Source organism: Lolium perenne, chromosome 4 (genome assembly GCF_019359855.2).
Source record: "Lolium perenne isolate Kyuss_39 chromosome 4, Kyuss_2.0, whole genome shotgun sequence".
Classification (NCBI taxonomy): Eukaryota; Viridiplantae; Streptophyta; class Magnoliopsida; order Poales; family Poaceae; genus Lolium; species Lolium perenne.
Window position 1 is genome coordinate 293,925,156 of NC_067247.2, and position 72,089 is coordinate 293,997,244.

General features: G+C 45.5%; 2 protein-coding genes and 1 long non-coding RNA gene across 5 annotated transcripts; 2 read left to right on the forward strand and 1 right to left on the reverse strand.

Moving 5' to 3' along the window:
• Window positions 1-32,010: 32,010 nt before the first annotated feature.
• LOC127295800 (pyruvate decarboxylase 2) lies at window positions 32,011-35,530 on the forward strand. The gene is made up of 6 exons (XM_051325800.2): window positions 32,011-32,644; window positions 32,751-32,914; window positions 33,956-34,606; window positions 34,703-34,820; window positions 34,914-35,102; window positions 35,186-35,530. The coding sequence occupies exons 1-6, from the start codon at window positions 32,117-32,119 to the stop codon at window positions 35,354-35,356; spliced, it is 1,821 nt and encodes a 606-aa protein (XP_051181760.1). The 5' UTR covers window positions 32,011-32,116; the 3' UTR covers window positions 35,357-35,530.
• Window positions 35,531-53,765: 18,235 nt separating this feature from the next.
• On the forward strand, window positions 53,766-58,399 carry LOC127295799 (pyruvate decarboxylase 2). Its single transcript, XM_051325799.2, has 6 exons — window positions 53,766-54,366; window positions 54,522-54,685; window positions 56,726-57,376; window positions 57,472-57,589; window positions 57,677-57,865; window positions 57,958-58,399. The coding sequence occupies exons 1-6, from the start codon at window positions 53,794-53,796 to the stop codon at window positions 58,126-58,128; spliced, it is 1,866 nt and encodes a 621-aa protein (XP_051181759.1). The 5' UTR covers window positions 53,766-53,793; the 3' UTR covers window positions 58,129-58,399.
• A 308-nt stretch (window positions 58,400-58,707) lies between these two features.
• Window positions 58,708-60,220, reverse strand: LOC127295803 (uncharacterized). 3 transcript variants are annotated; one of them, XR_007848102.2, is made up of 4 exons: window positions 59,998-60,220; window positions 59,678-59,740; window positions 59,125-59,223; window positions 58,708-59,015 (listed from the first exon to the last, which is right to left on the reverse strand). It is a non-coding gene; the product is annotated as an uncharacterized lncRNA (long non-coding RNA). The 3 variants fall into 3 exon arrangements; XR_007848101.2 differs by having other exon boundaries at window positions 59,125-59,227; XR_007848100.2 differs by having other exon boundaries at window positions 59,125-59,740.
• Between the last annotated feature and the right edge of the window lie 11,869 nt (window positions 60,221-72,089).

Consider the following 72,089-nt stretch of genomic DNA (forward strand, 5'->3'; position numbering starts at 1 on the left):
TGGTTAGCAACAGCCTTCATATACTGAAACTTGAGCCCCTGTGGCTGCTCAGGTTTGGTCTGCCTTGGTCTTATCTTGTGCTGCCCAGGAATTTGGACAAGCACAAGTGTGCAGTGATAGTTTCACTGTCCAAACTGAATTTCTGTGATTTGTGTTAACTGTCCAAACTGAAATTGCTAACACTTACATTCTGGTCTAACACTTGTTATTTATGTTGCAGGTTTGAAGTGGAAGATAGCCAGAAGATCATCCTCAAGTCATTTAGTATAGATTTTAGTTTAGAGCAGACTTGTAATTTTCCTCTTTTTATTTATGTTCATTATTTCTCAATTCTTGTAGCAAGAATATTGTAAAGACTTTGTAATTTGTGTTTATATCAATAAAGCTCAAGTTTTGTTTATGAGCTTTTATATTATGTAATGTTTATATTCTTGATTAAATATTGTATTTGATATTCATTTTGAAATTCAAAGTGATTTGAATTTATAACTTGTGTTTGAATTATGAATTCATTACTTATATTGTGTGATGTTTATTGTTAAATGTTTTGACACTTATCAAATGCAATCATTCCCCAAAGTAATAAGATACAAAAGAGATCATGTCGAAATTGCCCTAACTCACATTGCCTAACCCTAAGTGCAGAATGAGAGAGAACCTCGATCCCTCTTAGGTTTAGTTGCAATAAGGTGCGAAAATTTCCCCCGTTTTGCGATGAAATGCACATCCCATTTCTAAATCTACCCTTCGTTGTTCCTATGTTCTGGGTTATTACATCGACGATCTTGAACGTGCCATCGAGATCAGATCATTGACGCCTCTAATCCCCACGGTCGGCGCCAATTGACAAGGGATTAACTTATCAATGCCTACGGGTTGTAGACTAGGGTTTTAGCTGGAAGTAGAGGGCAAGTAGATCTCGAAGGTTTCAACCGAAAAGTACTCGACGATGTGGAAACTAGGGTTTGCGAGACAATGAATCGATGCTTTCTTTGTCTCTCGGCTCCCCCTTATATAGGAGGTGGAGCCGAGGGATTCGTGATACACAAGTTACAGAGTCCGGGAGGGTTTCCAACTCACTGATACGTCCAAAACGTATCTACTTTCCCGAACACTTTTGCTATTGTTTTGCCTCTAATTTGTGTATTTTGGATGCAACTAACACAGACTAACGCTGTTTTCAGCAGAACTGTTCTGGTGTCTCGTTTTTGTGCAGAAATCCAACTTTCAGGAAAATCCTCGGAATTTATGCAGAAGGTCCTATTTTCCCAGAATATTGGCGGAGCCAGAAGGGCAAGCCAGGTGGGGGCCCGAGGGCCCCACACACTAGGCCGGCGCGGCCCAGGAGGGGCCCGCGCGGCCCTAGTGTGTGGCGGCCTCGGTCAGCCCCCGACGCCCTCCTTCGGACTACATATTGCCTTCGACCTAAAAACGCACAGAGAGAAGTCAAAGTCGCCAGAAACTCTCCAGAACGCCGCCACATCGCGAAACTCCGTCTCGGGAGCCAGAAGTCTCCGTTCTGGCACTCCGCCGGGATGGGGAATTGGAGGAGATCATCGTCATCATCACCACCGACGCCTCTTCATCAACCAGCCATGTTTCCCCCATCCATGTGTGAGTAATTCCCCCGCTGTAGGCCGAAGGGGATGGTAGGGATTGGATGAGATTGGTGATGTAATAGCATAAGATTGTTAGGGCATAGTGCCTAGTGTCCGTAATTGGTACTTTGATGATATTGTTGCAACTTGTTATGCTTAATGCTTGTCACTAGGGCCCGAGTGCCATGATCTCAGATCTGAACATGTTATTGTTTCATTATGATATTCATTGTTTTATGATCTTACCTGCAAGTTGTATACACATGTCGCTGTCCGGAACCAATGGCCCCGAAGTGACAAGAATCGGGACAACCGGAGGGGATGGTAGTGATGTGAGGATCACATGTGTTCACGGAGTGTTAATGCTTTGCTCCGGTACTCTATTAAAAGGAGTACCTTAATATCCAGTAGATTCCCTCGAGGCCCGGCTGCCATCGGCTGGTAGGACAAAAGATGTTGTGCAAGTTTCTCATTGCGAGCACGTACGACTATATATGGAACACATGCCTATTGATTGCTTTGTACTTGGACACCGTTTTATTATTATCTGCAAATGCCCTGCTATGATTGTTACATGAGTTTCTCTCATCCATGCAACGCCCGTTATCCATCCCCGTGCCTACAGTATTTTAATCCTGCTGTTTACTATAATTACTACAGCAGTCCGTGTTACTCGTCGTTATTTCACTTATTTCACTACTGCTATAAAACTGTTACTACTGATAAACTCTTGCGAGCAAGTCTGTTTCCAGGTGCAGCTGAATTGACAACTCCGCTGTTAAGGCTTTCAAGTATTCTTTTTCTCCCCTTGTGTCGAATCAATAAATTGGGATTTACTTCCTGCGAAGACTGCTGCGATCCCCTATACTTGTGGGTCATCAAGACTGTTTTCTGGCGCCGTTGCGGGGGAGCATAGCTTTATTTGGAAGTTCACTTGGATTGATATTGTTCGCTGCAAATTCTCCATCATGGGTAAAACTCGCGATCCTAAAGTCGCCATATTACCATCCACTACAAGAAAAGGTACAACTCTGAGTACCTCTGCTGCTCTTGATTCACCATCTGTGATAAGTCAACTTGTTTCACCGCCGCAAGCTTCATTTGCTGGTACGTCTGCTGAATCTGAAAACTCTCATAATATTGATAATGTTTCTGCTGTGCTTGATGATAGTGGTTCATTGGGATCCTTTCTAGATGCTACAATTGCTAGGTCTAGACAAATTGAAAATGCTGAAACTCCTAATGAAAATGCTACTACACCTGTTAATTCACCTGAACTTGATTATTCTAGTGATGATCCTGATGAGGATTATGTGGAGCTTAATGATGATTTTATTAATAGATGCAATGCTACTGCTGATGCAAGAAAAATTAAAAAGTTTCTCACACAATATAATGTTAGACATAAGTTATCTCCTGATCCTAAATTTGCCACATCTCCTATATGCATTAAGGATAAAGATTATGATTTTTCTCTTGATCTATCTCATATAGCTATTGTAGAGAAAACACCCTTTTGTGGTACTGAAAAAGAAAGTGCTGTAGAACACATGATTGAACTTTCTTCTATGAGTAGCTTGTTTTCTGATGATGTCAAGATGCGTACTTACTTTGTTGCTAAATTTTTTTCCTTTCTCATTAAAGGATGATGCTAAAACTTGGTATAATAATTTGCCTCCTGGTTCTATTAAAAGTCCAACTGAACTGCGTGATGTTTTCTTTCGAAAGTACTTTCCCGCTAGTGCTCAACATATTGCTTTACAGAAAATTTATAGGTTTGACCAGGGAGATGAAGAGAAATTGCCTGAGGCATGGGCAAGATTTTGTTCTCTTATCAGAGCTCGACCTGGACATGATTTAGAAAAGAATGATCTACTTGATATATTTTATAGTGGACTAACCATTGAGTCTAGAGCATATTTGGATAGTTGTGCTGGTTGTGTTTTCAGGAAAAGAACTCCAGACGAAGCTGAAGAATTATTGGCTAGAATAAGCCGGAATCATGATGATTGGAATACACCTGAACCAACTCCAACGCCAATATTGAAGAAGAGGGGTTTAATTGAATTGAATGATGAAGATATGAGGGAAGCTAAGAAGTCTCTCAAGGAGAAAGGTATTAAATCCGAAGATGTGAAGAATCTACCTCCTATAGAAGATATATGTGAGATAATTCCCCCTTCATCCATGATCGAGGTAAACTCCCTTCAACGCTTTACTAGGGAAGATATTCCGTATTCGAAACCTCCTGCGCAATGCTTAGATGAGTTTGATAATTATATTGTTAAGCAAGAAAATTTTAATATGAGAGTAGAGAATCATCTAATGGAAAATTCTCAAGCTATTAGCAATTTGCATGATATTGTGGAGAGAACCTCCAATGATTTTAAGATGCTTGTTAAACATTTTCAAATGGTTCAAACTCAAATTGATCAACTCACTAAAGTTCAAAATGACTTGTTAAAAAATAATTCTAAAGAGAAACATGCTTATGAAGTAACAACTAGAGGCGGTGTCTCTACCCAGGATCCTCTATATCCTGAAGGGCATCCCAAAAGAATTGAACAAGATTCTCAACGAATTGAACCTAGTGCTCCTTCTAAGAAGAAAAAGAAGAAACACAAAAATGTTGTAGAATCCTCTGAACCTGTTAATGATCCTAATAGTATTTCTATTTCCGATGCTGAAACTGAAAGTGGTAATGAACATGATAATGGTAATGATAATGATAAGAATGATGCTTCTGATAAAGAAGAGGTTGAAGATGAACCTGAAAAGCATGCTAAAAATAAAAAGTATACTAAAGAAGATTTTATTGCTAAGAAACATGGTAATGAAAGAGAACCTTGGGTGCAAAAGCAAATGCCTTTTCCTGCTAAGAAACTAAAATCAAAGGAAGAAGAACACTATAATAAATTTTGTGATTGGATGAAACCTTTATTCTTGCAAATCCCTTTGACTGATGCTATTAAATTGCCTCCTTATTCAAAGTATATGAAAGATATTGTTACTAACAAAAGGAAAATCCACAATGAGGAGATTTCCACTATGCTTGCTAATTACTCTTTCAATGGCAAAGTTCCAAAGAAGTTGGGCGACCCAGGTATACCTACTATTCCTTGTTCTATTAAGAATAATTATGTTAAAACTGCTCTATGTGACTTGGGAGCCGGTGTTAGTGTTATGACTTTTTCTCTTTATAAGAGACTTTATTTAGATAAGTTGATACCTACTGATATATCTTTGCAAATGGCTGATAAATCTACTGCTATTCCTGTTGGTATATGTGAGGATGTTCCTGTTCAAGTTACTAATAACTGCTTGATACTAACTGATTTTGTTGTGTTGGAAATGCCTGAAGATGATAATATGTCTATTATTCTTGGGAGACCTTTTCTTAACACCACAGGGGCTGTTATTGATTGCAATAAAGGAAAGGTTACTTTCAATGTTGATGATAAGGAGCATACCGTCTATTTCCCCAAGAGGATTGATAAAGTATGTGGAGTCAATACTATTTCTAATGTGAGAACTATCAAAATTGGAACTATCGATTGTCCTATATATGAGCCTAAAGAAGGCTATCAAAATCTTATGATTGGATCCATATCAATACAATTCAAGGTAACATGATTGATTTGAGGTTTATTTCTTCATATGCTATGTAAAATTTATTTGGTGGCAAGACTTGATCAACCTTGTTAACAAATACCTTTTATATGCATAGAGGAGGTAAACAACATCTCTTTCTTCCTCCACTTGTTCTACTTGCTGTAGCACTTTTGATTTGCAAAGTTCCTTAGCTAGTTAGAGATTTCAAAAATTTTCCTGGCCAGTAATAATAAATTTAATACCCAGAAATGTGCATTTTTCAAAGTTTTCAAAAATTCACAAAATTTATACCGTTGGTCCTATTTTTCGAAAATGCACCCGGGAGCACCTGGGGATGATCAGTGGGGCACCCCAGGGTGGCACCCAACAGGCCGGCGCGGCCAGCAAGGGGGGCGCGCCACCCTGGCGTGTGGGTCCCCCTTTGCCCCACTTTAGCATCTCTTCCTCCCAGACTCTTCTCTCTCCCAAAAAAATCAACACCAGCTTTCTCTCACTCACGTTTTTGCTCAAGAGCTCAGGATTTTTCGATCTCTTTGCTCAGCCCAGATTTCTGTCTGAAATTTGGCACATTTGCTCTCCGGTATGTGACTCCTCCGATTATCCAAGTAGAATTTTGTTTGGTTGAGTATATCTTGAATATTTTGCTGCTGTAGGTAACATGTTTAGTGAGCTTGCATGCTTGTTCTAAGTTGTATAAACTAGTTTTTATGCATGATTAGTACTCTAGCAAGTTCCTATAGTAGTTCCCCTTGATTATATGTCACCAAATCAAATTTTATATGGTTTGTTGAAAAATTTCAGAAAAGGAAGATGGATAATTTCAACTTTGGAGAAGTGTTTAAGAGAGAGACAACCAACACCGGAAGGCCCTCTAGGACCGCCACCCGATTCAGGCGATCCTACAATGAGGATGTCATCGCACCAAGCTTCGCGCCTGAAGAAGACAATGGGGCTCCTAATGCTTCATCTTTCCCATGTTATGATTTTCTGAGTAATGCAGGGTTGTTGGATGATTTCTTCACCCTCGTCAACAGGGCGGGCTTAGCTGCCTACGTGGGAGATGAAAGGGAGCAATACTACATGCTCACCAAAATCTTTGTTGAGAGCTTCAAGTTCCACAACAAGCAATATGGGCCGACAGTTGCATTCAAGATTTATGATAATCCTATTACTATGGAATTGGAAGAATTTTGTGTTGCATTGGATATTGCCCCTGTAGGTACATCAAGGAGGATTGAGGACAACCCCAGGGTCTTGCTGGAGCTTTATCGAGGGATCGCTAATGATGATTGTCGCACCATTCAGCGTGGCAAGATAAGAAACATCCAACTCCCCGCCATTAAGTATTTCGCCTATTACATTGCTACTAGCATTCTTGGTAGGGAGAACACTAGCAATATTTCTAGCTACCATCTTGCTTTCTTGATTGCTGCACTTACTGGACAGACACCTTATCATCTTGGTTCTCTTATTGCTCGCTGCCTGTCTAACAGGGGGCCTATTTTTGGAGGAACCATTGCATCGCGCATTTTAGCACATTTAAGACTTCCTCTTGATTCTAATGATGTGCCATTAACTCCTAGGAGGCTTGATATTGCTGCTATGAAGAACCATCATTTTATTACCGCTGATTCCACTCCAAATAATTTGGTCTATAGAATGTTGTTTGCTGACGGGGATGAGAAGGAAATTCCTTTGCCCCAGCCAGAATTGTTCAGTATTGACAGGGAACCATGGTCGCGCACTAAGGAGGAGGTGGAGGAAAAGATGAAGATACAAGACTTCCACCAGCAGCATGACTCCGAGGACGCCGAGCCCTCCTACGACTACACCGTCACGTATCCGGGTGCTTCTTCTAGCACATACCCGGAATATGATCCATCTTCGTCGTACTACGGAGATGCAACTTCATGGCCACGATGGGATTGAACTCCACTTAGGCCAAAAGCCTAAGCTTGGGGGGAGGTATACCGGCATCACTCATTCTTTGCATATTATGATTGCTGGATACTTGTATATACTTGTTTAGTTTGCTTGAGTGGTTTTCTAATGAGAGGGAGATGATATTTGGGGAAGTGCTGCCTGAAAACAGATTCTGGACTGTTACCGAACAAATTCTCAAAAATATCCAGAACAGTATTTTGCGAAGCCAATTTTTGTGCATGTTCCCCAGGTTGTTATCTAACTTTCATTAGTTGAACACTTTTCGATTTGAGCAGTGGAAGAATTTCTTAAAAATCGAGTACTGTACTGCTGTCAAGTTTGACAAATTTCTGCTGCTTTGTGTTTATGTGAGTTTTCTAGTTTCCATTTTTCTTGTTTCGCTTTGTTTCTTTCCTAAAACACAAAAAGACCAAAAATATTTCTGTTGTTTCTCTTCATCATTTGTTTGTTTTGGTTTCTTGCATTTATCTTGCTTTATTTGCTATCATTGGCTTGCTATAAGAAAATCCAAAAAGATTTTGCTTTGTTTGCTTGTTTCCTTTTGTTCTTGTTCTCAAATTCGAAAATACCAAAAATATTTGCTGTTCTTCTTTGGTTTGTAAAGTTCATCTTGAGTTCAATGGTCTTCGGTGGCTGGAGCTTGGTTTTCATTTCATATTATCCAAGCTACACAAGTGAAAGGCAATAATGACGATCTACGACAATTGGATTGTGGTGAGAGGCTGGTACGAACTCTATTTGTTTTCATTTTTGTACATATACTCATCCATGTGAGCATGCTTAGTTGGTTCATGTGAGGTATATGTCATTTGAGAAAGTCTAGTAGTTCATGATCTCTCATGTTTAGTGATGTCTACGGGAGCCTTTATTCTTGTAGACAGTGTTGGGCCTCCAAGAGCAGAGGTTTGTAGAACAGCAGCAAGTTTCCCTTAAGTGGATCACCCAAGGTTTATCGATCTCAGGGAGGAAGAGGTCAAAGATATCCCTCTCAAGCAACCCTGCAACCACAAAGCAAGAAGTCTCTTGTGTCCCCAACACACCTAATACAATAGGTGCACTAGTTCGGCGAAGAGATAGTGAGATACAAGTAATATGGATGAGTGTGAGTGATAATAGCAATCTGAGTAAAATACGGCAGCGAGTAAACATTCAACAAAACAGTAAACAAACGGAGATTCGATGCTTGGAAGCAAGGCCTAGGGATCCTGCTTTCACTAGTGGACACTCTCAACAATGATCACATAATAGGACTACTCTACACCCTCTTGTTGGATGATGAACACCATTGTGTAGGATTACACGAACCCTCAATGCCGGAGTTAACAAGCTCCACAATATTCAATGTTCATATTTAAATAACCTTAGAGTGCAAGATAGATCAACACAACCAAACCAAGTACTAACATAGCATGCACACCGTAACCTTCACACTATGAAAGGAGGAATAGATCGCATCAATACCATCATAGTAATAGTTAACTTCATAATCTACAAGAGATCACAATCATAGCATAAACCAAGTACTTCATGATGCACACACTGCCAACATTACATCATGGAGGAGGAATAGACTACTTTAATAACATCACTAGAGTAGCACATAGATGATATTCAACTAGATCACAAAGAGAGAGAGATGAACCACATAGCTACAGCGGAGCCCTCAGCCTCGGGGGTGAATTACTCCCTCCTCATCATGGAGGCAGCGATGGCGGTGAAGATGGTGGTGGAGACGGCGGTGGAGATGGCTCCGGGGGCAATTCCCCGTCCCGGCAGGGTGCCGGAACAGAGAGTTCTGTCCCCTGAATTGGACTTTCGCGATGGCGGCGGCTCTGGATGGTTTTCTCTGTTTCCGTCGAACTGGTCAATGTTTTTAGGTCAGGGACGAATATATAGGCGGAGAGTCGGAGTCGGAGGGTCAACGGGGCGACCACACTATAGGGGGGCGCGGGCCCCCCCTTGGCCGCGCCGGCCTAGGGTTTGGTGGGCATGTGCCCCCTCTCTGGCGGTTCTCGTGTGTTCTGGATGCTTCCGGGCAAAATAGGAACCTGGGCGTTGATTTCGTCCAATTTCGAGAATATTTCGTTACTAGGATTTCTGAAACCAAAAACAGCGAAACAGAACCGGCACTTCGGCATCTTGTTAATAGGTTAGTTCCAGAAAATGCACGAATATGACATAAAGTGTGCATAAAACATGTAGATATCATCAATAATGTGGCATGGAACATAAGAAATTATCGATACGTCGGAGACGTATCAGCATCCCCAAGCTTAGTTTCTGCTCGTCCCGAGCAGGTAAACGATAACAAAGATAATTTCTGGAGTGACATGCCATCATAACCTTGATCATACTATTGTAAACACATGTAATGAATGCAGGGATCAAAACAATGTAAATGACATGAGTAAACAACTGAATCATAAAGCAAAGACTTTTCATGAATAGTACTTCAAGACAAGCATCAATAAATCTTGCATAAGAGTTAACTCATAAAGCAATAATTCAAAGTAAAGGCATTGAAGCAACACAATGGAAGATTAAGTTTCAGCGGTTGCTTTCAACTTGTAACATGTATATCTCATGGATAGTCGTCAATGTAAAGTAATATAACAAGTGCAATATGCAAGTATGTAGGAATCAATGCACAGTTCACACAAGTGTTTGCTTCTTGAGGTGGAGAGAAATAGGTGAACTGACTCAACAATAAAAGTAAAAGAATGGTCCTTCAAAGAGGAAAGCATCGATTGCTATATTTGTGCTAGAGCTTTGATTTTGAAAACAAGAAACAATTTTGTCAACGGTAGTAATAAAGCATATGTATCATGTAAATTATATCTTACAAGTTGCAAGCCTCATGCATAGTATACTAATAGTGCCCGCACCTTGTCCTAATTAGCTTGGACTACCGAGATCATCGCAATGCACATGTTTTAACCAAGTGTCACAAAGGGGTACCTCTATGCCGCCTGTACAAAGGTCTAAGGAGAAAGCTCACATCGGATTTCTCGCTATTGATTATTCTCAACTTAGACATCCATACCGGGACAACATAGACAACAGATAATGGACTCCTCTTTTATGCATAAGCATGTAGCAACAATTAATTTTCTCATATGAGATTGAGGATATTGTCCAAAACTGAAACTTCCACCATGGATCATGGCTTTAGTTAGCGGCCCAATGTTCTTCTCTAACAATATGCATGCTCTAACCATAAGGTGGTAGATCGCTCTTACTTCAGACAAGACGAACATGCATAGCAACTCACATGAAATTCAACAAAGAGTAGTTGATGGCGTCCCCAGTGAACATGGTTATCGCACAACGAGCAACTTAATAAGAGATAAAGTGCATAAGTACATATTCAATACCACAATAGTTTTTAAGCTATTTGTCCCATGAGCTATATATTGTAAAGGTGAAGAATGGAAATTTAAAGGTAGCACTCAAGCAATTTACTTTGGAATGGCGGAGAAAATACCATGTAGTAGGTAGGTATGGTGGACACAAATGGCATAGTGGTTGGCTCAAGGGTTTTGGATGCATGAGAAGTATTCCCTCTCGATACAAGGTTTAGGCTAGCAAGGTTATTTGAAACAAATACAAGTATGAACTAGTACAGCAAAACTTACATAAAAGACATATTACAAGCATTATAAGACTATACATCGTCTTCCTTGTTGTTCAAACACCTTACTAGAAATTATCTAGACCTTAGAGAGACCAATTATGCAAACCAAATTTTAGCAAGCTCTATGTATTCTTCACTAATAGGTGCAAAGTATATGATGCAAGAGCTTAAACATGAGCACAACAATTGCCAAGTATCAAATTATCCAAGACATTCTACCAATTACTACATGTAGCATTTTCCGTTTCCAACCATATAATAATTAACGAAGCAGTTTCAACCTTCGCCATGAAAATTAAAAGCTAAAAACACATGTGTTCATACGAACCAGAGGAGCGTGTCTCTCTCCCACACAAGCATTTATTCAAACAAAAACAAAAACAAAAACAAATAGACGCTCCAAGTAAAGCACATATGATGTGACCGAATAAAAATATAGTTTCAAGAGAGGGAACCTGATAATTTGTCGATGAAGAAGGGGATGCCTTGGGCATCCCCAAGCTTAGACGCTTGAGTCTTCTTGAAATATGCAGGGGTGAACCACCGGGGCATCCCCAAGCTTAGACTTTTCACTCTTCTTGATCGTAGTATATCATCCTCCTCTCTTGACCCTTGAAAACTTCCTTCACACCAAACTCGAAACAAACTCATTAGAGGGTTAGTGCATAATCAAAAACTCACATGTTCAGAGGTGACACAATCATTCTTAACACTTCTGAACATTTCCTAAAGCTACTGGAAGTCAATGGAACAAAGAAATCCATCCAACATAGCAAAAGAGGCAATGCGAAATAAAAGGCAGAATCTGTCAAAACAGAACAGTCCGTAAAGACGAATTTTATCGAGGCATCAGACTTGCTCAAATGAAAATGCTCAAATTGAATGAAAGTTGCGTACATATCTGAGGATCACTCACGTAAATTGGCATAATTTTCTGAGTTACCTACAGAGAATTTTGCCCAGATTCGTGACAGCAAAGAAATCTGTTTCTGCGCAGTAATCCAAATCTAGTATGAACTTTACTATCAACGACTTTACTTGGCACAATAAAACACTAAACTAAGATAAGGAGAGGTTGCTACAGTAGTAAACAACTTCCAAGACACAAAATAAAAACAAAGTACTGTAGCAAAATAACACATGGGTTATCTCCCAAGAAGTTCTTTCTTTATAGCCATTAAGATGGGCTCAGCAGTTTTAATGATGCACTCGCAAGAAATAGTATTTGAAGCAAAAGAGAGCATCAAGAGGCAAATTTAAAACACATTTAAGTCTAACAAGCTTCCTATGCATAGGAATCTTGTAAATAAACAAGTTCATGAAGAGCAAAGTGACAAGCATAGGAAGATAAAACAAGTGTAGCTTCAAAAATTTCAGCACATAGAGAGGTGTTTTAGTAACATGAAAATTTCTACAACCATATTTTCCTCTCTCATAATAACTTTCAGTAGCATCATGAGCAAACTCAATAATATAACTATCACATAGAGCATTCTTATCATGAGTCTCATGCATAAAATTATTATTACTCTCCACATAAGCATAATCAATTTTATTAGTTGTAGTGGGAGAAAATTAAACAAAGTAGCTATCATTATATATAGGAGGCATATTGTAATCATAATCAAATTTATCCTCCATAACAGGTGGAACCAAAAGACTACTATCATTATAATCATCATAAATAAGAGGCAAAGTATCATCAAAGTAAATTTTCTCCTCAATGCTTGGCGGACTAAAAAGATCATGCTCATCAAAACCAGCTTCCCCAAGCTTAGAATTTTCCATAGCTTTAGCAACAATAGTGTTCAAAGCATTCATATTAATAACATTCCCATTAGCATGCATATAAAGTTCCATGGGTTTTTTAATTCTCTCTTCAAACACATCATGTCCTAATTCAAGATAAAGTTCATAAAGATCTCTCATATTTTTATTGTTTTCCATTATGCCTAACTAGTGTAAACAAGAAACAAAAAGATGCAATTGCAGGATCTAAAGGAAATAGCTTCGAGCACAAACACAATGGCGCCAGAAAAGTACTGTTACCTGGAACCGAAGTATGAGTGCCTTTTACCTTTCCTCCCCGGCAACGGCGCCAGAAAAGTGCTTGATGTCTATGGGAGCCTTTATTCTTGTAGACAGTGTTGGGCCTCCAAGAGCAGAGGTTTGTAGAACAGCAGCAAGTTTCCCTTAAGTGGATCACCCAAGGTTTATCGATCTCAGGGAGGAAGAGGTCAAAGATATCCCTCTCAAGCAACCCTGCAACCACAAAGCAAGAAGTCTCTTGTGTCCCCAACACACCTAATACAATAGGTGCACTAGTTCGGCGAAGAGATAGTGAGATACAAGTAATATGGATGAGTGTGAGTGATAATAGCAATCTGAGTAAAATACGGCAGCGAGTAAACATTCAACAAAACAGTAAACAAACGGAGATTCGATGCTTGGAAGCAAGGCCCAGGGATCCTGCTTTCACTAGTGGACACTCTCAACAATGATCACATAATAGGACTACTCTACACCCTCTTGTTGGATGATGAACACCATTGTGTAGGATTACACGAACCCTCAATGCCGGAGTTAACAAGCTCCACAATATTCAATGTTCATATTTAAATAACCTTAGAGTGCAAGATAGATCAACACAACCAAACCAAGTACTAACATAGCATGCACACCGTAACCTTCACACTATGAAAGGAGGAATAGATCGCATCAATACCATCATAGTAATAGTTAACTTCATAATCTACAAGAGATCACAATCATAGCATAAACCAAGTACTTCATGATGCACACACTGCCAACATTACATCATGGAGGAGGAATAGACTACTTTAATAACATCACTAGAGTAGCACATAGATGATATTCAACTAGATCACAAAGAGAGAGAGATGAACCACATAGCTACAGCGGAGCCCTCAGCCTCGGGGGTGAATTACTCCCTCCTCATCATGGAGGCAGCGATGGCGGTGAAGATGGCGGTGGAGACGGCGGTGGAGATGGCTCCGGGGGCAATTCCCCATCCCGGCAGGGTGCCGGAACAGAGAGTTCTGTCCCCCGAATTGGACTTTCGCGATCGCGGCGGCTCTGGATGGTTTTCTCTGTTTCCGTCGAACTGGTCGATGTTTTTAGGTCAGGGACGAATATATAGGCGGAGAGTCGGAGTCGGAGGGTCAACGGGGCGACCACACTATAGGGGGGCGGGGCCCCCCCCCCTTGGCCGCGCCGGCCTAGGGTTTGGTGGGCCTGTGCCCCCTCTCTGGCGGTTCTCGTGTGTTCTGGATGCTTCCGGGCAAAATAGGAACCTGGGCGTTGATTTCGTCCAATTCCGAGAATATTTCGTTACTAGGATTTCTGAAACCAAAAACAGCAGAAAACAGGAACTGGCACTTCGGTATCTTGTTAATAGGTTAGTTCCAGAAAATGCACGAATATGACATAAAGTGTGCATAAAATATGTAGATATCATCAATAATGTGGCATGGAACATAAGAAATTATCGATACGTCGGAGACGTATCATTTAGCTCCAATTTATTAATATGAGTAGCATGTCATGGATGTTTGCTTGCATTGTTTTATTCATAAGTAGGTATGGTATTGTGGTATCCTCCTCTGAATAATTCATTTATATCGACTTGGCACATGCTCACGCATGCATATGACTGAACAAAAGTCAATTAAGCCTCGATGATTTACATTGCTTCAGAGTTCTTGTATCACTTTTATGCCTCCGTTAATTTATTTTGCCGCAAGCATGATTATGACAATGACTGCTCTCTTGATTTGTCGCTCCCCAGTCTATTGCTAGCCTTCACTTGTACTGAGCGGGAACGCTGCTCGTGCTTCCAAACACCTGAAAACCAAGTTGTTCCAAAATGTCCACCATAAATACCTATGCATGGCATTTCAAACCATTCCAAGTAAATTCTCATGCGCTACCTTTAAAACCTTCAAAATGCTTCTCAATTTGTGTTAATGTTTCATAGTTCATGAGGAAGTATGTGGTGTTTAACTTTCAACCTTGTCATTTACTCTTGACGGACTTTCATTATGGACTAGTGGCACATCCGCTTATCCAATAATTTTGCAAAAAGAGCTGGCAATGGGATTCCCAGTCCCAAATTAATCAACCTAAATAGACACTCCTCCATGGTATGTGATTGTTGGACGGCACCCGAAGGATTCGGTTAGCCATGGCTTGTGTAAGCAAAGGTTGGGGGGAGTGTCATCATAATAAAACTAAAATAAAAAGGCACTCCTTCATGGTATGAGATTGTTGGCAGGCACCCGAGGATTCGGTTAGCCATGGTTTGTGAAAGAAAGGTTGGAAGGAGTGCCACATAAACATAAAAATAATTCATGGGAGCCGCTCTTGGAAGTCCGGTTGGCGAGGTAGTTGGTGTACCCATTACCATTCGTTGACAACAACAAACACCTCTCAAAATAATTTTACTCCTGTTTTAGAAATGAAAAGCTCTAGCGCATGTTAATCCCTGCTTCCCTCTGCGAAGGGTCAATCTTTTACTTTTATGTTGTGTCTCCATTCTTTCTTTGAGCACTATCTTGAGAGCACAACTGTCATTCTTAGTATAATATGCTTGTCTCAAAATATGATTGATTGTGGTATAACTTTGATGCTTTTTATCTTTGACAATCACTACTTCTAGTCTTTCTATGAACTTCAGAGGTGCCTGGGCATTTATGTGTTGCTGATCAAATATGGGCAAGCGAGATACCACTTTATCATACTCTTTTATGAACATTGCAATCCTGCTTATATACATGATTCATGATGCTTATTATTAATTGTTGGTACCTTTCCATGATTGACATAGCTATTAGATGATTGATGGCGTGTAGCACACGTCCGTTGGGAACCCCAAGAGGAAGGTGTGATGCGTACATCGGCAAGTTTTCCCTCAGTATGAAACCAAGGTTTATCGAACCAGTACGAGTCAAGAAGCACGTTGAAGGTTGATGGCGGCGAGATGTAGTGCGGCGCAACACCAGGGATTCCGGCGCCAACGTGGAACCTACACAACACAAACCAAGTACTTTGCCCCAATGTAACAGCGAGGTTGTCAATCTCACCGGCTTGCTGTAACAAAGGATTAGATGTATAGTGTGGAAGATGATTGTTTGCAGAAAACAGTAGAACAAGTATTGCAGTAGATTGTATTTCAGATGTAAAGAATTGGACCGGGGTCCACAGTTCACTAGAGGTGTCTCTCCCATAAGATAAACAGCATGTTGGGTGAACAAATTACAGTTGGGCAATTGACAAATAAAGAGGGCATGACCATGCACATACATATTATGATGAGTATTGTGAGATTTAATTGGGCATTACGACAAAGTACATAGACCGCTATCCAGCATGCATCTATGCCTAAAAAGTCCACCTTCAGGTTATCATCCGAACCCCCTCCAGTATTAAGTTGCTAACAACAGACAATTGCATTAAGTATTGCGCATAATGTAATCAGTAACTACATCCTCGAACATAGCACCAATGTTTTATCCCTAGTGGCAACAGCACATCCATAATCTTAGAGATTTCTGTCACTTCCCCAGATTCACGGAGACATGAACCCACTATCGAGCATAAATACTCCCTCTTGGAGTTACAAGCATCTACTTGGCCAGAGCATCTACTAGTAACGGAGAGCATGCAAGATCATAAACAACACATAGATATAAATTGATAATCAACATAACAAGTATTCTCTATTCATCGGATCCCAACAAACACAACATATAGAATTACAGATAGATGATCTTGATCATGTTCGGCAGCTCACAAGACCCGACAATTAAGCACAACGAGGAGAAGACAACCATCTAGCTACTGCTATGGACCCATAGTCCAGGGGTAGACTACTCACACATCACTCCGGAGGCGACCATGGCGGCGTAGAGTCCTCCGGGAGATGATTCCCCTCTCCGGCAGGGTGCCAGAGGCGATCTCCTGAATCCCCCGAGATGGGATTGGCAGCGGCGGCGTCTCAGGAAGGTTTTCCGTATCGTGGCTCTCGGTACTGGGGGTTTCGCGACGAAGGCTATTTGTAGGCGGAAGGGCAGGTCGAGGGGCATCACGAGGGGCCCACACCATAGGTCGGCGCGGCCAGGGCTTGGGCCGCGCCGCCCTATGGTTTGGCCACCTCGTGGCCCCACTTCGTCTCCTCTTCGGTCTTCTGGAAGCTTCGTGGCAAAATAGGACCCTGGGCGTTGATTTCGTCCAATTCCGAGAATATTTCCTTACTAGGATTTCTGAAACCAAAAACAGCAAAAACAAAGAATCGGCACTTCGGCATCTTGTTAATAGGTTAGTTCGAGAAAATGCACGAATACGACATAAAGTGTGCATAAAACATGTAGATATCATCAATAATGTGGCATGGAACATAAGAAATTATCGATACGTCGGAGACGTATCAGCATCCCCAAGCTTAGTTCCTGCTCGTCCCGAGCAGGTAAACGATAAACAAAGATAATTTCTGGAGTGACATGCCATCATAACCTTGATCATACTATTTGTAAGCATATGTAGTGAATGCAGCGATCAAAACAATGTATATGACATGAGTAAACAAATGAATCATATAGCAAACACTTTTCATGAATAGTACTTCAAGACAAGCATCAATAAGTCTTGCATAAGAGTTAACTCATAAAGCAATGATTCATAGTAGAAACATTGAAGCAACACAAAGGAAGATTAAGTTTCAGCGGTTGCTTTCAACTTATAACATGTATATCTCATGGATATTGTCAACATAGAGTAATATAATAAGTGCAATATGCAAATATGTAGGAATCAATGCACAGCTCACACAAGTGTTTGCTTCTTGAGGTGGAGAGAAATAGGTCAACTGACTCAACAATAAAAGTAAAAGAATGGTCCTTCAAAGAGGAAAGCATCGATTGCTATATTTGTGCTAGAGCTTTGATTTTGAAAACAAGAAACAATTTTGTCAACGGTAGTAATAAAGCATATGTATCATGTAAATTATATCTTACAAGTTGCAAGCCTCATGCATAGTATACTAATAGTGCCCGCACCTTGTCCTAATTAGCTAGGACTACCGGGATTATCGCAATGCACATGTTTTAACCAAGTGTCACAAAGGGGTACCTCTATGCCGCCTGTACAAAGGTCTAAGGAGAAAGCTCGCATTGGATTTCTCGCTATTGATTATTCTCAACTTAGACATCCATACCGGGACAACATAGACAATAGATAATGGACTCCTCTTTTATGCATAAGCATGTAGCAACAATTATTTTTCTCATATGAGATTGAGGATATATGTCCAAAACTGAAACTTCCACCATGGATCATGGCTTTAGTTAGCGGCCCAATGTTCTTCTCTAACAATATGCACGCTCTAACCATAAGGTGGTAGATCGCTCTTACTTCAGACAAGACGAACATGCATAGCAACTCACATGATATTCAACAAAAGGTAGTTGATGGCGTCCCCAGGAACATAGGTATCGCACAACGAGCAACTTAATAAGAGATAAAGTGCATAAGTACATATTCAATACCACAATAGTTTTTAAGCTTTTTGTCCCATGAGCTATATATTGTAAAGGTGAAGAATGGAAATTTAAAGGTAGCACTCAAGCAATTTACTTTGGAATGGCGGAGAAATACCATGTAGTAGGTAGGTATGGTGGACACAAATGGCATAGTGGTTGGCTCAAGTATTTGGGATGCATGAGAAGTATTCCCTCTCGATACAAGGTTTAGGCTAGCAAAGTTATTTGAAACAAACACAAGGATGAAGCGGTGCAGCAAAACTCACATAAAAGACATATTGAAAACATTATAAGACTCTACACCGTCTTCCTTGTTGTTCAAACTCAATACTAGAAATTATCTAGACCTTAGAGAGACCAAATATGCAAACCAAATTTTAGCATGCTCTATGTATTTCTTCATTAATAGGAGCAAAGCATATGATGCAAGAGCTTAAACATGAGCACAACAATTGCCAAGTATCACATTATCTAAGACATTTTAGCTATTACTACATGTATCATTTTCCAATTCCAACCATATAACAAATTAACGAAGAAGAAACTTCGCCATGAATATTATGAGTAAAGCCTAAGGACATACTTGTCCATATGCAACAGCGGAGCGTGTCTCTCTCCCATAAAATGAATGCTAGGATCCATTTTATTCAAACAAAACAAAAAACAAAAACAAACCGACGCTCCAAGCAAAGCACATAAGCTGTGATGGAATAAAAATATAGTTTCAGGGGAGGAACCTGATAATATTGTCGATGAAGAAGGGGATGCCTTGGGCATCCCCAAGCTTAGACGCTTGAGTCTTCTTGATATATGCAGGGGTGAACCACCGGGTCATCCCCAAGCTTAGAGCTTTCACTCTCCTTGATCATGTTGTATCATCTCCCTCTCTTGATCCTTGAAAACTTCCTCCACACCAAACTTAGAACAACTCATTAGAGGGTTAGTGCACAATCAAAATATACATGTTCAGAGGTGACATAATCATTCTTAACACTTCTGGACATTGCACAAAGCTACTGAAAGTCAATGGAATTGAAATATCCATCGAACATAACAAAACAGGCAATGCGAAATAAAAGGCAGAATCTGTCAAAACAGAACAGTTCGTATTGACGAATTTTATTGAGGCACCAGACTTTCTCAAATGAAAATGCTCAAATTGAATGAAAGTTGCGTACATATCTGAGGATCACTCACGTAAATTGGCATAATTTTATGAGTTACCTACAGAGAATTTTGCCCAGATTCGTGACAGCAAAGAAATCTGTTTCTGCGCAGTAATCCAAATCTAGTATGAACTTTACTATCAACGACTTTACTTGGCACAACAAAACACTAAACTAAGATAAGGAGAGTTTGCTACAGTAGTAAACAACTTCCAAGACACAAAATAAAAACAAAGTACTATAGTAAAAACATGGGTTGTCTCCCATAAGCGCTTTTCTTTAACGCATTTCAGCTAGGCGCAGAAAGTGTGTATCAAGTATTATCAAAGGGTGGTGCATCGTTATCGTAAGCTCCCCCATCCGTAGTGGTACTAAGGGCTTTGTCAATTTTAGGCCTATAATAATACTTCTTTGGTTTAGGAACTTTAGAGACATACATAAACTTTTGCTCCTTACCCACATAAGCTTTCTCCTTATATTTAAGAGAAGAAAAAGTTGAACTCAAGGTTCCCATAGCTTTTTCAAGTTCGTCAATCCTATTGGTTTGATTATCATGGACAACACAAGTCCCTAGGACACTAATTCTTTCATCAATTCCTCCTAAGGATTTATCAAGTTCATCAGTTTTATCAAGTAACATTTCCAATTTAGTTTCAATACTTGGAAAAAATTTCTCTATGGTTTCCAATTTTTTCATAACATCTTCAAGAGAGATTTCAGTTTTAACTTCATCAACAGGGGGTATTCCAAATAGACTCTCAATAATGCAGCTAGCTTCTAATGCAGGAGTACTTAGGAAATTACCTTTTGCGAGACAATCAAGAACATAACTGGTCCAGCTAGAGACACCAACATAAAAATTCCTGAGTAAGATAGTGGTGGAGTGTTTCTTAGTGCACCTATTATGGGCATCACTAATCCTATACCAAGCATCTCTTAAACATTCTCCCCCTCGTTGCTTAAATGTACGAACTTCAACTTCAGGATTACTCATTTTAGCAATAGTAAATAAAATAAACTAGATAAAGTAAATGCAAGTAACTAATTTTTTTGTGTTTTTGATATAGCAAACAAGATAGTAAATAAAGTAAAACTAGCAACTAATTTTTTTTTGTATTTTGATTTAGTGCAGCAAACAAAGTAGTAAGCAAGACAAAAACAAAGTAAAGAGATTGGGATGTGGAGACTCCCCTTGCAGCGTGTCTTGATCTCCCCGGCAACGGCGCCAGAAAAATTGCTTGATGGCGTGTAGCACACGTCCGTTGGAAACCCCAAGAGGAAGGTGTGATGCGTACAGCGGCAAGTTTTCCCTCAGTATGAAACCAAGGTTTATCGAACTAGTAGGAGTCAAGAAGCACGTTGAAGGTTGATGGCGGCGAGATGTAGTGCGGCGCAACACCAGGGATTCCGGCGCCAACGTGGAACCTGCACAACACAAACCAAGTACTTTGCCCCAACGTAACAGCGAGGTTGTCAATCTCACCGGCTTGCTGTAACAAAGGATTAGATGTATAGTGTGGAAGATGATTGTTTGCAGAAAACAGTAGAACAAGTATTGCAGTAGATTGTATTTCAGATGTAAAGAATTGGACCGGGGTCCACAATTCACTAGAGGTGTCTCTCCCATAAGATAAACAACATGTTGGGTGAACAAATTACAGTTGGGCAATTGACAAATAAAGAGGGCATGACCATGCACATACATATTATGATGAGTATTGTGAGATTTAATTGGGCATTACGACAAAGTACATAGACCGCTATCCAGCATGCATCTATGCCTAAAAAGTCCACCTCCAGGTTATCATCCGAACCCCCTCCAGTATTAAGTTGCTAACAACAGACAATTGCATTAAGTATTGCGCGTAATGTAATCAGTAACTACATCCTCGAACATAGCACCAATGTTTTATCCCTAGTGGCAACAGCACATCCATAATCTTAGAGATTTCTCACTTCCCTGCATTCACGGAGACATGAACCCACTATCGAGCATAAATACTCCCTCTTGGAGTTACAAGCATCTACTTGGCCAGAGCATCTACTAGTAACGGAGAGCATGCAAGATCATAAACAACACATAGATATAAATTGATAATCAACATAACAAGTATTCTCTATTCATCGGATCCCAACAAACACAACATATAGAATTACAGATAGATGATCTTGATCATGTTCGGCAGCTCACAAGACCCGACAATTAAGCACAATGAGGAGAAGACAACCATCTAGCTACTGCTATGGACCCATAGTCCAGGGGTAGACTACTCACACATCACTCCGGAGGCGACCATGGCGGCGTAGAGTCCTCCGGGAGATGATTCCCCTCTCCGGCAGGGTGCCGGAGGCGATCTCCTAAATCCCACGAGATGGGATTGGCGGCGGCGGCGTCTCTGGAAGGTTTTCCGTATCGTGGCTCTCGGTACTGGGGGTTTCGCGATGAAGGCTATTTGTAGGCGGAAGGGCAGGTCGAGGGGCGTCACGAGGGGCCCACACCATAGGTCGGCGCGGCCAGGGCTTGGGCCGCGCCGCCCTATGGTTTGGCCACCTCGTGGCCCCACTTCGTCTCCTCTTCGGTCTTCTGGAAGCTTCGTGGCAAAATAGGACCCTGGGCGTTGATTTCGTCCAATTCCGAGAATATTTCCTTACTAGGATTTCTGAAACCAAAAACAGCAGAAACAAAGAATCGGCACTTCGGCATCTTGTTAATAGGTTAGTTCCAGAAAATGCACGAATACGAAATAAAGTGTGCATAAAACATGTAGATATCATCAATAATGTGGCATGGAACATAAGAAATTATCGATACGTCGGAGACGTATCAATGATCTTATTTGTATGCATCTCCTTATGAACTGCCTAAGTGTTAGCCATATTATGAGAATATATACATCATATGAACAATGTGTTCGTGAAAGTTCTTTTATCGCTCAGTTGTTAACTGAATTGCTTGAGGACAAGCAATAAGCTAAACTTGGGGGGAGTTGATACGTCCAAAATGTATCTACTTTCCCGAACACTTTTGCTATTGTTTTGCCTCTAATTTGTGTATTTTGGATGCAACTAACACGGACTAACGCTGTTTTCAGCAGAACTGTTCTGGTGTCTCGTTTTTGTGTAGAAATCCAACTTTCAGGAAAATCCTCGGAATTTATGCAGAAGGTCCTATTTTCCCAGGATATTGGCGGAGCCAGAAGGGCAAGCCAGGTGGGGGCCCGAGGGCCCCACACACTAGGCCGGCGCGGCCCAGAAGGGGCCCGCGCGGCCCTAGTGTGTGGCGGCCTCGGTCAGCCCCCGACGCCCTCCTTCGGACTACTTATTGCCTTCGACCTAAAAACGCACAGAGAGAAGTCGAAGTCGCCAGAAACTCTCCAGAACGCCGCCACATCGCGAAACTCCGTCTCGGGAGCCAGAAGTCTCCGTTCTGGCACTCCGCCGGGACGGGGAATTGGAGGAGATCATCGCCATCATCACCACCGACGCCTCTTCATCAACCAACCATGTTTCCCCCATCCATGTGTGAGTAATTCCCCCGCTGTAGGCCGAAGGGGATGGTAGGGATTTGATGAGATTGGTCATGTAATAGCATAAGATTGTTAGGGCATAGTGCCTAGTGTCCGTAATTGGTACTTTGATGATATTGTTGCAACTTGTTATGCTTAATGCTTGTCACTAGGGCCCGAGTGCCATGATCTCAGATCTGAACATGTTATTGTTTCATTATGATATTCATTGTTTTATGATCTTACCTGCAAGTTGTATACACATGTCGCTGTCCGGAACCAATGGCCCCGAAGTGACAAGAATCGGGACAACCGGAGGGGATGGTAGTGATGTGAGGATCACATGTGTTCACGGAGTGTTAATGCTTTGCTCCGGTACTCTATTAAAAGGAGTACCATAATATCCAGTAGATTCCCTCGAGGCCCGGCTGCCACCGGCTGGTAGGACAAAAGATGTTGTGCAAGTTTCTCATTGCGAGCACGTACGACTATATATGGAACACATGCCTATTGATTGCTTTGTACTTGGACACCGTTTTATTATTATCTGCAAATGCCCTGCTATGATTGTTACATGAGTTTCTCTCATCCATGCAACGCCCGTTATCCGTCCCCGTGCCTACAGTATTTTAATCCTGTTGTTTACTATAATTACTACTGCTGTCCGTGTTACTCTGCTGCTGTTATTTCACTATCATCGCTATAAAACTGTTACATTATCGATAAACTCTTGCGAGCAAGTCTGTTTCCAGGTGCAGCTGAATTGACAACTCCGCTGTTAAGGCTTTCAAGTATTCTTTGTCTCCCCTTGTGTCGAATCAATAAATTGGGATTTACTTCCCGCGAAGACTGCTGCGATCCCCTATACTTGTGGGTCATCACTCACCCCGCAATATTACAAGTGTCCTCTCCTAATAAAACTCTAGCTTTCCTTAACTAGCAACTTGGGCTTCCGATTCTTCTTATCCTTCGGGTCGGGGGCCTTCAGTAAACCCCGGGTACCATCTTCGGCAGGCCCATTGGGGATGCCTATGTCAAGTGCACAACATCCCATGTGCCATTCTTCTCAAGGGATTGCATCTCTTCTTGCATCGCACCTACCCACTTCTCTTTATCAACCGAAGCAATGGCTTCAATATATGTAGCTGGTTCAATATCATGCTCCACCTGTTCAGCACAACTCAAAGCATAATCAACAATATCACATTCTTGAATTAATCGGGTAGGACGTACAATATTTATCTTAGGGCGGGCAGCAGCAATAGACCGTCCTTGTCGCTGAACAATAGGTGGTGAAGGTGGAACATCATTATCATCATTGTTGGTTTCAGGAACCACATTTTCATTCTCCTTTGCGTGCTCCACCTGCATGCCAATTCTGTGCTGCTCATCATCAGAAACATCAGGAGAATCAATAGCATCAGAAATATCAGTAGACGGACTATCGTTAAACATAACCGCCTCATTAAAAACGACATTCCTGCTCAACACAATTTTCTTAGTTTCAGGATTCCATAATCTATATGCCTTAACTCCTGAACCATAACCAAGGAAGATACACTTAACAACCCTTGGCTCCAACTTTCCATTATCAACATGAGCGTAAGCAGTGCAACCAAAAACTCTCAAATCTGAATAATCGGCAGGCGAACCAGACCATACCTCGATTGGAGTTTTCTTATCAAGTGGAACAGAAGGTGACCTGTTGATGAGATAACATGCGGTGGAGGCTGCTTCAGCCCAAAAACTTCTATGCATCTTTGCATTAGACAACATGCAGCGAGCCCTCGAAATAATGGTCCTGTTCATGCGTTCAGCCACGCCATTCTGTTGAGGGGTGTACGGAATGGTATGATGTCTTACCATCCCATCATTGCTGCAAAACTCATCAAATTCATTTGAACAAAATTCCATACCATTGTCAGTACGGAGTATCTTAACCTTCTTTTCAGTTTGGGTTTCTACCATAACTTTCCACTTTTTAAAAGCATTAAAAACATCAGATTTATGTTTCAAGAAATATGGCCACACTTTCCTTGAGTAATCATCAATAATAGTAAGCATGTAATTAGCACCACCATTAGAAGTTCTACGGGACGGACCCCAAACATCATCGTGTACATAATCTAAAATGCCTTTGGTGGTATGAACGGAATTAAATTTTACTCTTTTATGCTTACCAAAGATGCAGTGCTCACAGAACTCAAGCTTACCTAAATCGCAGCCATCAATTAGCTCTCTCTTTGCCAATTCTGCCATGCCAAGCTCACTCATATGTCCAAGACGCTTATGCCAAAGGTTAGTCTTACTAGATTCATCAGAACTAACAACAGCAACAATACCAGGCAAAGTGCTACCTCTAAGGACATATAATTTCGCAGAATTCATATCACCAATCATAATAATGAGAGAACCTGATGATACCTTCAAAATTTTGTTCCCACCTTTGTACTTGTACCCGTCACAATCAAGGGTACTCAAAGAGATCAAATTCCTCGCCATGGAGGGTATGTGTTTCACTCCTGTCAACGTGCGTGTCATCCCATCATGGGTTTTGATCTGAATAGAACCAATGCCAACAATGCTGCACTGGTTGTCATTCCCCACACGCACAAAATCTCCACTCTGCACAGACTCATAAGAACTGAACCAATCTTTGTTACAACAAATATGAAACGAACATGCAGTATCAAGAATCCATTCATCATCACGTGAAACACATGCAGCCAAGACAGCTAAGCAATCTCCATCAGAACTATCACTACCATCATTACCAAAGAACAACCAGACCTCACCCTTACCGGTGACAACGGCAGCCTTACCATTACCATCATTATTTTTCGGTTGGTAAGTTCCGTTCCTTTTCTCCTTGTTCTGCAGCTTCCAACAATCATCAATATTGTGGTTAGATTTCTTACAATACCTGCAGAACTTGTCACGTCCTTTGGACTTTGAGCGACCTCTGTCGCCCTTGCTCTTATCTCTGTTGTTGTGGTAGTAGTTATCTCGCTGCTCAGTCCTGCCACAGACCTCTAATGCCTCCGCCTTGGAGGACGAACTTTCAGCCTGCACCATAGATTTCATTTTCTCCTTTTGTTGGAGAGCATCATAAACTTCCACGAGAGTTAGTTTATCGCGGCTCAATAATATGGTGTCACAAAAATTACTGAAAGAATTAGGAAGCGAGCATAAAAGAAGAAGACCTAAATCCTCATCCTCATACTTAACTTCTATAGACTGCAAATCAGAAACAATCTCTTTCCGGGAAGATAGGTGATTCATTACCGAACCCCCCTCTTGCAACTTATGCGAGAACAGCTTCATCTTCACGTGCAATCTGCCCATGAGATCCTTGGACAAACAGATCTCCTCTAGTTTGACCCATAACTCGGCGGTGGGTTTCTCCTGCAACACTTCCTGCAGAATATTATTGGACATATGGAGTTGAATCAACGATAAAGCCTTACGGTCTTTCCGCTTCTCCACATCGGTCCAGCTATCCTTCGCTTTCTCGCCGAAAGCATCGATCGCTTCATCCAGATCTGAAGATTGGGCAAGAATCGCCCTCATCTTCACTTGCCACAAAGCAAATCTCGTGGTGTAGTCCAGCTGCAGTAGATCGAACTTCAGTGACGACATCTCGTAAACCCTAGATCCAAAGAACACGGGCTCTGATACCACTTGTTATAATCGAGATGCACAATAAATGAAGAACGAAAAGTAAAACACTGCAGGGGACACGAGATTTTAACGTGGAAAACCCTTGCAACACACAAGGGAAAAACCACGGGCGCCAGCCAGCAAAACTTCACTATTTCGGTGGTGTTTACAAACGCCGTGGGTGTACAATGATGCGACAAAACCCTAGCGGTGGGTTACAGGGAATATATATAGACGGTGGCAACGATCCGTTCGTCAGAAGTTAGCCTTCCTTTAGTATATGAATTTGGATCACAATATAACACAGTAACGTTCCCTAAATCGTCTCTTAAAGGGATGTGGGACGCGTCGGACATAAAACATTCCCACCCGCGTCTCCTAAAACCTCCTTTTATCCGGCACGATCCGATACGGTGTTTGGCGCCCCGAGCCCGTCCCCACAGGGGACGCTCCGGGAACGCCGGCCACAATGAAAAGCGAGGTGGGGAGTGGTGGTACCGATGCGTCAGCGGCACATTGAAGTTTAACCTAACCGTTGTCTACCTCGCGACGGAAGTTATTGGCGCGCACCGACGGTGCAGTTCCCGCAGAGGCGCAGCGAAGCGTCTCGTCGCGGCTAGCTCTGCGTGCCGGTGTTAATGAGTGTCACCTCTCCCCCACCTCCCTCCGGCCTATAAAAGGGCCGCTCTCTCATCGTCCCTCTCACACACATACCCTAGCGCCTCTCTCCCCAACCCTAGCCGCCACCATCTCAAGAGTCAACTCCATGGCTCGTAGAGGTGCAGGCCGAGGTCGCGACTGTGGTCGTGGTTGTGGCCACGACAGAGTTGCACACTCGCTGCCGTCTGCGACGCCGTCGTCTTCATCGTGGTGTTCGAGTTCGTCGTCGTCTACAGGAGGAGGAGCGGCCAGTGGTGTTCGAGTTCGTCGTCATCGTCATGGGCGACCCGCTCGCCATCCAGAGGCTGCCGGACATGTTCGCCGACTTCGTCGCTAGCGACGAGCTGGGCTCGCTAGATCTGCGGGAGGATGCATGCGACTGCCGCCGGTGGATCGTGGACGTGATCTACGACACGCGCAACAAGATGTACCTCCACATCGGCTGGGAGAAGTTCGCGCGCTACTACCACCTCGAAGCCGGCTTCGTGCTCATGTTCTCCTACCTTGGCGACGGGGACATGAGCGTAAACGTGTTCGACGAGGCGCGCGGCCGCCGGCACTACCACGACGACAACGCCGAGGAGGACGACGACTGCGTGTTGTGTCTTCGCAGTGAAAATAGACACGGAGGTTTCTGGTTGTTCTTACTCGAAAGAACCAACAGGGGCACCGTGTGCCTGCAAGTGTTCTTTCTTGGCAGCTTACACACGAAACCTGCGATGACCGGCCTAGTTAGGTTTTCTTATTTTGCAATGTTTTATATTGTGTCAACCATGGTTCAAACTATGTATTAGTTTGTGAGAAACCATGTTTCAAAATATATCTTCGTGTAAACCACGAGGTTGCCAATTATGTATTAGTTTGTGGAATGTTTCTTCTTCTTATTGAAATAAAAAAACAAAAAATAAAAAAGAGTACTTGAATGTTTAGGAGCGGCGTTTAGAGGACGCGGCTGAGGAGGAACAGTTTGGGAGACGCGACTGCAAATGCTCTTAACCTTATCAATCCAAACAAAGAGTACACAAATATACACCCAATCGATTTTGGGAGCAACCATGAGTGTGGTCAGCAGCTAGAGCCTGAGGACAAAGTTTTTCAATTAAAGTCGGCTCATTGACGAAATATGTCACAATACCGTTGATTGTTTTTTCTTACAAATAAATTTGGATAACATAAATCACTAGGGGTAACAACATCTTTTTTACATTCGTAATTAGCACCGTTAGAGCTTAAGACGAACTAGAGTGTCATATAAAAAAAGAAATCAAGTTAGAATGTCAAATAGAGAAGAAAAACTTTCTCAAGACCAAATAGGGAATATAATTTTTAGCCAATGTCAAATAAGAAATTCTCTCAAATATGTTGCTAGAAGAAAGAGCTGCCGACCTGCGGGCGCATGCAGACACTGTTGTATCATCACTGTTGCAGCTGTCGTCGTGTTGCGTCGGTCCATCCAGGAGAAGGTGGCCGGATTCCGCGGTGCAGAGCATCCGCCGCCGATCTGATTCCGTCGTGTCTAAACCAAGGGGCAACCCATGCTTCAGTTTTGGCTCCCCTGGTTGAGCCTGCCCGGCTGCTGCCGTTCGGCCAGAAAACCTAAGGAATGGAACATTCCATTCCACTGTCACGGAACCGTTCCATCCCTGTGTTCGGTTTGGACAAAAAAATTGTCACGGAACGGTTCCATCCCTGTGTTCGGTTTTGGAATGGGATGAGAATGGAATGGAATGGGTGAGATTAGTCACCCGATTAATTATTTGCTAAACTTGATTAGTACTGCTAAACTTGATTAATTATTGCTAATCTTGATTAATTATTCCTAATCTTGATTAATTATAATTAATCTTGATTAATTATTGCTAAACTTGATTAAATTAGAGTTAATCGCCCAGCATTACTGTGCCGTTCCACCTCGTCCGGCCGAATCGGCCGGACCGGTCGGTTCCGCATATTGAGGGAATATTCCCTTTTCTGGAACCATTCCATTTCACTCCATTCCAGAAAAGAACACAAGAATGTGTTCTGGGAATGGAACCGTTCCATTCCATTCCTCCCGGTTCCAAAACCGAACACATCCTAAAAGAACGTGACCGCACGTGCACGTACGTGCAGCAATGCTAGGCCGTTATTAATTTGTAACATACGAGAATATACTGCGACTATTCGCAAAAACAAAGAGAATATACTGCGACCTTACGAACCGACTACGCTCAATGGCGATGGAACGACCATCCGAATCGGTCGAGCGAGCCCGCTGGGTTTGACTCGTCCGAGCTAGTCTTCCACGGCCACGCACAAGAACGGGCGACGTAAACGAGTTGGGCACGGTCGCGCGCTTGGATGCGGTGTCAGGCGGCCATTAGCTTGTGATTCAGGTGGTCAATTTAGTAGTATCGTTTTCTTCTAAGTGAGCAAAGTGACAACTTTTCATATTCGTATATACTACTGCTACTAGTGACAAACTAATTAACAATCAAAGGATCAGAGATTGCATCACGGAGAAAGCTGACGCGTGAGTCGTTTCTGGCCGACGGCCGCACATGCAACATGTAAGAATGCTTCAAGGTTCAAGCTCAGGGTGGAAAGGCAGAAACCGCAAACCGGTGGGAGGTTTGCGTTACATAGGGCGCCGCTGTTTCTCACGATCGATGCTGCTTTCTCTCTGCCGGGTTGGCAATCGTGCTCCCACACTCTTGCTAGTTAAGTAGTGTGTCTAGTTTCAGTAGACAACCGAGAACTTAATTAGCTCAAATGAATATATTTTTACTACGTAAATTATGATTTTTAGTTACAATTCGATATAAAAATCTATCAGGGTATCGTCAGAACGCGATCTGCAACCCAAATTGCAACTCAAATATTCTAGTTGTTACTTCAACTCATAGGATGCACAAATCACAATGTAGCTTCATCGGTTGTGGACTTGACGGAGCCATAGGTTAATTATCAGCTAACTAAGAATATGCATATTCCTTTTATGCTTGTTATATGGCTTCGGGCCAGAGATTAATCATAACTTGTTCTTGATGCTGCACTTGTACCTGCATCTAAATTACGGAAATTTACAAGGAGTAGACAAGTAAGTACTAAGTTTCACTTTTATTTGGAACTTACTTACGTTAGTGTGTCTAGTTTTATCGAAACTAAACTTTTGTAGCGCAACTTTCTAGATTTTACCCCTATAATTATATGTTTTAAAATATGGATAATAGTACTATCGAAACACTATCTTTTTTTTGATAAACTGTATGCTCACATGCATTCAAACTTTCTTACACACATGGAACATATGGGGTACACGGAACATGTTAGCATGAGTTGGTGGTCTTCATGCTTTGTCTTTTCAGAAAAGTATCTCTCGAATTATATTCCCATTTGCGATCTCAATTCAGCTTTGACTTGGTCTTGAGGTGATATCTCAAACTATTGTCCTTCAATTCGTTGACATATTTAAACAATCATTTTTCATCGTCAATTGCTTTGATTATGGTTGCATGCAGTCCTTCGTCCTCTCCATCCTACACATGCAGATAGCACGACCGTTTTGCACCATGCCAGAGTCCGTCGGCATCCTCGAAACAAAAAGATAGTATTTGGAGGCACCTAATCTCCCCATGAAGTCTCGGTAACGACGATCCCAATGAATCCACGGTCCAAAGAAGAAGATCACATTGGGCCGATCACACCCGAGGAACTCATACAAACTCCTAGACAACACACATGGAGCGATTTGCAACCGTTGTTGGGATTGGAAGATCGTTAGTGTAACACATAGGGACGGATAACATAGGTAACCATAGTCAGTGTGGCACGTAGAACCAAAGTGTGTGTGGGAGATGCCATACCAACTGCGCCAAGTCATCTCCGTATCCCTTACAAGGTCCTAGCCTATGTTTTTCTCGAGCTTATAACATTTGAATTATGAGAGGTGTTCACCCTCAAATTCATAATACTTGTCGTGCCTCATATGTTCATAGCCTAAAATGGATCAATTGGAGGGAGTTCACAATTTTAAATTAATTGGGTTTGGCATACGTTCACTTGTTACAAGTTTCTATTGTAGTTCTAGTGAAACACATGGGTTAACTACTCTATCAACCAAAACGTGATGGCCCAAAGAAAAGGAGGAGCAACACGGCACGGGTAGTGTAGTACCACACATGAAGTGCAAAAGATTAGCGTTGGGCGTGGGCAAGAGGTTTTTGGTTACGGTCTTACGGAGGCTTTGGCTCAGCTCGCAGAATTGAAGCATGGTTCATTCGTTCATGCATGGTCACGCCACTGCACACGAGGCGAGCAGCAGCTAATCAATGACAGGTCGGGTCCAACTTGCGCAGCAAACAAAACCGCGACTTGCGCCCCAAACAAAAATCAAATACCGCGCACGAAAACGAAAGAGGCAAATTCATTGCTGCTCATTCCGCGAATCGCAGAAAAAGATCCTCATAAGATCCTAAGCTCCCACCGCCACCGACATGTGGGCCCCAACCCAGCAACGCAGCGTTCCCGGCCAGCTCCCACCGCGGCGAGGTCCGTGGTTTTCTCCTTTTCCCGAAGAAAAGTGGATGCGTCTTCCAGGAACACCCCTGAACTTACACTAAAATCGCATTTCGCCCTGCGCGTGCCACCTAGGTATAAAGCGAGGACACCTGCCTCTCCCCGAAGACCAGCAACCCACACACGTCAAACCAAAATCTCCAGCGAGTCCTAGAATATTCCCCAAACCCCCACACACCGAGGTCTCTGCTCCGCCGCTCCACCGCCACCACCACTCGCCGCGATGGACGCCCGCATCGTCCCCGTCGACAGGCCGTCCCCGGCGGCGGTGAACGGCGCGGTGGGCTGCCCGGCGTCGGCGCCGGGGTGCCCGATCATGTCCTCCCACCCCGCGCCTCTCGCGGCCGGTGCGGCGTCGCTGGGGCGCCACCTCGCGCGCCGCCTCGTGCAGGTCGGCGTCGGCGACGTCTTCGCCGTCCCCGGCGACTTCAACCTCACGCTGCTCGACCACCTCGTCGCCGAGCCCGGCCTGCGCCTCGTCGGCTGCTGCAACGAGCTCAATGCGGGCTACGCGGCCGACGGCTACGCGCGCGCCCGCGGCGTGGGGGCCTGCGCCGTCACCTTCACCGTCGGGGGCCTCAGCGTGCTCAACGCCATCGCGGGCGCCTACAGCGAGAACCTCCCCGTCATCTGCATCGCCGGCGGGCCCAACTCCAACGACTACGGCACCAACCGCATCCTCCACCACACCATCGGCGTCCCCGACTTCTCGCAGGAGCTCCGCTGCTTCCAGACCGTCACCTGCCACCAGGTACGCCCGCGTTCCTTCCCCGACATGCATTGCCTCTTCCTTGGGGATTTTTTGGGTCTGAGGAACGGCTCTTGATCTCGGTCGTTTTGCCTGTTCCTAAATTCAGGCGGTGGTGACCAACCTGGACGACGCGCACGAGCAGATCGACACGGCGATCGCGACGGCGCTCAGGGAGAGCAAGCCCGTCTACCTCAGCATTAGCTGCAACCTGCCTGGGATACCTCACCCCACCTTTACCCGTGATCCGGTCCCCTTCTTCCTCGCTCCCAGGTACCAATCCTTCTATCTTCTTCTCCTAGCCTGCCTTCTCGTGTATTATTGCTTTTCAGTTTCCGTGACTCGTCGGCTAATTTTGGATCATGGAACATTTCCACCAAATTATCTAGTGCGTAGAATGATGTTTCGACTCCTGATTTGCATTTGTTGCTGTCTGAGTTATCTGATAAATTTAATGATCTGCTAGGAGCTTAAGATTTTAGTACTGCCCAAATGATCTGCCTAGTTGATTCAGTAGTGTTCCTATGTTCCTATCTATTTCATTGATGCTCTTTTACTTATCTTATATGATGAATTTAATGAGTGTTTTGTGACATTTCACTATAAGTTGATAAGCCCCCTGATGAAATAAGTTGTGTTGGCTAAGCATTCTAATGAATTGAACTGTGTTATGAAATGGAAGGAAGGATGAATTGTAACGATCCTTCTCTCTTCTTCTCCTAAGCCTTCTCGTATATTATTGCTTTTGAGTTTCCATGGCTCGTAGGCTAATTTTGGATCATTTTGGGAATAGGTTTGGATCAATTAACATTTCCACCAAATTATCTAGTGCGTAGAATGCTCTATGTCAATACCTTGATTTGCATGTTGATGCTATTTGAGTTATCTGATGTATTTCATGATCTGCTGGGACCTGGGAGATTAAGATTTTAGTATTACCCAAATAATCTGCCAAGTTTGAATCAGTACTTACTATTCCTATACTGGGATAGTAAAAACGTTGATGCTCCTAGGGTTAACTAATCTGACCAATTTATTGAGTGTGTTGTGATATTTCACTATAAGATGATTAACCCCCCTGATAAAATAAACTGTGTTTGCTAAGCATTCTAATGAAGTGAACTGTGTTGCTAACCATTCCTATACTGGGATAGTGAAAATTGCATCTACTGGAATCATTAGCAGTTCAGCATTGACAATTTAATATTTTAACATCAGGAATTTGGGTTCTATTTGACTTGCATCAACTCTGTTGTGGCAATATGAATATATGTGGATCCATCTAATGAATTGAACTGTGTTGTGAAATTGTAGGATGAGCAACAAGATGGGGCTCGAGGCTGCAGTGGAGGCAACCGTCCAGTTCCTGAACAAGGCGGTGAAGCCGGTGCTTGTCGGCGGCCCCAAATTGCGCGTTGCGAAAGCACAGAAAGCCTTCGTCGACCTTGTCGATGCCAGTGGCTATGCATACGCGATAATGCCATCAGCCAAGGGCCTTGTTCCAGAGACGCACCCCCACTTCCTCGGCACCTATTGGGGTGCAGTCAGCACCGCATTCTGTGCAGAGATCGTTGAGTCGGCCGACGCCTACATCTTCGCAGGCCCTATCTTCAACGACTACAGCTCTGTTGGTTACTCTTTCCTCCTCAAGAAGGACAAGGCCATCATCGTCCAGCCTGACCGTGTCATTGTTGGGAATGGACCGGCATTTGGCTGTGTCATGATGAAGGAATACTTTTCTGAACTGGCAAAGCGGGTTAAGAAGAATACCACTGCCTACGAGAACTACAAGAGGATCTTTGTGCCTGAGGGCAAGCTGCTGCAGTGTGAGGCGAATGAGCCGCTGCGTGTCAATGTGCTCTTCAAGCACATCCAGAAGATGATTACCGGTGACAACGCGGTGATCGCAGAGACAGGTGACTCCTGGTTCAACTGCCAGAAGCTGAAGCTGCCCGAGGGCTGTGGGTGAGCATTCTTTCACTCTGAATCTACACTGTTACAGCTGTGTATGTTTTCTTGCTATTTACCTTGTTCTGAGCATGGGTTGTTTGCACACTTCAGGTATGAATTCCAAATGCAGTATGGTTCAATCGGATGGTCAGTTGGTGCATTGCTTGGTTACGCTCAGGGGGCAAATGACAAGCGTGTGATCGCCTGCATTGGCGATGGGAGCTTCCAGGTGAAATTTCTCGCTTGTCTTGATATGTTGCTATCTGCTGCAAATGATTGTCTGTTTCTACACTAACTTGATCTTGTTTGCAACTACCTACAGGTGACAGCCCAGGATGTGTCGACGATGCTGCGGTGCGGGCAGAACAGTATAATCTTCCTGATCAACAATGGCGGGTACACTATCGAGGTGGAGATCCATGACGGACCTTACAATGTCATCAAGAACTGGAACTACACCGGCCTTGTGGACGCCATCCACAACGGGGAGGGCAAGTGCTGGACCGCCAAGGTAAGCAACTGTTCCTGTCCAAAGCTCACAATAACGACCTGAGTTGGTGGAATTGCAGCTGATGGATGTTGTGATACGTGCAGGTGAAGTGCGAGGAGGAGCTTACGGCAGCTATTGAGACGGCTCTGGGGGAGAAAAAGGATTCCTTCTGCTTCATCGAGGTGATCGCGCACAAGGACGACACCAGCAAAGAGCTGCTGGAATGGGGCTCCAGGGTCTCTGCAGCCAACTCCAGGCTACCCAACCCTCAGTAGACCAAGCTTGCCCTCCTCTGCCTCACTAGTAGCATGCCCTGGCACGTTGGCCGCAATCAAATAATTGTGTACTCTTCGTCTTTGCCCTTATGTCTTCCAGATGCTCGGTAATTCTGTTTGTGTCTACGTTATAGTATGCCCATTACGAGAGTGAATAAAATGAACTCGGCGACATATGATCCGGCGTGAACTCGGTGTTTCATTGGTCCAGCTCAGTCCAACAACATGTGTGGGGTCTAGTGCAGAAGGTTGGCTCTCCCGTATAAAGTGTTACTACTACAAAATAGAACAAAATACTACATGTGAGGGGGACCGCTTTGAGGAGAGAGATTTCATTTGTTTTCTTCTTCTCCCTCTCGAGACTGCACCGGACGTGGTGGGTAGGCAGGCTCCATTAATACTGTGGTGTCGTTCTTCGTGCAAGCTGCGGCGACGAGAAATCGACGGTCAACAGCAGCCGGCGACAGAGATGTCTACGCCGGGTCCGGGGTCAAGGAAGGAGCAGCATGCGGGGAGGAGGACAGCTTAGGTACAAGCGGAGGAGCTCGCTGCCGTTGGCGACTGCGCGCGTCGTGCCGGTCGGTTGATGTGGTGGCAGCATGTTGTGTGCGCTTCCGCAGGGACGATCACACCACGTCGCTGGCAGTGGCACGCAGCCTCGGCGTTGAGATTGAGTTGCTCGGGCTCTTGTAGAACAGAGTCGGAACGCCATATGTGTGGAGAAATTTCAGAGGAGAGAGAAACTCCGAAAAAGCTTCAGACGCCGCCGCAGCATCCTTTTCGTTGGGAATTAAGGAGAGAGAAAGAGAGAGTCGAGGCTCGCTGAAACTCACGCGCCGACGGTAATGACTAATGAGACAGGGTCACAGCCTCACAGGGAGAGGCAGTCTTGCCACCAGATTTGAGGTTTCGCCGGCGCTATCTCCCAGAGCGCGGCCGCAGATCGAGCACGGCCGACGGCACGACTGGGCAGAAGAAGTTGGCACTGTGGCAGCCCGTGGTGTCCCTGGGCGAGGGGAAAAGCGGCGCCCCTGTACTGCGTCGGCTTCCTGCGGCGGACGGAGGCGGACGGAGTCGGACGGATTCTTGCTGTTGGAGGAGGCGCGGAACGCGAACGGCGTGCTCTCGGCCACATCCTCCTGTACCACCATCACGTCCACCTCTCGCTCCTACTTGGAGTCCTCGTCGAACTTCCGAAATGCCACCTCGAAGTCGTCGTCGGCCGCGGCGGCCTTCCGCTGCTACTTGCACTCTGACCAGAGGTGGCCCGCCGTGACGCACGGCGCCGAGGCCAACTAGGCTTTACCTCCACCCCACATCGCATCCTCTCCCCTCCTTTCCCCCGCCGCAGCAGCTACCTTGCTGCCATGGCCTCCCTCGCCACCGCCTCCGCCTCCACGGCACTCCTCTCCGCCTACCTCGGCTTCTCCACGCCGGCGAGTTGCGGAGGAGTTCCCGGGCGACTTCGCGAGGGGACGAGGAGGCGTTGGGCGCGGCCGCTGCGCACGCCGTTGCGGTTCCCTGCAGCTGGAGCACGCCAGGGAGAGCAGGCGCGGGCGGCGGCATGCGTGGCTAGGTGACGCCGAGGAAGACGGGCATCTAGAAGCACGCTGCCGGAACTCAGTCTCGCCTGGTTCGTGTTGGCAGACGCACGAACATAGCATGCGACACGAACTTGTCTGGGATCTTGCTGCACACGTGCGCCGCACAGTCGCCGGGGTTGGAGAAGAAATAGAGGAAGGCAGTGCAAACTGCGCAGACCAGAGCTATTTCTCTCTCTCCAGTCCCATGTGATAGCATTGATTACGGGTCCACTCCTTGGTATTCTCGTGTGTATTTGCAGTTATATGAAAAAAGGTCTGTTTCTCAGGTAGGCCCGGCAATCTACAGCTGGACCAATAGAAGGCTGATTTCCGGCCGGTGCAGGTGCCGCCCGGTTCAACCAAGACTTTCCCGCCCATTACCTGTTTCTATGAGATTTGTTATCGCTTCCAGGAAAAATATATCAGAAACTTTTAGCTCCACCTTACTTCTTGAACTACCTTCGATCTGATCAATTTTTGTGTACCTATATCGCCATCAACTGCCTGAGATGTCAATGAGCACGCGGCTTGTGGAGTTCATAAGAAATATACGATCCGTTAACATGGGAACATCCTTGTATTTACGAGATACAACGTGCTTACGTGCACCATGGACATCGAATGTCTCATGGGTCATGGCCAAACATGTAACAATGTCAGGACGAAGGGCACGTGTAACATGTCCGTCCAGCTTCCAAACGTAAATCCTACTGATAGTCAACATGCATATTTACCACCATTCTAATATGCATGACCTCTAGAACATTGGCTAAAAACTAATGCGATTGCCCTCAAAAAAGAAAAAAAAAACTAATGCGATTGGTCAGACATAATATCATTGGATTTGTCACAAAAATATTTGTAATTATTTAGTTCTATCAGTAGCTTACTGATAATACAATTTTTTTGTGTGTAAAATAGGAACTTTATTAGCAGGCGGGGTTGCATATCGGTCAAGTTCCAGCAGGTTTGGCGTTCCGTCCAAGCAAAAGTTGCTAGATTAGTGGCAAATTTAGTTCCACTAACCACACCACACCCCTATTTTGCGAAGCTGTATGTTTAATTTCTGAAACTAATCGAACAAAGTAGACCTTCTCACGGTACGTCCACAAGCTGACAATGATCGGCAACTGGCCATGGTGGATACAAATATAACGGCGAAGCTGTATCCTACATTCCTACTGAACCCCCGCATAGTTTGAAATGTTTGTGAAACATATGTTTAAATTAATTTATTGCTTAAGCTTTATTATGCCATTGTTTCTTCTTTGGAGCATATATAGCAACTGTCCAAGGATCGTCTCAGTTTTCATTCGTAAAATACAATTTTGATTATATTCAAGTAAAATCAAACTTCCTTCTCCCAACGCAATTTAACTTGTCAATGGAGGCAATAACTTGTAAGCACAGTTATATATTCAAGTATTTGATGCGGACACTTGATTTTTTTCAAGATGGTCAAATATAAAGCTCGCAAGTTTTGGATTAACCTTGTGCAATTGGTATAAGCTAATAGAGGACTTTGCATAAGATAAGGAAACATAATCAAATCCCTAAACATATTATCCATGCAAGTGGTGCAACACAATACACCTTATATTCTGAAAAAAATTCTCAAAATTATATGGCTTACATCTAGGAAAGGAAGGAGTACTATTTAACATTCATGATCATTGTTCGCATAAACGTTGAGCATATTCAAATAATAAAAAATTCAAAACAATTATAGCATATAATTTTAGTTGGGCCAGCTTAATTCCCCACCCTATCCCTTCGGTCTTGTGAGCTGTGACAAGGCGATCATGCTATTGAGTGCCTCAGAACAGACCGTCAGTCTAATGGCTAGACACGCGGGACCGGATTTGAGCCTTGGGCTCGGCAGGGTGCTCATGAGTTTTCATCTATAAAAATGGCCGGATTACCGCTGATTTTTTTTAGATCAACAGGGATCACTTCCAGCTCCATTTCATAGAAAAAAGCTAAATTTACAGGAGTTCAAAATTTGCTAAAAAAAGGAAAATTGGAAAAATAGAAGCTAGCATACCAATCTGCCTGTTTTTCAAAGATCGCTAGGGAAACAGCTGCCATCCCAGCTGTTATCGGAATACCAGCAACCATGAAACAACAACAGAATCAAAGGTTTAAAACGAAACTGAAAACAAGTTTACTTAAACTACAACTCAAGGTGCCAGAAACATGAAAGAACAAGACATCCTTTAGCTTCTCTTCTGAATTCTCCCTCACCGACGACTCTCGGGGGCACCGTTTTTGCTCTTGCGCCTTTTTCTGAGATCACATCACCACATGAATGTTGTGTGAATCACCAGGGTTGTCCAGGAGATACGCCAAGGTCGCCCTTCCTTTGTAGCTCGGGTTCCAGGAGGATATCCAGTCGAAGGTTGGGCATCTCACCCTACAGAAGGCAGAGAAGAGCTTTCATACTGGCTAGCTGCAGGTCCAAGAATTGAGTGTTTTTTTTTTCCATTTTCGAGAATCCCGATGGAGGAAGTAAACCAAGCGCCAAACTTGTTTCAAATTAATCCAAATAACCTTATTAAACAAAGATTATTTCTATTCAGCAACAAACTCCAGAGAACAACACATGAAACTACATTGAAACATGAATTTCTTGTTACAAAGTCACTTAGAAGCAATGAATTCAAAATTAGAAATATGCATATATAAAACCAATATTCCCGCTGATTTAGTCGGTAACGGATGCTAGTGGCTGGATTGGTCTCATTTTTTTATCTGTCACCGGCCTCTACCGGACCGAAAACAACGGGCTCCTAGCTTCGCGTGGTTCCAGGAACTACGCTGCGCGCTGAAGCACGAACGCTGCTCCCTGCTGCATGTGGTGTCCATAAACAAGAACATGGCCGGTGTGCAGCACCCGCTGATTTGACAAACCAAGGAACTGCCTGCACTAGTAGAAAAACGGTCATCTATACCGGTTCCAGAGGGCCATTCGTACCGGTTTTGCAACCGGTACAAATTATTCGGCACTAAAGCCCCCCCCCCTTTCGTACCGGTTGCTTACGAACCGGTATAAAACGGGCCTCCACGTGGGCCACCAGGAGAGCTCAGGGCTGAGGATCTTTGGTACCGGTTGGTAATACGAACCGGTACCAAAGGTTCCCCCCGCGGCAGGGAATTTTCCCAAATCGCCGCGGCAGAATTGGCTTTTTAGGGTTTTGGAGAGGTTTAGGGATATCGGTTTGATTCATATCGCGTCGATGCACCAGAAACGCGTTTGGGTTTAGGTAGTACATGAAGATCAAGATGATGCATAGCAAGTTGGTGCATATAATATAACACACATGTTATTGCATGAGATCGCAAATTAAGTAGCACTATGCATGAAGATCGATCTTCATGCATAGTGGTGCTCTCCGAGGCGTACTCTATATATGTCTATTACATGTAGCATAGTGGTACTCTTCGAGTCAACGATATATGTAACATGTACATCTTCATTCATTGTGGTGCTCTGCGAGTGGTGGTATGACGTCCCGAAGGAAAAATCCCGCCAATTCCTCGCCTATTGCTATGAAGCGGTCATCGATTGAGAGCTTGTTCCGCTTTCTTGCCAACTATAAAAGAATAAGATACAAATGAATACATGAAACAACTATTACTGAAACTCGGCACAACTTATGATAACAAAACAAATTTGTGAAGATTGTTTTTGTACCTCTTTATTTCTCTCATTATTCGTTCTCTCGTTGACAATTCTGCGGATGAACTCGAAAACGAATTATCAAAAGAGTTCTGTACCCTGAGGTTGTTGCGTGCATTTCTTTACAAGAATATAATTCAATCAAACAATAGTCAAGTATGATAATTGAAAGGTGTGTGGACCTAGGTAGTACTACTTACTTTCGCACGCCATCGCAGCTTCGGTGGCCATTCACGGGACGTATCTTCCTTGATGAAAGTTTGCCATACGCTGCTCGACAAAAGAAAATGCATAAAAGAGTCATCAATTAGTTCAAAGCAGGAAATTAACGAAACAAACCGATAAGAATTCAAATTACCTTCGAGCATTAAAAAACAAGACACGTATAGATCCTTTTCTTTGGTTAGTGAGTCCAAGACTTCAACTTCTCCAATTTCCAAATTGATGACGAGAAGAATAAAGTGAAACCTACGCACGTTTCAATATGTAGTCATTAGTTAAAATTTTGACATACGGTGAGCAAAATATAATGTGTTATAAGACAAGAAGACTCACTCGAAGTTGTAAGGCCAAAGTATTAGCTTTTTGTCACGTTGTCGCTTCAAAAACCTTAGCAAAGTCTGCGGTGTATCCTTGTTATAGAGGGGATCATCTATGGTTTTGACATGCATTGTGTTCGGGTCAATGAACCCAATGTCCGTGATATCGTCCCTTTTGCATTCGAAAGCATCTTCGATCTGCATAATATAGCGCACAAAAGATTATAATCTGCAGACAATGAACGACTTCTCAAATTAAATAAATAAATCACTTACAGACAATAGCAACCGATGATTGATTTGTCGAGGGCCCGGAGATTGTATAACCGAAAGAGTTCGGCGAAGTCAACGTTCACACAAGATACTCTGGAAGTAGTGCTCTTCCCTAACTCGCACCATGATAGTCTCGATCCCTTCCTTTGAGGCCTTAAGGTACCACGAATGCAAGTTACGCATACATGTTGGTACCTTCCCGAGATTCTCGACCAAATCTTTCCCTTGAACAAACTGATATGCTCGTTCAGCTAAGGCGTAATCAGTTGCGTCTTGTCGAGAACTTTGAACGGTCTTCCCGTCAAACACCTTGAGAGGGGCGACCGATTGAACGGGTTGTTGTCCGAGCTGGTAGACACCGTGTATCCCTTTTATCTCCACGATACCCGATTTAACGGGTTTTGTCGCCTCGATCATCTTGTCATACGACCTTTCAATAGAACGCGCATAGTCGGATGGCGGCGATGGTACAGTGGTCATATAGATTGTCAACGGTACGCACAACTTTCTCCCGATCTAGTGTCTTCTCGAAAGGTATCTCTCGGCACTTTCGGTGCAAAAAATTTCTTCACCTCGGCCTTAACGGCCTCCGCGTTTTCCTCTGGAGTTTTTTCCCAAGGTAACTTCTCGGGAGGCGGCAGTTGTTTCTCCTTTCTAGCTTTCTTCCTAGGCGGCGCACCGTTCCGCTTAACGGACGCCTGTCTTACGCGGAGGATCTCGAGATGGTGGACTCACGCCGGGGTCCCTCTCGGTAGGTGTGGACTTGGCTGCTCACCGGGACTGCCACCAGGAGGAGTCGATGGCATTTGCTGCTCATGTGTAGGAGTCGGTGGCCTTTGCAAAAGGACGACGTACTTCTTCGGCCATAGGGCGAAACCGTGCTTGACATCGCCAGTTGTCCTCTCATCTTCACCTCTAGGAATATCAAGCTCCACTTTTTCAAACCCCGAAACAACTTCATCCACCCCGACACGAACACAACCAGGTGGAATGGGCATATGATGGTGCATTGCTCCATCTTCACTTGGGTACACATAGCCGACCGCCACCTTAACGAGACGCGGTCCCGATTAACATATGTAGCTCGCAATCTGTCTTCTCCGTGACATAATCCACGGGGTAGCTTCCTCCACATCCGTCAAGATGCGAGGAACCGACACCGCTTCTTCGCTGAGATGGGGCAGCATCGGCTTGTGGATCCCGTAGAAACAGCGGCTGATCGGGTGCCCTCTGATTTCTCTCAAGAGCCTCCACCCTAGATAACAACTCCGTTACAATGTCGGCGTCCTTCTTCTTCTTCTTTCGCGAACGGCTTCTATAAGTGTCGCCGCTGTCCGGCCACGCTTCCTTCATGGTGAGACTGGGCGAGCTCGTACTCCGTCCAACATGTTCGTGGTTCCCCGTAGCGAGTGTCACTCGTCATTCTCTCGATCGGGAATGTACTCTCCCTTTCTCGACCTTTTCAATTGCATCTACAAGCTTCGGTACAATTGCCTCAATTTTTTCCTTCCATTTTCCCTTCGCAACGATCAACCCCGTCTTTGGGTCCAACCCCGCCCCATGAGCGAACAACCAGAACTTGGACCGTTCGGGCCAGTCCCATGTCCGTGGAGTGATTCCATGATCCATCAGTTTATTCTCAAACGCTGTCCACTTCGGAATGGCACTCTTGTAGCCACCCGACCCCAAATGATGCGGAAGTTTCTTCTTTGCAGCATTTTCGGTATTTTTCTTCGATCGGGACACAAACTTAGACGATTTCTTATACTCCTTAAATGCGGCCCGTTGATCTTTTATCTTCACTAGATTTTCGGTATTATCATCGAATCTTTGGATCTTCATTCTTATATTTGTCCCATAAATTTTTCTTGAAGCTCTGGAATTGTATGGCCATCTTCTTCCATGTCCATTCCTTGACTTTATCCTTCTGGCCTTCCGTCATGTCTTCCGGTAGGCTGAACTTTGTCAGTAGCGTTTCCCAAAGAAATTTTTTCATGTCGTTGACATAAGTAGCACCACTCTCCGGGTTCTTCGGCTTATGCCACTCTTGAATGCTGATCGGTACATGGTCCCTAACAATAACTCCGGATTGACTTGTAAATTTGCGGCAAAACTCCTTGGGCTCCTTGGTTCACCATTAGCCTTGAATGCCGTGAGGGCTAACCTGCCCTCGCCCTTTAGCACCCGCGTCGGGCCTCGTTTTGTTCTAACAGACTTGCTCGATGATCCGAAGGCTAAAAGAAAAAATTATTCGTTAATAAGTGCAATACAAATAAATGAATGCATCTAGGGATGAACACAGACTAATTGATACATAGATATACACCTCGCCGGAGTTTGTGATGGACACTTCATTGTATTTTCTAACTTGTTCAGACTCAAGTCCTCGCCAAAATCATTCGTAAAGTCGGGGTACTCGTTGTCATCTCCATCGTCGGGTTCCGGACCACGGGCACTCTCATAGATCAATCGCTGCACCGCTTCTTCCCCTCCTCATCTCGGACGAAGGTGCCGTCCTCCATACCTCAATGTCACCGCAAAATTAAGAAAGCAATTGTATTTCATTCATCATGTAATGATCATATAACAGATTGCTAGATGGATAACAATTGAAATGAAGAAAGCAAAAAAACCCTAACGGACCGCCACGGCCACGGACACGGTGTTCCCCTCCTCCTCTCGCTCTTCTCTCTATGTCGCGGCGGCACCGCCACGGACTCGGCACCGCTACTGCACCCTAACCCTAACACTCGGCGCTCGTCCTCTCGCTCTTCTCTCTATGTCGCGGCGGCTGTCTATATATCGACCGTACACCCCTCGCCGTATGGATACACGCCTAGCACTACTAGTATTTAAACCGCATCGTGCAGATGCTAATTAACTTCCGGTGCTTCTTCATGGTCAGATTTGCAAATCATGGAAGGTTTTGTTCGGTTCTGATTTTTGCTCGTTTTCAGATAATGGGCGACGGCATGACCGACAGGATGTGGGAGGCAACGACGAAACACGCCAGTGCAATGCGAGGTCGGCGACGAGGTGTACGCGTACACCGCAGGCAGACCGGCGGCGTCGGCGGCGCCACCGTGTACGTGAACTCCATCTGCCAGCTCGTCAAGATCGAGCTCGCCGGCGTCGAGTGCGTGCCGCAGCACCTCAACAGGCGCGAAGGCGTACGTGCACCAGCTGCTGCCGGAGGCGTTCGAGCAGCGCGCGCCAGCCTCCAGGAGGCCGACATACTCCTCCACGCCAGCCACGGCAGCCGCGCGTTCAGGTCAAGAACTTGAGCGGCCCTTCGCTGCATCGCCGAGCATGTTGCGCATGTTGTCGCCGCAGCGCGCGTACAGCGTGGCGAGGGTGTTGGCGACGTAGGGCATGGCGTCGATGCCGAGCTTGGCGCAGAGCGCGTGCACCTCACGGCCGCGCAGCAGCAGCCTGGCCTCGGCGCACGCGGTGAGCACGGCGGCGCATGCGTGCGAGTCGCAGGGCACTCCCGAGGCGCGCATCTCGCCGGCGGCGGAGCGCGTCGTGGCGTCGGCCCGTCCGCGTCGGCGCGCCCACGAGCGTCGGCCCGCCCGTGTCGTGGCGCCCACGAGCATTTCGTCGAACACCCGAGCGCGAGGCGGCCGGCCTTGGCGTAGGCGTCTGCTAGCGCGGTGGCGTGGCCGGCGTCGGAGGAGACGGCCGAGGACCCGACGGCGAGAGCGTGCAGCGACGCGGCGTGGCCGGCGTCGGCGGCCGCGGCGCAGGCCTTGAGCGCGAGGCTGACCACGAAAGGGTCGGCGGCCGCGAGCGGGGAGGCGTGGATGCGGGCGGCGGAAAAGGAGGAGAGGGCCGGGGAGGTACTGCGGGCGGCGGCGGCTGCGTCGGCGGTGGCGGCTGCGTCTGCGGCGGCGGCTTCGCCGGCGGCGGCGTGGGTGCGTCGGCGGCGTGGGTGCGTGCTGCGCGGCGTCGGGGCTCGCTTGTCGCGCGGGGGAGAAAGAAGATTTTGGGATTTTTCTGTCGCCGCTAAGTGTAAAACAGGCGATGGGCCTTTAGTACCGGTTGGTACCACCAACCGGTACGAAAGACCTTTCGTACGGTTGGTGGTACCAACCGGTACTAAAGGGTTTTTTTGTTTTCTTTTTTCTTTTACTTGTTTTCTTTTCTATTCTTTGTTTCTTTTTTCTTTTACTCGTTTTCTTCTTTCTTTTCTGTTTCTTTTTCCTTTTATTTTGTGTTTCTTTTCTTTTCTTCTCATTTTCTATTTCTTTTCATTTTCTATTTCTTTTCTTTTCATTTTCTATTTCTTTTCTTTTCATTTTCGTTCCCCTTTCTTTTGTGTTTCTTTTCTTTTCTATTTATTTTGTTTTCTGTTTCTTCTTTCTTTTCTTTTATGTTTTTTTTCTTTTCTTTTGTGTTTCTTTTCTCTTCTTTTTATTTTCTGTTTCTTTTCTTCTCTATTTCTTTTCTATTTCTTTTTCTATTTCCGTTTGTTTTCTTTTCTATTTGTTTTCTATATCCTTTTTTATATTTCTTTTCTATATATTTTCTAATTCTTTTCTATATATTATCTATTTCTATTCTTTACTCTTGCCACGACGCCGTCCGCGCGGGAAACTTTCCCGCCACGTACGACAGAAAAAGGCGGGAAATAAAGGGCGGGAATAAAATTTTATTACGATTGAACTCGAATTAAAATACATAGTTTAACTGAAAATTAAAGATACATGGCCAAATTCTACTGTTGGAGTCATTCACCATACTCCTGCCTAGCCTCGTAGTAGTCGCCACCGTAGTCGTCGTAGTCGCCGTCATCATCGTCGCTGGCATCGGGGTCGCGGTACTCTCCGGTCGGCGGGTGAGCACGCGTGGGCTGGGACTGAGGGTAGCGCAGGCGGGGGCCACGGTAGGCCATGACGCCCTGGAGAGTCCGGCCGCGCCACCACAGCCGACGGCCGGCCTCGTTGAAGTTCGAAGGAGGCGGACCGCCCTCCTCATACCTGGAAAGCGCCCTCTCACGCCGATTGATGAAGAAGCTTTCCCAAGTCGGGCTGTAGTCGGGATGCCACTGGGGATTCCTCCGCTGCTCTGGCGTGAGCTCGAAGTAGTAGTGGTTCGTGATGGCCATCTCGCGCGCCACACCTAGAGGGACTGGAGGGACCGGTACGCCTCCGACGCTTAGCAACCAGCCGGTCGGGACGCGGTAGCCCGGCGGGCAGGGGTAGTTCGAGGCGCAAAGCGCCTCCGCCTCCCGGGGGGTTAGAGATGCGATGGAAGCCATGGGAGAGAATGATGAGGTTTGCAGATATGAGTCTAGATGTGATATGTAAATGGTGGCCAAGCCTACATATATATAGTGGAAAATGGCGGGAAGACAAAGGCGGGAACCGGTGAAAAGCGTGGGAAGAAAATAGGCGGGAAGACAGAGGCAAACCTTTAGTACCGGTTGGTGGGTGCAACCGGTACTAAAGCTGTCGGCAGGATAAGGACGCCCTGCTCGATGAGATAAAGTATGTAGCGCACGACGCCCTGTCGGTGGGATAAGGACGCGTGGGTAACCTTTAGTACCGGTTGGTGTGTGCAACCGGTGCTAAAGCTGTCGGCAGGATAAGGACGCCCGCTCGATGAGATAAAGTATGTAGCGCACGACGCCCGTCGGTGGGATAAGGACGCGTGGGTAACCTTTAGTACCGGTTGGTGGATGCAACCGGTACTAAAGCTGTCGGCAGGATAAGGACGCCCTGCTCGATGAGATAAAGTATGTAGCGCACGACGCCCTGTCGGTGGGATAAGGACGCGTGGGTAACCTTTAGTACAGGTTGGTGGGTGCAACCGGTACTAAAGCTGTCGGCAGGATAAGGACGCCCTGCTCGATGAGATAAAGTATGTAGCGCACGACGCCCTGTCGGTGGGATAAGGACGCGTGGGTAACCTTTAGTACCGGTTGGTGGATGCAACCGGTACTAAAGCTGTCGGCAGGATAAGGACGCCCTGCTCGATGAGATAAAGTATGTAGCGCACGACGCCCTGTCGGCAGGATAAGGACGCGTGGGTAACCTTTAGTACCGGTTGGTGGGTGCAACCGGTACTAAAGCTGTCGGCAGGATAAGGACGCCCTGCTCGATGAGATAAAGTATGTAGCGCACGACGCCCTGTCGGTGGGATAAGGACGCGTGGGTAACCTTTAGTACCGGTTCGTGTCTACAACCGGTACTAAAGCTGTCGGCAGGATAAGGACGCTCTGCCTATAAAAGGAGCATCGATACACCATGGGAAGCAGCTCAACAAGCCAACATGGATGGAGAGTTTCATCACCATGGATGGAGGAAAGGGTTGGGAAATCTCCCGTGGCGGAACTTGTCGAAGATGCCCTTGGTGCACACGCCCTATGGCATCTTCGGAAGTTCCGCCTCGGAAAAATTTCCCTGCAAGCCCGTGGAAGACTCCATCTCCTCTAACAAATGTTGAGGAAAGGGTTGGGAAATCTCCCGTGGCGGAACTTGTCGAAGATGCCCTTGGTGCACACGCCATATGGCATCTTCGGAAGTTCCGCCTCGGAATTTTTTTCCTGCAAGCCCGTGGAAGACTCCATCTCCTCTAACAATGTTGCGGAAAGGGTTGGGAAATCTCCCGTGGCGGAACTTCTCGAATATGCCCTTGGTGCACATGCCCTATATATGGCATATTCGGAAGTTCCGCCTCGGAAAAATTTCCCTGCAAGCCCGTGGAAGACTCCATCTCCTCTAACAATGTTGCGGAAAGGGTTGGGAAATCTCCCGTGGCGGAACTTCTCGAATATGTGTAGAAATACAGGACCGAGAACGCCAATCTCTTCGACCAGGTGAACTAGGAGATGTGTCATAATATTGAAGAAGGATGGTGGGAACACCAACTCGAAGCTGACTAGACATTGGACCACATCCTTCTGTAAATTTTGTAGAGTAAGTGGATTGATCACCTTCTGAGAAATTGCATTGAGGAACGCACATAGCTTCACAATGGGTACTCGAACATTTTCCGGCAGAAGCCCCTCAATGCAACCGGAAGTAATTGTGTCATAATCACGTGGCAGTCATGAGACTTTAGGTTTTGAAACTTTTTCTCCGACATGTTTATTATTCCCTTTATATTCGACGAGAAGCCAGACGGGACCTTGATGCTACTCAGGACTTCAAAAAAGATCTCCTTCTCCTCTTTGGTAAGAGCATAGGCGCAGGACCTTGATACTTCTCTGGATTCAGGTTGTTTCCTTCGTGGATACTTTGCTGGTCCTGCCGTGCATCCGGTGTATCTTTTGTCTTCCCATACACGCCCAAGAAGTTTAGCAGGTTCACGCAAAGATTTTTCGTCACGTGCATCACGTCGATTGCAGAGTGAACCTCTAAGAATTTCCAGTAGGGTAGCTCCCAAAATATCGACTTCTTCTTCCACATGGGTACGTGTCCGTCAACATCATGCGGAACAGATTGTCCGCCGGGACCCTTTCCAAAGATCACTTCTAAATCCTTGACCATATCATATATAACTTCCCCATTAGGGCGGGTAGGCTTGGTTCGGTTATCTCGCCTCACCTCCGAAATGCTTTCCTCTCTTTCTTACGTGATGTTGTTTTGGAAGAAATCGACGATGCCCTGTGTACACATTCTTGTTTCCCAAATAAATACTATCAGTCTCACCTAAACAGTGTGTGCATGCATTGTATCCCTTGTTTGACTGCCACGAAATGTTACCAAGAGCAGGCCAATCATTGATGGTTACAAATAACAACGCTCGTAGGTTAAATTCCTTTTGTTCGTGCTCATCCCACACAGTACACCTTCGTCACGCCACAACTCTAAAAGTTCTTCAACCAATGGCCTCAGTACACATCAATGTCGTTGCCGGGTTGCTTCGGGCCCCTGGATGAGCACCGGCATCATAATGAACTTCCGCTTCATGCACAACCAAGGAGGAAGGTTATAGATACATAGAGTCACCGGCCAGGTGCTATGACTGAGCTCTGCTCCCGAAAGGATTAAAGCCATCTGTACTTAGACCAAATCTTAAGTTCCTTGCGTCATCTGAAAATGACTTGAACTCTCTGTCGATTTTTCTCCACCGCGACCCGTCGGGGTGTCTCAAAGCATCACATCTTTCTTACGGTCCTCTTTGTGCCATCGCAACAACTTGGCATGCTCTTTGTTCCGGAACAAACGTTTCAACCGTGGTATTATAGGAGCATACCACATCACCTTCGCAGAACCCTCTTCCGGGGGTGGACTCACCCTCAACATCGCCGGGTCATCTCGCTTTGATCTTATACCTCAATGCACTACATACCGGGCATGCATTCAAATTCTCGTACTCCCGCGGTAGAGGATGCGATCATTGATGCATGCATGTATCTTTTGCACCTCTAATCCTAGAGGGCAGACAACCTTCTTTGCTTCGTACGTGCTAGAGGGCAACACGTTCTCCCCGGAAGCATCTTCTTTATTATTTTCAGCAACTTTTCAAATCCCTTGTCGAAGTACCATTCTCTGCCTTCCATCGCAGCAATTCCAGCGTGGTACCCAGCTTTTTCGACCATTTTCGCAATTTGGGTACAACGGTTTGTTGTGATCCTCTAACATTTTCTCCAACTTCAACCTCTCCTTTTCATTTCCGCAGTTCATCTTCGCATCAAGAATGGCCCGACCCAAATCGTCATCCGGGTCATCAAAAATCGGCTCATCGAAAATGAGCTCTTCTTCAGCCTTCATCTTCCCCCATTCTACTACCACCGTCTTCGGTGAATAAGCTGGGATAGTTGTCACTATCCTCTTCTTCTTCGTTGTCTTCCAATATAACTCCTCTTTCTCCGTGCTTGGTCCAACAATTATAGCTGGGCATGAAACCATTCTCCAAAGGTGGACGTGAAGGGTCTTCGAGGTAGAGTAATCCTTCATATTCTTACAGAACTACATGGACAATACATGAAACCATTCGATCACTGCTGTTTGCCTCGGCCACGTTGAGAAAATAATGCATGCCGATAATGAACTCGGGATGGCACCGGTCACCGTACATCCATTGTCGACTCATCTGCATTTTATATGTATATCAAAAATCATTAAGTACACTACATCATGGATATATGAGTGACCAACTTAATTAATATTCAAGTTCATCACATAAAACTAAGTTATTTTTATAAAAGAAGAGGGGCTCACCGAGGTGGTACCGTGCCGGCTAGGGGACGACGCTAGCGATCGACGGCGGTGAGGACGGGGATGATACTAATTAAAACCTACAAAACATACCATAATTTCAGCTCAAATTGCATATAAAAAAATAAAATCACTAACTTAGGCATTTCATCGAACACCTTGATTGCACTACAAAAATAGTACGAGTTAAAACTACCAAAGAACTGAGCTAAATTAGGAACGCCGGAAGGAAGGATGATATTGCTAACCCTTGGATAGATGTATGCCGTTAATCTTGTTAAAATGGTGGAGAAAAATAAAGATTATTGGAGTGTGTGAGAGGTGGAGAAAAATTTAGAGTGTGAGGAAGATGAGAAAAATGAGAGCCAGCAGGGGGCTCGGGACGAGCTGGGCGATTTTGATATGGCTGGGTACCCTTTGGTACCGGTTCGTGTTACGAACCGGTACCAAAGGTCCAGCCCGGGCCCCACCACGCGTCTGAATTTTGGCCGAAGACCTTTCGCACGGTTCCTAACACGAACCGGTACGAAAGCCCCTCCCAAACCGGTACGAAAGCCCCTCGCCCACCTGAGCCCTCAAACCGGTACAAATGGCCCCATTGGTACCGGTTCGTAAGGGAACCGGTACCAATGGCTTAGATGGATGTGAGGTTTTCTACTAGTGCTGGTCAGGTGTGCGCAACTTCAGTTTTGGCTCCTCTGACTGAGCCTGCGCCAGCTGCGGCCTTCTTTTGGAGAGAACGTGACATGGTACATGCGGGGATATGCGGTAGCCGTACGTACGTACGTACGTACTGACTACTTGTAGTGCTACTTGTGTTCATGGCCGATCAGACCCGACCAGCCAACCGATCGGTCGATAGCCCACTGGGTTTGACTTGACCACCTTTGGGTTCATGGCGCGGTAAAAGAACGGCCACCTACACGAGTTGGGCACAGCCGGCCGCTTGGATGTGGTGTCAGGCAGCACCTTATGTACGACTCAGATAACCGATTCACCGTTTTAGTGATTACTGACCTGTGGCCGTTATTTTTCTCATACAAGCGTAAGCTGAGCTCACACTACACAATCACATGACGGAACGGGCGCAGGCTGACCCTTACGGTTTGTCCTGCATCATGGATCATCTGACCAGGATAATGTGCATCTCCCTCTATTTCATTATAGTCGTCAAAATGTTTTATAATATGGTTTCAATGCATTTTTTTTTGTCTCGGAGGGAAATCATTTGGAACCACATTTGAAGATCAATGCAGAAGAATCGAAACCGGTGGGAAGTTTTGGATCTAAATAAGGCAACGCTGCTCTTTTTTTGAGGGGCAAGGGGATCTTTTATTTTATTTTAAGAAATGCTCATTCAATATCAAGAATATTCCAAGATGATACTAGCATTTTTGGTTGAGGAGGGATGGAGTATGCACTGTTGTTTGATCTTAGTTGGAGAAATACAATTTAATTTGATATTACATTGCTCTCGAAGTGATTTTAGTACGTGTTAGTGTTCGCTGGCATAGAAGTTCACAATTTCGAAGTGACAACAAATATTGGACACTTGCTATCAAATACGGTGGCATTAATCCAGCCAAGCCAAACATGACTAAATTCAGGCTACCAAGCAACCACGCCTCTTTGCTATTTGATGGAAATGCGGACAACAAAACACGAAGCCTACACAGTAGGCATTACTATTTTACCCATGGACTATGTTTAAGAGTAACTCTACCGGATTCCGTAAATATCCAGCCTTCTAGACACGTATAAGGGATCTGAAAAATAGTTTTATGATGTCACGTGGCCTCAAATTGAACATGCAAATAAAACCGTAAAGCCAAATATTCAGAATGTTGGAGATTGAGAAAGAGGAAGAGGTGAGGTCCAATGACAGAGTGGACTAAAGTAAAGTTGGACATTGACCTCGGTAAAGGCTGTGCCGCACACGTCGACCAGGGACGCGTAGAGGTGGCCAGAGACGTGGTACGAGCCGCTAGACAAGGAGTGACGTAGGTGCCACCGCCTTCCTCTTATTTTTGTTATCCTCCGCCTTGGTGAGCATCTTCATTGCTATCATCGTGCTTCTCCCCCCCCCCCCCCCCCGAGCGCCGATCGAAACAAGGAGAGGGCAAGCATCCATGCCCGCCTCCGAAGCGACCTTGGCCATGCCCTTGCCGCCGGCCTTCGTCGCCGATGCGTTGCCTTTCACCACGCTTTTTGTCCCCAACCTCTTTCTTCACAAAACCTTGAGCGCGATGGACTATTTCGCTGTAATAGAGCCGATAGGGTTGCGGAAGGGAGCTCCGGTTTGATTCCGGCAGTAGTCGAGGTCATCGGCACCGACGGGGGTGGGGGAAATTATACTCGCTGGTGGCGCGGTCATGTAAATAGAGCTAGGCTAGTTTTAGTGATCGACTCTTATAATTTTCCCTCCTCTAACCGTATAAGGGATCTGTTAGGTGCGGTTTCGGCCAACTTTTAGTCTTCTAACCAATTATTAGGTGTCTCAGTTAGAGATCTTATGTATTGTATTTTTTCTTTTAATACGACATGTTTACACTCCCTTCGGGTCTAAATATTTGTTGTGGGTTTAATAAAATATAGACATATTTTAACTTTCGTTTTTGCTAAATTTGTGAAAGTATTTAGAGCCCGAGGAAGTATTTATTTCTGGCATTTTTGAGAATGAACTTTTGTGCAAAAGAAATGTTTGCTGGAAAATACGGCCATTGGTTCCGTGTTTTGCTCCCTATTTCAGCTCACACGTGACAGGTCGGTGGACGTAGCCACTCACTGGATCGAGCGAGTCCAACACAGAGCACAAGCTCACCTTGCGCAGCAAACAAGAATTAAAACCGCGACTTGCGCCGCAAACCAAATACCGCTGTGAACCTGTGACGCCCAAAGTTCCCAACCCTGGATCGAGGCATTCCTCATTACCATGGCCAAAGATGCTAGGCTGATACTCCTAGTATCTGTGCAGCTGACAGTGGACCTAGGCAAAGTCTCCGCGGCGGGCGCTGCGTGGTACGTGGTTTTTGCCTTTCCCGAAGTAAAGAAGGCGCGTTTTGCTCGAACACCCCTGCTCTTAGAAGTAAATCGCAGTTCGCTCCCCATGTGCCACCTGTGTATAAAGTGAGGCCACCTGCCTCTCGTCGTCAACCACATCAACACACACCAGGCCTGACACACACTACTCGCACAAATGTCGTCGAAGAAACAAAAACTCGACCAAGGTTTACCACATTCCCCCGAACCCCACAACGGCTCTGCTCCGTACTCCTCCACCCAGTCCGTGATGGACATCGACGTCGGGCCCGTGAACGGCGCGTCGCCGGCTGCCGCGAACGGCGCGGCGGCACCGGTGTCCGCTGGCGAGGCGTCGCTGGGGCGGCACCTGGCGCGGCGGCTCGTGCAGGCGGGCGTCGGCGACGTCTTCGCCGTGCCCGGGGACTTCAACCTCACGCTGCTCGACCACCTCATCGCTGAGCCCGGGCTGCGCCTCGTCGGCTGCTGCAACGAGCTCAACGCCGGGTACGCGGCCGACGGCTACGCGCGCGCCCGCGGCGTGGGCGCATGCGCCGTCACCTTCACCGTCGGCGGCCTCAGCGTGCTCAACGCCATCGCGGGCGCCTACAGCGAGAACCTCCCCGTCATCTGCATCGCCGGCGGGCCCAACTCCAACGACTACGGCACCAACCGCATCCTCCACCACACCATCGGCGTCCCCGACTTCTCCCAGGAGCTCCGCTGCTTCCAGACCGTCACCTGCCACCAGGTACGCGGCGCGGCGTTTACCTGATCGACATGCATCGCCTCTTCATGATTCCTGTTATTTGTTGGGGATTTTCCTTCAACCCGATGTACTGTAGTACTCGTAATTTGTTGGGTTCGAGGGTTTGATCTGGTTTGCCCTGTTGTTTGTGGATTCAGGCAGTGGTGACCAATCTGGACGACGCGCACGAGCAGATCGACACGGCGGTTGCCACGGCGCTCAGGGAGAGCAAACCGGTCTACCTCAGCATCAGCTGCAACCTCCCCGGGCTAACCCACCCCACATTTAGCCGCGACCCCGTCCCCTTCTTCCTCACCCCCAGGTACCATCCTGCTCTGTTCATCTCTTTTTTCGAGAATACGTCCTGGAAGACGTATCAATCACATAGAAGAAGAGGCCGACGGCCGATACAACTCCACACACACCCAAGACGATACATAGCCAAGCGGCTTACAACACCCCGCTACAAACGACCCGAAGAGAACGACCCGCCCCCAAAATCCTACCAAAAGAGGTGAGGAGATGGAGCACGGAGCCACCGAACCGCGTCACGAACCAAGCGAGATACCACCATAGCACGACCGCGACTCCAAGGCAGCCCGGACCAACGTACCTCCCCTCATGAGCCTAGAAGAGTCGGCGAGGAGAAGGCAGGATCCTTCGGACTTGGAGAAGCAGCTGACCAGGTTGCATCCACCACGTCGTACATAGCGCCTCGAAGCCCCAAGCCCTGGCCAGCAGCCAACACCGGCAGCGCATCGCAATGTCCAGCCTCCAGTAACACATCGGCCTCTCCCCAAGTAGCCTCGACAACGTCTTCAAGAAGAGAACGACGCCATGGCGCCGCCGCCGCCTTGCCCGATGGACTGGACATAGGGTTTCCCCTGGCACCAGAGGAGAGGGAAGGCACAGTTGGGACCAAAGATCACGCCTTCAGGAAGGAAGCGGCTCCCTCGGGCGTCGCCGTGATCCGCACCGGAAGCACCGGGCAGGGCTTTCACCCTGGTCCTTCACCGTACCCCCGATGCCGCCAGCGGCGAACTGGAGACGATGGACGTAGATGCAGATGCTGGCTTGGACCGCCACCAGAAAGGCAAGAAGCCACACCGGCCTCACCGTCGCCGAAGAGGAGTGCCGGCCACCACCGGCCTCACCGGCGGCCATCAAGAGCTCGAGGTAGGAAGCCACCCTTGCCGGCCAACCACCACTGCAGCTGCACCCACGCAGCACGCCGGAGACAGAGCTCCTCGCGCCGCCACCACGCCCCGAAGCCGCGGCCCGCGCCGGCCCGCACAGGCCCAGATCGAGCCCGGCCGCCACGCACCACCACAGCCACCACGCGCAGCTGCAGCGGCCACCACTGCCGCCTCCATGTGCGAGAGGACGCCCCTGACGCGGCTCGCCGGCCGCCGCCGCGCCAGGCCCCGCCGACCTCCGCCGAGATGCACCGCCGCCATGGATCAGCGCCGCCCCGCACGGCCCGCCACGCGCCGGGTAAGGGAAGGCCCGCCGCCGCCGGCACCGCGCGGGCTTTGCCCGGCGGCACACGCTGGCGGCGGCAGGGGAGGGAGGGGAGAGGGGGAGCGGGTGGGCGGCGCTAGGGTTTTCTCCCCTTGGGCCGCCGCGGGGGACGACCAGGGGAGAGTATCCTTCCAGCTTGCCGCTTTTGCCTGCTCTGTTCATCTCGTCACTCACAGGTTTTTTCCCAATTATTATGCAACCGCATTACATCATGTGACATTTTCCCCAACTTGTCTACTATAGTACTACGCACTACGCTGTGTTTTTAACTCTTGATTTGCATGTCTTAACACTGCTGGGAACTCCCAGTATTGCGCTTACTGGAATCATTAGCATTCGCAATTTAATATGGGGAATTTTGATGCTATTTTACTTGCATCAACTCTGCTGTAGTAATACTTACTTGCACTGTAATATGAATATACAGTATATGTGAAGCCATCTAACAATGGATTGAACTGTTTTGTGAAATTGCAGGATAAGCAATATGTTTGGACCATTGAACATTTCCACCAAATTATCTAGTGCGTAGAATGATGTTTTGACTCTTGATTTGCAGTTGTTGCTATCTGAGTTATCTGATAAATTTAATGATCTGTTGGGAGCTTAAGATTTTAGTATTACCCAAATGATCTTCCTAGTTGATCCAGTAGTCCTATGCTGGGATAGTTGATTCAATAGTGTACCTATTTCATTGATGCTCTTTGACTAATCTTATCTGATGAATTTAATGAGTGTTTTGTCTTTTGTGACATTTCACTATAAGTTGATTAGCCCCCTGATGAAATAAATTGTATTGGCTATGCATTCTAATGAATTGCACTGTGTTGTGAAATTGCAGGATGAGCAACAAGATGGGGCTCGAGGCTGCAGTGGAGGCAACCGTCCAGTTCCTGAACAAGGCGGTGAAGCCGGTGCTTGTCGGCGGCCCCAAATTGCGCGTTGCCAAAGCACAGAAGGCCTTCATCGACCTTGTGGATGCCAGTGGCTATGCCTATGCGACAATGCCATCGGCCAAGGGCCTTGTTCCAGAGACGCACCCCCACTTCCTTGGCACCTATTGGGGCGCAGTCAGCACCGCATTCTGTGCAGAGATCGTCGAGTCTGCTGATGCCTACATCTTCGCAGGCCCTATCTTCAATGACTACAGCTCTGTTGGCTACTCTTTCCTCCTCAAGAAGGACAAGGCCATTATCGTGCAGCCTGACCGTGTCATTGTTGGGAACGGCCCTGCATTCGGCTGTGTCATGATGAAGGAATACTTGTCTGAACTGGCGAAGCGGGTGAAGAAGAATACCACTGCCTACGAGAACTACAAGAGGATCTTTGTGCCTGAGGGCCAACTGATGCAGTGTGAGGAGAATGAGCCGCTGCGTGTCAATGTGCTCTTCAAGCACATCCAGAAGATGCTTACGGGTGACAATGCGGTGATCGCAGAGACTGGTGATTCCTGGTTCAACTGCCAGAAGCTGAAGCTGCCTGAGGGCTGTGGGTGAGCATTCTTACATTCTGAATTTGCACTGCTGTGACTTTGTATGTTTCCTTGTTCATTGCCTTGTACTGAGCGGGGTTGTTTGCACACTTCAGGTATGAATTCCAAATGCAGTATGGTTCAATTGGATGGTCAGTGGGTGCATTGCTTGGATATGCTCAAGGGGCGAATGACAAGCGTGTGATCGCCTGCATTGGTGATGGGAGCTTCCAGGTGAAATTTCTTACAGTACCTTATATGTTGCTATCTTGTGGAAATTATATTGTGTTCCTAATCTGATCTTGTGGCAACTATGTGCAGGTGACTGCCCAGGATGTGTCGACGATGCTGCGGTGCGGGCAGAACAGCATAATTTTCCTGATCAACAATGGCGGGTACACTATCGAGGTGGAGATCCACGACGGACCTTACAATGTCATCAAGAACTGGAACTACACCGGCCTTGTGGACGCCATCCACAATGGGGAGGGCAAATGCTGGACTGCTAAGGTAAGCGATGGTCCATTGCGTAGACCAGTGCAAGCATCACAATGAGGCCGAGCTCGTGGAATTGCTGCTGATGGATGTTGTGATATCTGCAGGTGAAGTGCGAGGAGGAGCTGACGGCAGCGATTGAGACGGCTCTGGGGGAGAAGAAGGACTCCCTGTGTTTCATTGAGGTGATCGCGCACAAGGACGACACCAGCAAAGAGCTGCTGGAATGGGGCTCCAGGGTCTCTGCAGCCAATTCCAGGCTACCCAACCCTCAGTAGATCAAGCTTACCCTCCTCTGTCTCACTAAGTAGATTGTTTAGCATGCACCTAGCACGTTGGCCTCCGGAAAATCCTTAGCACGTTGGCCGCCAGAAAATTTCTTCTGTACTAGTCGATCGTTGCCCTTCGTTTAATGTATCCATATGCTCGGTAGCTCTGTTTGTCTGTACGTTCTGCTTCTGTTAATTTCCTACTATTCGTCTTTGAGATTTTTTTTCTCTCTTTGAGGAAAAAGATATCAAGAAAATTTAGTTTTCCTTCTTATCTGAACTTCTGTGCACCTATCGCCACGACGCTATCCAATGCCGTGACATGCAAATGACATTTTAGCACTGATAGATGCTACCAGAGGTTTTAGTCGGTGGTGGATCTATGGTTCACCGTTTGAGGTGCCATACTTTTACTCGCATAGTATAAATGCCCGTGCGTTGCCACGGGTTCTCAAATTTCATTTCTTCAATGCACATATATAATTCACAATTCACTATAAAAAATTTAAAACAAATCAGGGATATTATAATGTACGATAACATGATAATACTGAACGCAATAACAAGACGACATTGTTATGCATCTGGGTGGTTTCAAGTTCTAAGTCTTCTTTGTACTTTTCCGAGGTAAGTCTAGAGAACATGCACAATCAGTTGGCATATGAGTATCTAATGAAGAACGAATATGTTGATGTCAACTTTAATTAGCTGAAACTCATAGTCGAGATGGAGGTATGCTGAGAGCAAAGCTCTAAACTGATCAACCGCAAAATTAACTCCTTTCTCTATCACGAACATGTAATTTTCCAGATCCTTCTTTAGTCTTCTAGTTTTACGGCCTATCTAATCAGACAAACAGGTTTCATCCGCTTCCAACCATTCAGCAAAAAAAACATCTGCAAATAGAAGGATGGAATCGATAGATAAAAACAACATGTAGTAGGCCATAATATTTTGATAAACATGAGAAGTGACAATCTAGCGGGTGAATAGAACAGGTCGTACCGGACGGTATGACGTGGTGAAGATCTACGTGGGCGTAGCAGAAACAAAGCTTCATAGGCCTAGAACATGTCACCGGCGGAATAATTCAGGGCTTCGCTCCTGGCTTCGAAAGTTTAGTCCAAAATTAGCAAAAAATTATAGGAAAAATTTGTACGATATCAAGTTTCTATTGAAGGGCTCCATGTACTCTATATAATGGCATCAAGCCCTGTAAGCAACATCTTCATCCGAGAAAGGAATATCTCCTACATGGGTACTATTTACTCCAGCCTCAATTGCTCCAACATTACCCATACAATATGTAGTGCCATATCAGCATATGTCAAGGCTATCGTTTATGTCGAACATGCTCCAGTCCATGTTTTTGCCCCACACCAGGTTAACCTCCTTGCACTTGATGAAAACATGTGCTCCTTCCTCACTTCTATACTTATATTGCAAAAGAGATATTTTTTGAAGGGGAACAACGTAGACACTGCAGGTATTACACATAAGTAATACTCCAAATTGTCGTTAACAATTGAGATTTAGATTTGAGAGAGTGGTTCCATACCAACAGGAAGCTCAACAGCAAAGCTAGCTTCGGCATGACTGCATGAGCGTCTGCAATAAATTCCTAGAGGGCAAAGAAGCAAATGTGAGTGAAGGGATCCACCGAATTTAAATTCTCAAAACCCATATTTTGTTCCAACATATTACAATTCAACCTCGGTTTAATAGTACCCCTCTTGATGTATCGAGCTCTTGAATTAGTGATGTGTTGCAACGAAATACAGATGAATAAATAGAGAAACCAAAAAAGACAGTTTATTATGCATTCTTTTTTAGGGTAGTTTATTATGCACTCTTGACATAATGATCAAAGTGGATTACCTAAGAGAATAGAGAGAGGGGAAACTATCATGCTCATGTGCGGCATGCTGAACTCCACCATCTCTCACTATCATGTTTGTTTCAGTAGGTTGAGCTCCTCAGCTTCACCTAATAAGAGTCAAAGAAAGAAATTTTGTGAGGTCAAATAACCACAAATATTGCTTGCACAAGCATACTGAAAAAACCGTTTAGTGTTTATGCAATAAGCAGCCCATATCCCAAATTTTATTAGGGCCGTGGCAGATTCCGGTTACAAAACAAAAATATAGAAAAACAGTATGTATATACTGATTTGCCTCCTAATAGATATTCTGGTGGCTCCACTCTAGATACATGTTGAAACCCTGAAAAAAAGAACTGAATGAAGGATGTCGTTCAGAAATATCAACAAAAGGACAATAATTATCTCAGGGACATGTTAGATTATCTGAAAGATAAATATGCAGTAGGTGTGCGCCAGTGGTGATTTCGTCAACCTCAAGATATGCCGGCTCAGTCCCTCGGAGGTGCTCATAGGGGTAGGGTGTGCGTGCGTGCGTTCTTAGGGGTGTTTGTACGTGCGTGTTTGTGAGCGTCTGCGTTATACTGTGTTCTGAAAAAAAAAATGGATCACCAAATAATACCTGTATATTGTCATCCTCGATGTTGGTGAAGACGAACACCTACAAAACAGATTGCAGTGGAGATGTAATACGGAGTACATGTGTTAAAATAACCTAAATGGAAACACGCTTAATCATATGGTGAAGCTAATACTCCAAAAGCAACCATCCTAGCTAGCAGGCACGCCACCATGATAAAACCAAATCAATGCCTGGATGAAAGGGGCTCTACACATTTTCATCTCTCGATGTTAGTATGCAAATCAATCACTGGATAACGAAAGGAACCTACACTGCAAATTCATTTATCTACATTGTCGGATGGGTGATCAAGCAGGTGACGTGATCAATCAGTATTGGTATGAATGGAAAAAGAAAAGCACATCATAAACCTGAGATCCGCCAAACTGGTACGGGAGTCGCAGAATCGGGAATAGAGAGCCACATGCGAATTTTGCATCCTTGGCGAACTCGGCGACCAGCGTCGTGCAAATTTTGGTTGTTGCCGCTGTGAATGTGCAGTATTACCTGCATGACGCAGCGAGGAGGTTTAGGGCATCTCCAACCCGCGACCCAAACGGACGCGCTGGGTCGTTCGTTTTCGGCCGTTTGGGTGGCCGAACGGACACCCGGACAGCGCCCCGCGTCCGCGTGTCCGTTTGGGTCGCACGCTGCGCCCAACGCGCGGACGCACCGCTAGGCCTGGAATTAAAACTCGAAACTCGCGAGCTAAACGAGTAACTCGTGACTCGACTCGCCTCGACTCGAACTCGGTGTATAACGAGCCAAGCCGAGTTTCATATTTTGTCGTTAAACGAGTTCAAGCTAAACGAGCTGAGTTCATCAAACTCGCGAGTAGCTCATTTAGCTCGGTAAAAACGAATTCGGCCCAAGACCACCAAAATGCGCAAGTATATTTGTTATTTTCTCAACTTGGCAATCTTATGCTGATGATATATTGATCGTTTTGGTTTATATTTTTGTGGTACCATAGTCCTAATGCTTGTTGTTCATTATTTATGCCCAAATATTCGGGAAAATGCATTGTACATATTATATGTTATATTTGATAGTTTTAAACGAGCTACTCGTGAGTTACTCGCGAGCTTTGCGAGTCGAGCCGAGTTTCAAATTCAGACTCGATTGCTAAACGAGTCGAGTCGAGCTAACTCGATTGTTGACCGAGCTTTAGCGAGTCAAGCCGAGCTGGCTCGGCTTGGCTCGAATTCCAGCCCTACGCACCGCATATGTAATTAAAATAACAAAAATAAAAATAAAAAAGGAAAACAGCCAAAAATAAATTTAAACTAGTGGTTAATTAAACTTAGCCCTATTTTGGGCAATTTTTACACAAAAGAAAGCCCTATATGAGCTTTAAACTAAAAAAAAAAGAAACCCTAGACAGGGTTTGCGAGCACGGTGGCCGCCGGCAGTACTACCCCCAGTAGTACTCGTCATCGTCGGCGTCGATGACGACGACGCCCCCCGGCGGCGACGCGCTGTTCCGGCTCGACACGCCGGAGGGCACCGGGGACTTCGGCCAGGGCTCCCACTGCGCCCTTTCCCAGGCGGAGTGCGGGTTCGGCGGGCTCGCCGGCTGCGCAGCCGTGCCCTCCGCGCGGACTCCTGCCGGAGTTGCTCCTCCGCTGCGGCCTGCGTGGCCAGCGCTCCTCCTCCGCTAGGCGCGTGGCCAGCGCTCCTCCTCCGCGGGCGCGCGGCCGGCGCTCCTCCTCCTCCCGGAGCGCCGCCGACGCGTAGCCTCCTCTGACGGCGCGCCGGCTCGAGGAAGGCCCACGCCTCCGCACGGGCGTCCTCCCCGGGCCTTCTGGCCGCCTCCTCCGCGCGGAGGTGCGCAGCGCCTCGGCGAGGTGCGGCCATTTGGCCAGCTCGTCGAGGTCCCGCTGCTCGCGGGACGCCGCGAGCGCCGCCCTGCAGCCTCCGGGTCGTTCTCCTCCTCCCGGGGCTGCGGCTGCGGCCGGGCCGGGGGCGCGGGCTCGTTGATGTAGAGCCCGCCGGGCGGCGGCCAGCCCGCCTAGCAGGTGTGGCTGGCTGCGCGCGAGGCCGCGCCGCCGCGGATGTGAAGCATGTGCGCCGGCGCGCATCGTGCTCCACCTCGAACCACAAGTCCCAGTTGGGACTTGCGTCGCCGTACGCGGGGTCCTGCTGGAGGTCCGCCGGCAGCTGAGCGCGGCGCCTCCGGATCTCGACGTAGCGGGCGCGGCCGGAGCCCGGGATCGGCGGCTCCGGAACCCGAGCGGGGCTCAGGTGCCCGCCGTGGGGGAGGTGCACGTCCCCACGGCATTGGGACACCGGCGTCCCCGAACATCTGCGCCACCGCTACGGTGACGTAGATCCTGGTCGCGTCGGGAGGCGCCGGCGGCCCCATTGCGAACGCCGGCGGCGCGACTTGCCGGCTGCTGCCGGCCTCGTGGTCGTTGGCGGACGGCTCGAACTCGCGCTTCGGGGCCATGGCGGCGCGGAAGCTTCGAGCTCGCGCGTGCGGCCGGAGTGGAAAGTGGGGACTGGATAGGGACAGTCCCCTTCCCCAGTCCACATTTAATAGGACTGGGGCACCGACAGGTGGGCCAGCCACGCGGACAGGGCGGACACGCGAGAACGCCGCGTGCCATCCGCGGCCACGCAAACCCGGCCCAGATTTGGGCCGGGTTTGCGTCGTTCCGGACGCCGCGGCCGTCCGCTTTTGCGGTGCGTCCCCGCGTTGGACCGGGTTTTTGTCCGTTTCGACCCATCCGGACGCGCGGGCGCTGGATGGGTCGCCCGGTTGGAGATGCCCTTAGTGCATTGGGAGTACCAAAAATCAATCGCTGACCGGCCAAGCAGGAAGCGGCCATTAGAAATTTAGGATGGAGAGGTGGTGGGCGGCATGAGCGTCACATCCTTGACGCAGCTATCGCCGCGGCCGTCCCAGAGTCGCCCGTCAGCAGCCCTCGGGTAGATGTCTTTCAAGTCGTCGTGCGCCTCCCCTCACAGCTTCCCTTTCGCCACCCCTCCCGGAGAGTCCTCGGGCGCCACCATGTCCCGAAGGGCAATAAATTTCTCGCGTCTGCAATAAATTCCTAGAGGGGAAAGAAGCAAATAACTGAGATAATTTGAGGGAAATTTTGGAAAGTAATCTTCTCACGTAACCTTCCTTAATTCTAGCGCTGGAATTTTCAAAAACGTTTTTAGGGAATGGAGGAATATGGGAAAAAGGGGTGACTGCATGGCCAATTCTTAAATTCCGTGATTGTGGCAATCCCTTGATTGTTGGTATACAATGTATTTCCATAAGTATTGCTTGACGGTGATACGCTGAAGTTTTTAGTTGTAGATTTTTAATCAGACGGTGCGGATGCGTTTTGGTGGGAGGGCAAAATGGTCTTATTAAAAATATGCTTGACGAAACCTGGGACTGGAGGAAAAAGAGGAACTTCGTTCTTTTTAAGTATATAATATAATATATAGTAGAGATAATTTTGTTGTGTATGGACGGCTCAACAAGAATAGCATGTAAGTATAAAATCTAAAAGAATTGTAATACGGAGTACAAATATTCGAACATTTGGGTTTTCGAAATGACCAATATCATTATATATGTTTGACTTTAGAGGCAACATCCAAATTTAGATAAATCTAAGACAACCTTTTACAGACGGAAGTACGTATTAGTACATAAAAGAGGCACACGCGGTTTGCTCAACAAGTAATTTTATTCTTGTAAATATCTGATAGTACTGTGGTCCTTGGCTCTTACGCCTTCCGTTTCAAAATATAAGACACTATTTTTTTTCCTAAATATTTGGTTAAAGTTAGTAAGATTTAAATATAATATAAAAAATATTTCATGATGAATCTACTAATATTGGTTTGATGTTGTCGATGTTGGTATATTTTCTATAATATTTTAAATATTAGGATAAAATCCATTTGCCTTTGATTTTCAAATGCATGGAGTATTAACCATTTTGTTTTAATAGGTTATGTATGAAGAATTTTAGTAATGCAATGTATCCATATCTAGATGATCTAACATGAAATTCAGCTAGAGGCGACTCTTTTTCAATTCTTAAATACTTTCTAACTCAGTTTTGCCTAAGAATATCAATTGGTTCCATATCGGCAAACATGCATGTGTGTATTACACCATGAAGCTTTTTCTTTACTCCTCATCGATTAGTACTTTATCATAGGATTGCATCATATCTTTATGCCCTAAGCCCCTAAGGATCGTTCGCTGCAATAATCCAGTGACAAATCATATAGATAATATCTCAATGATCATTAGGAATAATATTACTGAAACATGGTTTGTTCCTAAAAATAGCAACTAAGTAGATGTTCATTGCATTGTCATCCCATCTTGCCCGTGGCAGTTATGCACCCATCTTCCCAGTTCAGCCATACTTTTACTAGGTTGAATTGGGTATTGAACGCCAGAAGCATATTCCACACAATCTTGCAACGGAACAAGATTAAAACAAAAATTATCTATGCTATCATCTGCAGCACCCACAGACCATACATAAGATACATTGTCCAGTCATCCCATCCTTCTCAAATTGTCTTATGTCAAAAGTTCTTCCCCACTTGCAATGTTGGTGGATTAATATTTAATCGTGTTGTGCATAAATAATTATCGAGACATTTGTATTAGGTAGTACTAATTTGTTAGGATGAAACAAAGGATAGGAGCTTAGCCGCAGCCTGAAAGAAAAAGAGCCGCTGCCTCCACCTTCTACTCCACCATAGATCGGTTCCCCCTACTCCAGCTGGCCTCGCCGGTGTCAGGAGGGGCGGCGAACCCAATCTATCAATGGAGGTTTCAATGAAAGTAGTGCTTTTATATAACCAGATTAGGTTAGGGTTTTAGGTAGTCGTCTTCTTTTGGTTCCAACATCAATGAAGATGACATCGTCTACAATAATTGATCTCATGTCCACTTTTTGATGACGAGATCTTCCTTCCGACATTAATGATGGTGTTGGAATATTAAAGTTCTCTAGATATGGTTCTTCGGATCTTACTTTACCCGATCGACCTAGGATATTTTCTCATGGTTGCCGTGAAGATGTTTATCCTTACAATATTTATCACGGCTGCTACGTCCTCGACAATGGTGATTCGTACCGTCGGGTTCCCGGAGATGTCGACCAAGCTGGTCGGTTGCTTTTCTCTGGCATACTAGTGTTGGTACTATTGCCGATGGTGATTGACCACTTCAATGGTTGCACACGTACACGTAGCCTTGTCATTGCGGCTTAAGTTAAAATTATGGGAGAACCTTCGTTGGTATTTTCAAATATGTGGTTTGTATCTATCTTCATATGCTTTCAGAAAAGTAAAAGATAGTATCATGGAAGAAGAAAGAGTTTGAAGACCTTGAAAATTTATTGGTTTCTTTCATACTTTATTTTGTAATAGTTAAAACCAGCTCGTGTCTCATTATCATGTACTATTTATCAATATAAATATATGTGGTACTTTTTAAGGATACGTCATGAAAAGACGTATCGGTTTCATAAAAGAAGAGGCCAAGAGGCCAAGGTACAACATACCCATGACACAGATACCACGGGTACAACTCCACGCTAACCCGATGGGATAGCACACACGGCTAAAGCAACTACTCGCAACATCTCCACTTTTATACCGGCGCAAGTGCACCTCTAAACAACCTAGCCGCTCGCCAGAGCTCCGCATCCTCAGAAATCTTCTGGATCACTGTGTCCTTTGAAGAAGTCACACCTTCAAAAACCACGTCATTCCGGTGACGCCATAGACTCCAGCATATCAACACCGTCGCCGTGAATACACTTAACGGAGAAAGTATCAATATATGTGGTATTGATTGTCAAAAAAAAGGTAATACTCATTTGTTGAGCGTGGATACACTTAACGGAGAAAGAAATCTAGAGGAAACCATTAGTCTCTCTCAATGAAATATACGCACCAATTGGAAAGATAATACAAATATATCCTTCTAATACCTTTTCCATTTTTACGTATTCTTTTTCATGTTTTCACTATCTGCTTTTTGTTGCCTGGTTCTTTTCTCTTTTTCAATATTTCAAGCAAAATAAAGCAATGAAATGTTATTCTCTTTGTTTATAAAATTCAAAACACCATCCATGAGTTCCGTAGATATTTGTCTAAGATACATGTCACGAATGTTCAAAAAAAGTTGCATGTCATGAATGGTGGAGCACATTTCAAACCACAAGTGATTTTTTTGTCTGACAAAATACAAGATTTTAAATATATTTTACTTCATATGCATGGTCATTTTTATCCAAGAAAACAAGCTTTACGAGTATCTCTATTTGACAGTCGTTGTTCAATTGCTGAATGAATTTCAATTGAAAACATTTTTATAAAATCGGAGTATTACCAACAGAGTTAGGCAACATGCCTGTCTTAATCAACTACAACTGATTGGATCAGAGAGTATATAAATTCGATCATTGGGTAAAACGCCATGTTTAGATTTGAATTTTATTTAATTAATCCTAAAATTCGATCGATCAGACGCTTCCGAGTCTAGAAGAGTTTTGGGCGTCATCTTCGTCCTTGTTTTTTTTAATTTCTCTGCATTCATATCACGGAGAGGAAAAAAGTTATTGACCCTTACAATCACAGAGAAACACAAACACAAAGGACCAAGAACACCTAGAACACCGTAAGACCACCATAACCCATGAAGATCTCCGGAGCCCTGTGTCATCATCCCATAAACTTGAGAGAAGACCCCTGCAGCAAAAAGAACTACAATCAAGCGCAAGCAGGTCATCATCTTCGACCACGGTGCAATTGCCACCACGCTGCTTCCTCCTTCCTTGACACCAGCGCCGAGAAGGCATGGACACCAATCCAACACGCCTGCAGCAGCCGTCGCCATCTTTGGCTTTGAGTACCGCGGAAAGTGTCCCTTCCGAAAGGAAGGGAACTCGAGTCAACCGACCGGTCCAGCACCGCGGCCGGGCCATCCGCCCGGGCAAACCAGGAACTCCCTCCAGCATCAGCGACGAGGAAGAAGAAGAACAGCAGCAACAAATCATACCGACAAGGACGAAGAAGGGTCTTTCTCCCGACCATCTGGCCGATTTTGGCGTCGACACGTCGGACCGCCTCCTCCCCTCGCCACCAAGGCCGGCCGGAAGAAGCTGCAAAACGTGACAGCCGCAAACCACCAGAAGAACACAAACCCTAAAAAGGAAGACAGTGGTGCCATCTCCTTCCTCTCCCTCGCCACCACGGCTGGCCGAGGAGAAGGCAACAACATCAGCACTCCTTAGACTCCAGAACAGACTCCGCAAACTCCACGGCAGGGTGATGTCTACTTCCCCCTCCTTTCCTGTAGACAGTGTTGGGCCTCCAAGAGCAGAGGTTTGTAGAACAGCAGCAAGTTTCCCTTAAGTGGATACCCAAGGTTTATCGAACTCAGGGAGGAAGAGGTCAAAGATATCCCTCTCATGCAACCCTGCAACCACAAAGCAAGAAGTCTCTTGTGTCCCCAACACACCTAATAGGTGCACTAGTTCGGCGAAGAGATAGTGAAATACAGGTGGTATGAATATATATGAGCAGTAGCAACGGTGGCAGAAAAGTGCTTGGCGCGTAGTTGATGGTGGTGGTATTGCAGCAGTAGTAACGCAGTAAAACAGTAAACAAGCAGTAGTAACTCAGCAGTATTTAGGAACAAGGCCTAGGGATTACACTTTCACTAGTGGACACTCTCAACATTGATCACATAACAGAATAGATAAATGCATACTCTACACTTTTGTTGGATGATGAACACATTGCGTAGGATTACACGAACCCTCAATGCCGGAGTTAACAAGCTCCACAATAATGCTCATGTTTAAGTAACCTTTAGTGTAAGATAGATCAACAGACTAAACCGAGTACTAGCATAGCATGCACACTGTCACCTTCATGCATATGTAGGAGGAATAGATCACATCAATAATATCATAGCAATAGTTAACTCCATAATCTACAAGAGATCATGATCATAGCATAAACCAAGTACTAACACGGTGCACACACTGTCACCTTTACACACGTGCAGGAGGAATAGAACTACTTTAATAACACATCACTAGAGTAGCACATAGATAGTAGTGATACAAAACTCAGATGAATCTCAATCATGTAAAGCAGCTCATGAGATCATTGTATTGAGGTACATAGGAGAGAGATTAACCACATAGCTACCGGTACAACCCCGAGCCTCGATGGAGAACTACTCCCTCCTCATGGGAGCAGCAGCGGTGATGAAGATGGCGGTGGAGATGGCAGCGGTGTCGATGGAGAAGCCTTCCGGGGGCACTTCCCCGCTCCGGCAGGGTGCCGGAACAGAGATCCTGTCCCCGCATCTTGGCTTCGCGATGGCGGCGGCTCTGGAAGGTTTTCGTGGGTTTCGTCAATTGGTGTAGGGTTTTCTGATCCAGGGGCTTCTTATAGGCGAAGAGGCGGTGCAGGAAGGTCGAAGGGGGGCCCACACCCTAGGGGGGCGCGCGCCCCCCCTAGGCCGCGCCGGGGTGTGGTGTGGTGGCCCTGCCTCCCTTCTCTGGCGGTTCTCGTGTGTTCTGGATGCTTCCGGGTAAAATAGGAACCTGGGCGTTGATTTCGTCCGATTCCGAGAATATTTCGTTACTAGGATTTCTGAAACCAAAAACAGCAGAAAACAGGAACTGGCACTTCGGCATCTTGTTAATAGGTTAGTTCCAGAAAATGCACGAATATGACATAAAGTGTGCATAAAACATGTAGATAACATCAATAATGTGGCATGGAACATAAGAAATTATCGATACGTCGGAGACGTATCAGCATCCCCAAGCTTAGTTCTGCTCGTCCCGAGCAGGTAAAACGATAACAAAGATAATTTCTGAAGTGTCATGCCATCATAAACTTGATCATACTATTTGTAAAGCATATGTAGTGAATGCAGCGATCAAAACAATGGTAATGACATGAGTAAACAACTGAATCATATAGCAAAGACTTTTCATGAATAGCACTTCAAGACAAGCATCAATAAGTCTTGCATAAGAGTTAACTCATAAAGCAATAATTCAAAGTAAAGGCATTGAAGCAACACAAAAGAAGATTAAGTTTCAGCGGTTGCTTTCAACTCGTAACATGTATATCTCATGGATATTGTCAACATAGAGTAATATAATAAGTGCAATAAGCAAATATGTAGGAATCAATGCACAGTTCGCACAAGTGTTTGCTTCTTGAGGTGGAGAGAAATAGGTGAACTGACTCAACATTGAAAGTAAAAGAATGGTCCTCCATAGAGGAAAAGCATCGATTGCTATATTTGTGCTAGAGCTTTGATTTTGAAAACATGAAACAATTTTGTCAACGGTAGTAATAAAGCATATGCATCATGTAAATTATATCTTATAAGTTGCAAGCCTCATGCATAATGTACTAATAGTGCCCGCACCTTGTCCTAATTAGCTTGGACTACCTGGATTATCACCGCAATACATATGCTTTAACCAAGTATCACAAAGGGGTACCTCTATGCCGCCTGTACAAAGGTCTAAGGAGAAAGCTCGCATTGGATTTCTCGCTTTTGATTATTCTCAACTTAGACATCCATACCGGGACAACATAGACAACAGATAATGGACTCCTCTTTTAATGCTTTAAGCATTCAACAACAATTAATTCTTTTCTCATTAGAGATTTGAGGATGTTTGTCCAAAACTGAAACTTCCACCATGGAACATGGCTTCGGTTAGCGGCCCAATGTTCTTCTCTCACAATATGCATGCTCAAACCATTCAACTCAGAGTAGATCGCCCTTACTTCAGACAAGACGAACATGCATAGCAACTCACATGAAATTCAACAATGAGTCGATGGCGTTCCCCAGTAAACATGGTTATCGCACAACAAGCAACTTAATAAGAGATAAAGTGCATAATTACATATTCAATACCACAATAGTTTTTAAGCTATTTGTCCCATGAGCTATATATTGCAAAGGTGAATGATGGAATTTTAAAGGTAGCACTCAAGCAATTTACTTTGGAATGGCTGGAAAATACCATGTAGTAGGTAGGTATGGTGGACACAAATGGCATAGTGGTTGGCTCAAGTATTTTGGATGCATGAGAAGTATTCCCTCTCGATACAAGGTTTAGGCTAGCAAGGCTTATTTGAAACAAACACAAGGATGAACCGGTGCAGCAAAACTCACATAAAAGACATATTGAAAACATTATAAGACTCTACACCGTCTTCCTTGTTGTTCAAACTCAATACTAGAAATTATCTAGACCTTAGAGAAACCAAATATGCAAACCAATTTTAGCATGCTCTATGTATTTCTTCATTAATGGGTGCAAAGCATATGATGCAAGAGCCTAAACATGAGCACAACAATTGCCAAGTATCACATTACCCAAGACATTAATAGCAATTACTACATGTATCATTTTCCAATTCCAACCATATAACAATTTAACGAAGGAGAAACTTCGCCATGAATACTATGAGTAGAAACTAAGGACATACTTGTCCATATGCTACAGCGGAGCGTGTCTCTCTCCCACACAAGCATGATGTAATCCAATTTATTCAAACACAAACAAAAACAAAAACAAACAGACGCTCCAAGCAAAGCACATAAGATGTGACCGAATAAAAATATAGTTTCAAGAGAAGGAACCTGATAATTTGTCGATGAAGAAGGGGATGCCTTGGGCATCCCCAAGCTTAGATGCTTTAGTCTTCTTGAAATATGCAGGGATGAACCACCGGGGCATCCCCAAGCTTAGAGCTTTCACTCTTCTTGATCATAGTATATCATCCTCCTCTCTTGACCCTTGAAAACTTCCTCCACACCAAACTTAGAACAACTCATTAGAGGGTTAGTGACAATAAAAATTAACATATTCAGAGGTGACACAATCATTCTTAACACTTCTGGACATTGCATAAAGCTACTGGACATTAGTGGATCAAAGAAATTCATCCAACATAGCAAAAGAGGCAATGCGAAATAAAAGGCAGAATCTGTCAAAACAGAACAGTTCGTATTGACGAATTTTAAAATGGCACCAGACTTGCTCAAATGAAAATGCCCAAATTGAATGAAAGTTGCGTACATATCTGAGGATCATGCACGTAAATTGGCTTAATTTTCTGAGCTACCTACAGGGAGGTGGACCCAGATTCGTGACAGCAAAGAAATCTGGAACTGCGCAGTAGTCCAAATCTAGTACTTACTTTTCTATCAACGGCTTTACTTGGCACAACAAAACACAAAACTAAGATAAGGAGAGGTTGCTACAGTAGTAAACAACTTCCAAGACACAAATATAAAACAAAATACTGTAGCAAAATAACACATGGGTTATCTCCCAAGAAGTTCTTTTCTTTATAGCCATTAAGATGGGCTCAGCAGTTTTAATGATGCACTCGCAAGAAATAGTATTTGAAGCAAAAGAGAGCATCCAGAGGCAA

Coding starts and splice junctions, on each gene's coding strand:
- LOC127295799 (XM_051325799.2), top strand. CDS start 53,794: ATGTCGTCGAAGAAACAAAAACTCGACCAAGGTTTACCACATTCCCCC. Junction 54,367..54,521: donor AGACCGTCACCTGCCACCAG/GTACGCGGCGCG, acceptor TTGTGGATTCAG/GCAGTGGTGACCAATCTGGA. Junction 54,686..56,725: donor CCCTTCTTCCTCACCCCCAG/GTACCATCCTGC, acceptor GTGAAATTGCAG/GATGAGCAACAAGATGGGGC.
- LOC127295800 (XM_051325800.2), top strand. CDS start 32,117: ATGGACGCCCGCATCGTCCCCGTCGACAGGCCGTCCCCGGCGGCGGTG. Junction 32,645..32,750: donor AGACCGTCACCTGCCACCAG/GTACGCCCGCGT, acceptor TCCTAAATTCAG/GCGGTGGTGACCAACCTGGA. Junction 32,915..33,955: donor CCCTTCTTCCTCGCTCCCAG/GTACCAATCCTT, acceptor GTGAAATTGTAG/GATGAGCAACAAGATGGGGC.